General features: G+C 51.6%; 3 non-coding genes across 3 annotated transcripts; all 3 read right to left on the bottom strand.

Moving 5' to 3' along the window:
• Positions 1 to 35,815: 35,815 nt before the first annotated feature.
• On the bottom strand, positions 35,816 to 35,888 carry TRNAV-AAC. Its single transcript has one exon. It is a non-coding gene; the product is annotated as a tRNA-Val (tRNA).
• Positions 35,889 to 41,058: 5,170 nt separating this feature from the next.
• On the bottom strand, positions 41,059 to 41,140 carry TRNAS-AGA. The gene has a single exon. It is a non-coding gene; the product is annotated as a tRNA-Ser (tRNA).
• A 17,331-nt stretch (positions 41,141 to 58,471) lies between these two features.
• Positions 58,472 to 58,559, bottom strand: TRNAN-GUU. The gene has a single exon. It is a non-coding gene; the product is annotated as a tRNA-Asn (tRNA).
• Positions 58,560 to 71,296: the final 12,737 nt, after the last annotated feature.

Below are 71,296 nucleotides of genomic sequence, written 5' to 3' on the forward strand. Positions count from 1 at the left end.
ACAGAGTTAGTGAGCAGGGTGGATGGGCTGGAAGCTGCCTGACAGCTGGGAGCAGAGTTAGGATCCCAGAGTGACTGAAAGGGGGCAAAGGTGAAAACAGATCTCACTGGGAGCTGGCCCCACACCCGCCCCGCCCCTAGGAGAGGGGAACTGAAGCTCAACTTCAATCACAGAAAAATATTCCCTGAGGAGGAAGGGGACAGCTTGTTTTAAAGACCAGGTTTGTGTTTGTTCCTGCTACACACGGAGGGGCTGGGTAGTGCTGATTCCAGCCCCCAGACTCTGGGAGGATAAGGAACAAATTCAGGCTGCCAGTGACCTGCAGGAGGGAGATGATCTTTTGACAGTGACGGACACCTCGTCCTAAAGGCCTTTGTCTGCCCCCTTCCAGTGACTGTTTGGCACAGGAATGCAGCCCCCACTCCTGGGGAAATAATATTTCTGTGCAAAACACCAAAGCTTTTAACAGAAAGGAAGAAAAGGAAATGGCCACATGATGGGACTAGGACATAAGGAATGAAACACAAGATCCTTTTCCATGTGCATTGACTTTTAAGCTTGTTTGTGGTGGTGTTGTATCCATGTTGGTCCCAGGGGTCCTCTGGGGCGCCGGGCATTGGCCACTTTCAGGAGAGTGGGCTAGATGAACTGGTCCGACTCAGTGTGGCTGTTCTTATGTTCTAACTGCTGGTTATGGAAGAGATGACCTTCCAGGTTACACAGAACTGAAGAAGTGTGTGGGGTTACCTCCACAGCTTGTCTCTTTCACCAACAGAGGTTGGTCCTCTTACCCTCACCTGCCTTGTCTCTCTTGGACTCTGAAAAGTGTTTTCTCTCCACTCCCCTTGGAGAGACGTTAAGTTTCTCTTTGGGCAACTATCAGGCTAAAGAAATTGTATTGACTGTGACACTAGAATTGAAGATTTAATATTATAAATAAAAGAGTCTAAACCTGAGGTTCTGGTTTTCACATTGGTTTTTCTAACTCAGTTCCCAATTCTCTTCTAGAAAGGCCTCCAGGACGCCTGCCCAGCCCAGCAAAAGTGGCCAGGAGAAAGCCCACAATGCTGCTCTTTCAGGTACTTGAAGGCTGCTATCAAATCCCCCCTCACTCCGTCAGTCCCCAGTCTGTGGCAGTGCCTGGGATTCTTCCGTCCTAAGTGCAGGACTCTGCACTTCTCCTTGTTGAACCTCCTCAGATTTCTTTTGGGCCAATCCTGCAATTTGTCTAGGTCACTCTGGACCCAAACCCTGTCCTCCAGCGCTTGGGTTCTTTACATGCTTTCACAGAGCAAATAGCACATGTTCCATGATTTCACAGGGCAGAGTTTTGTGCCATCGGGAGCTTTCCCTGTGTGAATTTGACAGGTGGATCAACATAGAGACACATTGTGACCCTTCTCAGGGTGCTGAGGACTGTGAGTCTCCTTGTTGCCAGCTGCCACAAGGAAGAGGGAGTTTTGCATTTGGCAGGTGGATGTTAGTGACCAAACTCACCAGCCTGCTGGAACTCAAGGACCCTCCTCTGAGCTACAGCAGCCACCTTAACCCTTGAGTTCCTTCAATGTGTCCCCCTCTGGGGTCTAGCCCGGATCACCAGATACTTGGTGAAATCCCAGATCCTCTCTTCCCCAAGTATCCCAGGTTACTAGTTTTACTGTGGACCATTGCTACTGTATTTCACACAGCACCTGAGTACAGTTATCGAACAAGCAAAAAATTTATTTAACAATGGATAGAGATTTAAACAAACAAACAAACGTGAGTGATGGAAACCAACTGTTACCAACTAAACAAAGGCAGAAAATGATAGAATAGAAAGGCCAGCACAAAAAACAGAGAGAGGAACAATAAGATACTAAAAGGACAATGGTTGGAACTCTCCATTTCTCTCAGTCTTTGGATTGATGGGTACTAGAGCTGTAGCAACAGTTGAGGAACCAGGGTAAATTAAATCTAAGGTTTGAGCTGCTAGTGAAGCATTTCCCACACTCACTGCATTCATAGGGCCTCTCTCCTAGTGGATTGTTTGATGCCTAATAAGGTGCGAACTGCGATTGAAGGTTTTCCCGCACTTAGTGCATTCATAGGGCCTGTCCCCTGTGTGGATTCTCTGATGTCTAGAAAGGACTGATCTTTGAGTGAAGCTTTTCCCACACTCACGGCATTCAAAGGTCCTCTCCCCTGTGTGGATTCTCTGATGTTGAGAAAGGTCTGAGCTGCTAGTGAAGCTTTTCCCACACTCACTGCATTCAAAGTGCCTCTCCCCTGTGTGGATTCTCTGATGTTGAGAAAGGTTTGAGCTGCTAGTGAAGCGTTTCCCACACTCACGGCATTCAAAGGGTCTCTCCCCTGTGTGGATTCTCTGATGAACAGAAAGGGCCGAGCTGCTAGTGAAGCATTTCCCACACTCACGGCATTCAAAGGTCCTCTCCCCTGTGTGGATTCTCTGATGTTGCGAAAGGTCTGAGCTGCTAGTGAAGCTTTTCCCACACTCACTGCATTCAAAGTGCCTCTCCCCTGTGTGGATTCTCTGATGTTGAGAAAGGTTTGAGCTGCTAGTGAAGCGTTTCCCACACTCACGGCATTCAAAGGGTCTCTCCCCTGTGTGGATTCTCTGATGAACAGAAAGGGCCGAGCTGCTAGTGAAGCATTTCCCACACTCACGACATTCAAAGGGCCTCTCCCCTGTGTGGATTCTCTGATGTTGAGAAAGGTTTGAGCTGCTAGTGAAGCATTTCCCACACTCACGGCATTCATAGGGCCTCTCTCCTCTGTGGATTGTTTGATGCCTAATAAGGTGCGAACTGCGATTGAAGGTTTTCCCACACTCAGTGCATTCATAGGGCCTGTCCCCTGTGTGGATTCTCTGATGTACAGAAAGGGATGAGCTGTGAGAGAAGGTTTTTCCACACTCCCTGCATGTATTTTTTCTCTTTCGCCTGAGGATATCCTGCTGTGTTGTGATTTCCATGAGGACCTTCTGAGTTCCCCAACAGGAAATAAATTTATCCACTTTCTTCCCTGGCTGGTTTCCTTGATCTGTTTTTGGTCTGTGCTGAATCTCCCAGGATTTTCCCTGCTCATGACTCCTGGACACATTCCTTTTCGATCTTTGAGATAATGTTCTGTTTTTACCCACTGGCTCAACAATTTCAGGCTGAGAATTCTGCTCCCCTTTCTCACATGCCATTGCATCACCTGCTGTGACAGAGACAGAAACCTCAAACAGGGATGGAAAGGGGAAGACCAAACAAAACAAGTGCTGAAGACAGGTCAAATAAAAATCAGGAGCTGAACTCCCCCAAACTCTTCCCCCAAATAGGAGAGAGGAGGGGGATGAATTCAGCCTTCACATCCCATCCAAATACGCAGGGGGAAGGGAGGAAGCTACTGCCTGGTGTCTGCTAGGATCTATAGGAAGCCATGAACTATATTTACCCTGAGGATATGACCCCTGCAAGGGACGATAATGAACTGAGAGACCTCCCCAAGGGCTTTGTTGGGCATCCCAGATGTTTCCTTCAGGCACTTACAGATTCTGAGGTGGTTTAATGTTTCCTCACCTGTGCAGGAAGATCTCAGGATCTCGCTTTCCTCTGAACCCTGGAGGTCTGGGACCCATGGCTCTTCCCCTTGTTCCAGCTGGGAGATCACATCAAGTTGGAAAACTAGAAACCCTGCTCAGATGAAAGAAAACAAAGGAGTTCAGTTGATTTCATAAGACTTGGTCATAAAAAAACATTCTATTAATTTAACTTCAGTGCTTAGTGTGACCTGGTGGGCCAGGGGCAGTTCTCACTGAAAATGCCAAAGTTAGGACAGGCTGAAAAAGGGAGAGCAGATGCTCCCAAAACTGATGGTTAACACTGAAGTTAAACTCACCGACCAGTCACAAACTGTGCTTCTGATCCCCCACACGGGTTATCGAGAAGCTGAAAAAAGAAATCACACAGCCCCCTTTATTGCATCCCTGTTCTCTGACTCCCAATCAGCAACTAGGTCCAGTACAGTGAGAGGTTATTTAAAAACTCTGCTCACATAAACAAAGTGTTCTTCTGACTCCAAAGGGTCAACCACATCACCAGGTCAGTATAGGTTTGGATATTACCCAAAATTCCATCCTTCCAGCCAATCCTTTAACATCTAAACTAAAGGTTTAAACAAAAGTAAGACAGAAAGAAGTTAAATGGGAACGCAGTCAGATACATTCCAAAATGGATATATCAGGTTCTTAGCAGCATTGGTGAGTTGCTGGCTTGAAAGTCCGTCTGGAAGACATCCATAGCTTGGATGGGTCATTCAGTCCTTTGTTCCAGGGTTCAGTTTGTAGAGGAGTTGCTCCAGAGGTAGGAAGGGGGATTGAAGACAAATGGAGATGATGCAGCTGCCCTTTATATTCCTTTTGCCATGTGGCCTGTACTTCCTGTGTCCCAAACACAAGCTTCACAGCACGTGGCATGGAAAAGCCTTGAAGTTCTCATTACACAGGCATACCCTGGCATGTTTGGCTGACTCAATAGGTGTATCCCCTTGGTCCTTTCCATGGGCTCATTGTACAGCTGATGACCCTGAATGGGCCATCAAACAGGCTAAGCAGTGTTGATGCCAATATGTCTGCGGGTGTCACCCAGAAACACTGCACAAATCTGGAAATACAGATATACCCTGCATATCTATAACTCACAATACAAAGGTGATACAAACATAGAAACAAAATTATCATACTTGGCAAATCATAACATTTTCACTGACACTTGGCATGGCATATCTAGCACAATTCATTGCAAATTTATCAGATTATATTATTATTTTTATTATTAATACCAAAGTGTCTCACAATTCCATACAGTGTCACACTTGGTAAACCCGTGAATTCCCAGGACCAGTTCCCCAGGTCCTTGAAGATGCTGAACACTATGCTTATGAGGGACTGAAATACCCACATATCTGCTGGGAACACACACACAGACACTGTGTCAGTCTACACCCCTGTGTTCACTCATCTAGAAAATTATGATCAATTTTGTACGCAGTATGGATTGTGAGGTATCATTTGAAAACGCATAACCTACTGAATATTATCCTCCTGTTAAAATGTGTAGTAACATTGTATGTAAAGTTATGAGATTTTAGAGTATGCGATTACTGAAAAAGTTACAATTCTGGGGAACACCCACAGAGCAGTTCCTCAGAGACAGCAAGGCAAACAGCTGGTCAAACAGCCATTCTCCTGCAAGGGGAAGGTGGGAAGAAGACATTTACATTCCATCACAGGGACCTCTTGAAGCTGTTGTGGAAAACGACCACACGATTGATTTTGAACCAGCTCAGCCTGAGGCTCTTTTCTTGGTTAAAAGTGCACAGGGGGCGACAGCTATTGGAATACTGTCCCTCTGAGCTAAAAATCACACAAGCCTTTTAAAGCTTAAAACCCCAAACAATGACACATACGTTGCTCGTTAATTTCCTTATTTGGAATATATTGCAAAATATGATGCAAGTCAAAAGCAAGCTGAACAATCAGTTTTCCATATTCAGCCTTTCCTGTTATTGTTATTACACCTGGTGATATGGGAGCAAGACTCTGCATGTCTCAAGAAATGTCACTACCAACCTAGGCCATTTTCACATGCTGGGTGCAATCCAGAGCAGTGAGGAGTTGTGTCATCTGTAATCCTGGGTGAGATTCAGTGTTCTGCTGCTGGAGCTCCCCTGTCTGGATACTCCCAGCCAGCATTTAAGGACGCACCGAGTGTCTGTGTGATAAGTAACCCTGGACCGGGAGCTCTGACTCCAGTCGCTTGCTTGTTACATCCCAAGCACATTCTGGTTTGGGTAGAGAAGGCTCAGGGTTTGAGAGAAGGCCGGGGGTAGGAAGCTTCTGTTCGTTATGCTGGACCTAACCCCCAGTTTTACTTGAGCAAACAGGAGATATTTGACACTGCGATACGGCTCCTGTGCTCTGTTCCCAAAGTGTTCTGCAGCAGGGGAGGGTCTCTGGTAGTGTGTGTGTGTCACCGGCATATTGGGGTGATGCTGCCAGGGCCGGCTCTAACAGTTTTGCCGTCCCAAGCAAAAAAAAAGGAGCGCCGCCCTGCGCCCGCAAGCGCCGCCCGACCCCTCCCTGAGCGTCGCGCCGCCCAAGTCCCCGCCCCCCAGCGCTGCCTTACGTCCCCCAAGTCCCCACCCCCCCAGCGCTGCGTCACGTCCCCCAAGTCCCTGCCTCCCCAGCGGCGCATCGCACCGCCCAAGACCCCACCCCCCAGTGCTGCATCGCGCCCCCCAGTGCCGCGTCGCACCGCCCAAGTCCCCGCCCCCCCCAGCGCCGCATCGCGCCGCCCAAGTCCCCGCCACCCCAGCGCCGCGTCGCACCGCCCAAGTCCCCGCCCCCCCCCAGCGCCGCGTCACACCGCCCAAGTCCCCGCCCCCCCCCAGCGCCACCTAGCCACACCAAAAACAACAAAAACAAACCCCAATTGCCGCCCCATCCCAAGGTGCCTTCCCAAGCACGTGCTTGGTAGGCTGGTGCTTGGATCCGGCCCTGGATGCTGCAACAGGACAGAGTAGAGGTTAGAGTACAGATGGTGTTGTGGGGGTGGCATGAACCTTCACTCTTCATTTCCCCTTCCAAGAACGGAGGGGACAGGACTCCTTACCCAGCGAGGTCACAGTCTCATAGTTCTCCTGCATGACATCCCAGTACAGGGCTCTCTGAGCGGGGTCCAGCAGAGCCCATTCCTCCCTGGTGAAATGCACAGCCACCTCCTCGAAGGTCACCGGCCCCTGAAAGAGCAAGAGTCCAACACTCAGTACCTGCTGCCCCACTCACAACCCCACTATTCACGGAACAGCAGCACCAGGGAAATGGAAGCTCTGGGAGGCACATGTTAACAGAGTCCCACCCCACCTTGCCTAGAACAGCCAGGCGGCATCAGAGGGTGGAAAGAGAAAACCTTTGTGTCTCCCAGCTGACAGACGGAGGCAGGGTCTTCACATTTATCACATACCCACTAGCCAGAGCTTGATATAGGAGATGGGGCTGGCTCTGGACCCTACTGGTGTCTCCCTGGTAGGAATCCAAACACTCTCCAAATAAAATATATGGAAGAAAGGAGAAGTCAATAGTAAAGAACAGAAGTTAGGAAGTTAGAATTGTAGAAAATTGATAAAGAAAGCTATCAGAAATCAATGACCAATCAATGACAATAAGAAGGAAGTTTTTAAAAGTATATTAAGTGCACACTTTACTAGATAGAAATGGCAGAATTATCAAAAATAATGCAGAAGAGGTAAAAGTCCTCAATAAATATTTCTCTCCTGGATTTGGAGAAAAACAGATGATGTACTCATATCATAAGATGTTGACAACGACACTCTTTCCATTCCGACAAGAAGTCATGAGGACATTAAACAGCAGCTATTAAAAATCAGACATGTTTAAATCAGCGGGTCCGGATAACTTGTATCCAAGACTTTCTAAAAGACCTGAAGTCTGACATCTATACTCATCAAGAGAATGGTGCAGCCAATACTGGATTTCATTCATTAATAAAGAATCAAAGAAGGGTAATATGATTAGTGCCCATTAACAAAGGTTTAGAGAAAATAGAGCCTAGCAAACTAACGGGATATCCTTATTGGATGAGATCAAAAGTTTGGTTGCAGCTAATAGTATTGATGTAATATACCTAAACTTCTGTAAAGATATGACTTGATCAGCACAATATTTTTACTAAAAAAACTAGAATGATACAAAATAAACACGGCATACATTAAATAGATAAAAAACTGTGATAGTAAATGGGGAACCGTGGTCGAGTGGATTTCTTTCTAGCAGGTTCCCGCAGGGATTGGTTCTTGGCCCTGTGCTATTTAACATTCTTATCCATGAGCTAGAAGAGAGTATAAAATCATCACTGATAAAGTTTGCAGTTGCCACAACTATTGGGGTTGGTGGTAACTAATGAAGTGCCAGTAGATTCAGGCTCCAGCACTGGGAGTCTGGGAAGTTGTCCCAGCCCTGGTGGGAGGGTTATTTCCTGTTCCACAAAGAGGGTAAGTTCCATTCCCAACACCTGTGCCTTGAAATTAGGCCCTATCTGACACTACACCCCCATATTCATCATAGTGGTATGGTTATAATATGATTAGGACATAATTATGATGTATTTTGTACAAGATGCATCATGTGTGATTTCACTGGAAAAGTTATGATTTGCTGAATATGATTATCCTATTTGTGTGCACATATCATGTTTGTATCTGAAGTTATGGATACTGACTCTGTATCTGTATTTCAAATGTGCTTACTCTGGGTAACACCCACAACGAGCCTTTCAGGTAGAACAATGAAGAAGCCAGACAGAGCAGATGGCTCATCAACAAAGACAATGGACTGTAGAAGATCTTAGCCTTCCTGTGAATGTTTCAGCCAGCCTATGTGTCATGGCTACTATGACGCAGCAGGGCCTGTGACCAGAACACATGACACTAAACTTCATTTTAGTACCTGTATTTTTCCACAAACTGGACTGGGAACTGAGTTTGGAACAAAGGGTTCTCGCCATATGGAAAAGCTACATAAGGTGGGTTGTGACGTCATCCCTTGGTCTCATTCCCCACACAGGAGAACTCCTGGAAACACCTAAGAAACAAAAACTGAAGTGGGGGAAGTGCTGGTCCCAGGGAAAAGGGTTTTCTAGCTTGTGTATGGAAACTTGGTGGTCTGCTTGTATCATCAGTCAGGGTGAGAAACTGCTAATTCAAATTCTATCCAGATAATATGTTAGGCTTAGTTTGAGTTTCAGTATTTGCTATATAATCTGCTTTGATCTGTTTGTTATCACTTATAATCAATTAATCTACCTTTCTGCAGTTAATAAACTTGTTTTATGCTTTATCTTAACGAGCGTATTTTGAGTGAAGTGTCTGGGGAAAATCTCAGCTGGGTTAGCACAAGCTCGCTGTGCACATCTTTCCCATATCGAGGGGAAGGCGAACTATATTAATGAGCTGACATTACAGAGATCCCTGTGCACTATAAGAGGGTATAATTCTGAATTTATACTACAGCAAGTGTGCAAGGTTGGGGAGCTGGGAAATTGGCTGTTGTCTCTATCTGTCCTTGAGTGGCTCAGGTAAAGCACTCAGGTAGCTTAGTTGGGTGCATGGCGCCACCTGCTGTCATGCTGGGTGATAACAGGCCCTGGAGAGGCTGGCTGAATCTCCAGCAAAGCAGTGTGAGAAGGGCCAGCCCAGCTTGAGCGTTAGAGGGCACAGCGGTTCCCAGACTGCCCCCTGGGGGTGACAACCCATCACACCCTAAACTACACTAGTGTCAGCAGGTTTGTCACATCCTGTCCCCTCCCTTTCTCCACCTGAGATATTTCCTGCCTCCCACCACCTCTAGCAATTTCCACCCTATGCATTTACTGCTCCTCTCCCTCCAAGCAGAACCCACCACCAGCTCCCTGAGAATCCCTTACCTGAGCCAGCTCCATTGCAGCCATTTCTTTCCCCCTGGGAGGACGGGATGATCTGGAGCAAAACATGGACGTTATTTTGTAGCCTGCTGGGGTGAAAAGGGCAAGGTGTGAGAATTCAGACGGGGCTTTTGTCCATTCCACAAGCCGATTCCCCCCAGGTTTTCCCTTGCTAATGGACATTCTAGGTTCTGCCACACTGTGAATCACAGAGTGACCTTATCCCAGTACAGGCCTAGCGCCATCCCACCAGGGTGTAACCCTCTGACACATGGTGAAACCCTCCCAGTAACAGTCTCTCTGTTACACTTATCAAGTTTGTGGACAATACCAAGCTGGGAGGGGTTGTAAGTGCTTTGGAGGATTGGATTAAAATTCAAAATGATCTGGACAAACTGGAGAAATGAGCTGAAGGAAAGAGGATGAAATTCAGTGGGGACAAGTGCAAAGTACTTCACTTTGGAAGGAACAATCAGAGACCAGAGAAGAACAGAATCCAAGGAGTCACTTTGGGGGATTCTCCCTGTCATTGTCCCCAAGGCAGCTCTCTCAGGTTTACAAAGTTGTTTGATGTTCCAGCCTTTATACAGTCTCTCCTGGGAGTGCCCCTTTCATCGGCTGGGCCTAGTTTTAGATTTCGGTAGTTAACAATCTTGGTTTATTGTTTATCTAACCAGTGTGTTTGGATTAAAGTGTGTTGGAAACTCTGTTTGGGATAACAAGCTGGTGCATGTCATTTTCCACTGATGAAATGACAGACTTCATATGAGCTTGTTTTGTTCAATAGCGTGCTGGACAGTGCAAGATGCACATTTCTGGGGGAAAGTTGGGCACTTGAGAATTTGCTGGTTTTCTCCTGAGGTGTAATTCATGAGTGGCTGTCTAGCAGCACTCAATACTGTGTAGCTGGGAGTGAGTTACATGCTGGAAACTGTGTGTTAATTGGCCAAGAGGGGCTGTTCTCATGGGAAAACAGTGGAAAAGGCACCCCAGGTTGGAGAACTGAGGGGACACAGCTATTTAACAGTCCAGATTGTACTCTGGCTAATGTCACAGACCCTCGTTATGACAGAGCCTCTTACAACACAGAGAAAGTAAATCCATGTCCCAGAAATCAAAGACTCCAGACAGAGGGCAACTGTCCCTGGCACTGCTTCTTGCTGACAGAAAGGTTCAGAGACAGTGAGAGAGTCCTGGGGAAGCTGGGAACAGGAAGCATGGGCTGGTGGGGTTCAGTGGAGAAAGGGAACAGGAAGGGCAGGGATATCACTGAATGCAGGATCTCAGCAGTGCTAGATGACAGGATAGCACATAGTGCAGCCCATTGGAAAACATAATCCCAACTATACATACAGAATGATGGGGTCTAAATTAGCTATTTCCACTCAAGAGATGGATCTTGGAGTCACTGTGGATAGTTCTCTGAAAACATCCACTCAAGTTGCAGCAGCAGTGAAAAAAAGCGAACAATCTTGGAAATAATTAAGAAAGAGATAGATACGACAGAATATATCATATATCATAATTGTAAAAACAGCAAATAAATCCATGATAACCCACATCTTGAATACTGCATGCAGATGTTGTCGCCCCATCTCAAAAAAAGATATATTGGAATTGGAAAAGGTTCAGAAAAGGGCAACAAAGATGATTAGGGGTATGGAACAGTTATGCCAGACCTAACCCCCAGTTTCACTTGAGCAAACAGGAGCTATTTGACACCCTGCAATACGGCTCCTGTGCTCTGTTCCCAAAGTGTTCTGCAGCAGGGGAGGGTCTCTGGTACTGTGTGTGTCACTGGCATATTGGGGTGATGCAGAAACAGGATGGAGTAGAGGTGGCATTGTGGGCTGGCATGAACCTTAACTCTTCATTTCCCCTTCCAAGAACCGAGGGGACAGGAACCCTTACCCAGCGAGGTCACCGTCTCATAGTTCTCCTGCATGACATCCCAGTACAGGGCTCTCTGAGTGGGGTCCAGCAGAGCCCACTCTTCCCTGGTGAAATGCACAGCCACCTCCTCGAAGGTCACCGGCCCCTGAAAGAGCAAGAGTCCAACACTCAGGACCTCTTTCCCCACTCACAGCCTCACACTCATGGGGGAGAGGAGCCAATCAAATGGAAGCTCTGGGTGGCTCACAGTCAGATTCCCACCCCCACCCCGCTCAGCGTATCCAGCAAATACCAGGGTAAGGGGACGAAGAGAGAGCCCCTTGTCTCTCCCAGCAGATCCATCACACACCTACTGGCCACCGACTGATACAGGAGATGGAGCCCCTAGCAGGGTCCAGGGAGAGCTCCCTGGTAGGAAGCCCAATAACCTCCTCATTGTGAGGAGCAGGATATGAAGGGAGAGGCAGCTCCAATAAGCCTGACTCATGGGTGCCCCCTTCATATCTCACAGCAGCCGCTGGTCAGTGAGCTCAGGCTCCAGCACTGGGAGTCTGGTCAGTTTGACTAGCTCCATGTAAGTGGGCTATTTTCTTTCTTCACAAATTAGGGCATTTCCACCTCCAAACCTCCTGGGTCTGTTCCTAGAATCTAGGGCACTTATTAAATAACTCCCAGCAGGTTTGCCGCACCCTGGCCTCCTCCTTTCCCCATGCTGTGAATTTCCTGCCCCGCTCCAACCTCCAAACCAGACTGTGCAAACCTTCCCATCTCCGGTGTATTTGCTGTCCCTCTCCTCCAGCAGGAACCCACCAGCAACCCCCCGATAATCTCTACCTGAGTTGGCTCCACTGCAGCCATTTCTCTTCCCTGTCCCACGCCAGGCTGGGATGAGCTGGAGCAAAACATGGACGCCATTCTGCAGCCTGTCTGGGGGAGAAGGGCAGTTGTGGGCATTTCAGAACTGGTTTTAGTTAATTACACATCATGATTCCCCCAGGCCCTTTCCCTGCACACAGACACCCTAGATTCTGCCATGCTGGGAAATGCTCAATCTGTTTATTACAATGTAGATCTGGCCCCTCCTGCCAGGCTAAGCCCAGACACATTTTAACCTCCCTTCTCCCTCCCCTCACCCAGTAACAAAGTCTCTGAACACAAGGCTAGAAAAGAGCAGAACCAAAGGAGTCACTGTGGGGGATTCCCTCGGACACTGACCCCACGGCAGCCACACCCCAGCAGGGGGAATATGGAGTCAGGAACTGGCTTTTCCTCTCTCTGATCCTTGTTTTGTTCACTGGAAAGTGGTTCTGCCCAGGGATGCAGCAATACATGTGTCTGGGTGGAAATCTCTCCCCCCTCATTTCTCCCACTGCCCCTTTCAGTTTCTCCTTCCCCTGTCCTCTCTCCCTGCCCCTCTGGCTGGGAAAGTCCCATTCCTGGGGGCTTTGCTCTCCCAGGGCTGGATTTTCTCCTGGCAATTGCTACTGGGAGGAGAAATGAGGAGGGGCTGTTTGTGCAGAGTCACTTTCTTGCCAGACCCCAGGACTTTCAGTTACCTGGAGACTCTGGCTCAGAATTTAGTATTAACAGGGCCCAGGGCTGCCCTAGGGGGCTAGGACCAGCTGGAGAAAGTCATCCCCTGGGCCGGGCAGAGAAGCAGCTTTAATTCAGGTCACTTCCCAGCACAGAACCCCACTGGGGGAGCAGCAGCTGCTAAGCCTGGTCTCCCAGATCACAATGGAGGCTGCAGCGTCTGACCCAGGAAGCTGAACCCCAATATCCTGAGCAGAGAGGGACAGAGCGTCTGAGCAGCTTCCCTCCTTTAGCTCTCTGGGGAGAGCAGCTAATGAGAGCCCCTCCTCACAGGGAGAATTGCTGGTCTCATTAGCCCCACTGTCCATCCGGAGTCACTCCTTGTCTTTCCATACAGTGACTCTGGATTAACAATGGTCTCAATGAAATCAGAGTTCAGAAAGAATGAGTCCAGAATGCTGTGGAAGAGACCATTGTGCGGCAGTGCTGACCCCCTTCCCACCTCCCTCACCCCCAGATCTAGGACAAGGACTGGACAATGGACTGGACAATCTAGGACAATGGAACTGGAAGTTCCTGCAGTTTTCAAGAGGGGAGAAAAGCAAAAATCTGTGATTTCACCTCACAGTGTCTGATAAGTGGCTAGAAAGTTATCACGGTGACTGGGCCTGGCCGGGGAATGTCGGGCAGTGCTTGGAGCCAGGATACTGGCATAAGCTAATCAGGGAGAAGAAGAGGGGTCAGGAGCAGACCCCAGAGCCCCAGCCAGCCCCCCCCCCGCGATATTCCCTGGGACCCAGCCCCCAGAGTCCCTGGCCAGGGACCTCAGATACCCCTCAGAGCCCCACCGGCCAGAGAACCCCCACCAGACCGTCACTGCCAGGTTGGGAATCCCAAAGGGTTCCCCCCACCAAGAGACCCCAACAGCCAGAGACCCCCCAAAAGGGACCCCCACTGGGAACTCAGTCCCTCACTGCCTGCCTAGGATCCCCCCCGCCCTCCAGCAGGATCTGCCCTGCCCTTTGCCTGGCACCGCCTCCTCCCCCCTGCGGGATCCCCTGATGCTTTACAGGGGCACCCCCTGGCCTAGCGCCGGGGATTCTCCCACACACACTCTGTGCACTGGGCACGGCAGCGATCCCAGGAGTCTGCGGGGGAAGCCCAGACAGAGCCCCTGGCACAGCACCAGGCTCCCTCTAACCCCCTGTCCCGCCTCCCCAAGAGACGCCCACCCCGGCTGTTCTGCAGCCACCAGGCCCCCAGCGATACCCACCTCCAGGACCCACAGCCTCAGGGCTGGGCACATCACAGCCACCCCCTGAAACCCCAAATCTCCAGAACCCACCAACCTCACTAGGGTACCCCCTGCCCAGCCACCCAGAGGCCTCCCCCCGCCACAATCCCCCTTCAGCTGCTATCTCCCCACAGAGCCCCACCCCCACCCAGCAACACTGTTACCTCACAGTGCCTGAGAAGTGGATAGAAAGTGACCACCGCCCCCTGCTGGCCAGTCACACAGGCAGAGGGAGCCCTGGGGGATGCCTCTTGAACAGGAGAATGGAAGGCCTGGAGGGACAAAATAGGTAAGAAATGTCCATGGCCTGTCACTAGCAAATAATGGCCACCATGGATCCACCCCAGAGGTGGCTACATCTTAGCACTGTGGGAATCAACCCCTCACAGAGGCCATTTGCCATGGGGCTTGGGATACTTCTCAACTCACACTGCACTCAGAGTGACCTCCTCATCCCGTGCCAGCTGGAGAAAAGAAAAGGGTCCAGCCAACTCTCCCATTACCAGCTGGGAACCACTGATCCCCAAACAGGGGGAGGCCTCTGGCTTTGATGTGTATTAAATATCTGGCTGGTCTCTTTCATCGGCAAACATTTTAACAGAGGTAAAGGAGGGACCAAATGATTCGCAAAAGAGATGGGAAAGATGATCTCTGGGCAATTTAACCCCCTACAACATCGAGGATGGAGAAGAACTCAGGGCAACAGGTTCCCTCAAAGGAAGAAGTTCCTGGGATTTAGAAACACGGGGAACAGCCCCAAACCCGAGAGGATTTTTAACTGACATTTGATAATGACATAGAAGGAGGCAAAACCTGAGCTTTGAGAGCAACATTCAGAAATGAAAGAGTTCCCAATCTGAGAGATTTTGGATCCATTTTGCAAATTATAGAGAGGAAAGTGGAAAATCAGAGGGATTTTATATCAGTTGTCGATAGGAGGTAAAATCTGAGTGTTTCACATCAATATTTGATAAATGAATAAAGAGGAAATGGGCAACATTTGCAAACATTTTATATCCAGGTTCAAGAATCTGAGAAAAGGTGTAAATCTGAGATTTTCTTGGTATTTTATAATTAGAGAGACAGGGGAAATCTCAGGGTATATTCAATTAGAAATAGACAACTAGAGAGCAGTGGGGCAAACGTTTAGGTTATTTTATATGAATCTTTGAGATTTGCACAGAAAATGTGTCACAAACTGCGTATTTGGTAACATGAGAGAAAAACACCAAGATCTGAGGGGATTTTATATTGCTGTTAACGAACTAGTGGAAAAGGGGGACTGTTGGACTGGATTTTATATGACTGTCCAATACATAAATACAAAGTGATGGTTGCCCCACCCCCACCATTCCCATGGACAGCAGGGAGCCCTTTGAGGAGCTGATTAAAAGGGCAAGGGAGGGGAAGCTGGAAGGTCCCTGGATAAAGGAAGGGGGCAGCAGTGGGGGATGGGCGGGTGACTGGCAACTGATGGTTGGGGGCAACTGTGTTAGTAGTTAGGGGGCAACAAGTGGGATTGGGAAATGGGGGTCTGGGCAGTCCCCACGGGGGACACGTGCGCCTCCCTTCCAGTGATGAGCTGCTAAAATCTTAACAACCGGTTCCCTATAAAAAGTTCTGATTGAAGAGATGTGCCACAGTATGGATTTTTTGTACCAATAGGGTTACCATACGTCCGTATTTTCCCTGGAGGAATTTTTAAAATTTACCACCCAGACAGCGATTTAAGAACCTAAAAGCCTGACATCTCTGGGAAAATACAGATGTATGGTAACCCGACCTACAGTTCCTTTTACAAAGATGGGCCTGAACTAGAACTGAGCTCCGTTTCCCATGTGTGGGTCCCCGCCACTCCCTGGGGTGTGCTAGGGTGACCAGATGTCCCAATTTTATTGGGACAGTCTCAATTTTTGGGTCTTTTTCTTATATAGGATCCTATTACCCCTCACCCTCTGTCCTGATTTTTCACACTTGCTGTCTGGTCACCCTCGGGTGTGCACATGTGTGGGTCCCAGCTGCTCCCTGCCCCCCTCATTGAAGCAGGTGTGCAGGGTTACTGCCCTGGGAACTGCAGGGCACCAGTGGCCATGGGGCTGGCTGGAGGCAGGGGCATGGGGCAAGGCTAGCTGGAGGCAGGGAGTGTGAGACGGGCTGGCTGCAACAGGAGCTGGCTGTGGGCAGGTGGTGCAGACAGGCTGTGGTGGGGAAAGGGACTGTGGCAGAGGTCGGGGGGGTGGCAGGGGCTGCGGGCAAGGACTGTGGCAGGAGGCAAGGGGGGTGGCAGGGGCTGTGGCAGGACGGATGGCAGGGGCTGGCTCTGGCCAGGGGGTGCAGACAGGGGCTGGCTGGAGGCGGGGGTGGCAGAGGCTGCGGGTGGGGGAGGGTGGCAGGGGGCAGCTGTGGGCAGGGAGGAGCGGGGGGGTGCAGATACACACACAGGGGGTGCAGACAGGGGCTGGCTGGGGGCAGGGGGTGCAATGGGGGTGGCAGGGCAGGGGGTGCAGACAGGGGCTGGGGGCAGGGCAGGGGGTGCAATGGGGGTGGCAGGGCAGGGGGTGCAGACAGGGGGCTGGGGGCAGGGCAGGGGGTGCAATGGGGGTGGCAGGGCAGGGGGTGCAGACAGGGGCTGGGGGAGGGTGACAGGGGCTGGCTGCGGCGGGGGGGTGCAGGCAGGGGGCTCTGGGCGGGGGAGGGGCGCAAACACTCACACGGGGGGGGGGGCTGGGAGCAGCAGGAGGCAGCCGGGCACCCACCAGGCAGCAGCAGGAGCCCCAGGGCCAGAGCTCCAAAGAGCAGGAGCAGCAGCAGGGCCAGGAGGCAGCTCACATGGCTCCCGCAGCGCAGCGCCCCCCGGCGGCCGGGAGGAGGAATTGCACCTTCCCAGCCAGAGCCCATCCAAGCGACCCGGCTCCAGCTCCACCTGCCCCCTTCCCTGCCCTGGCAGAGACCCGGCATCTCCTAGAATATCAGGGCTGGAAGGGACCTCAGGAGGTGTCTAGTCCAACCCCCTGCTCAAAGCAGGACCAATCCCAACTAAATCCCCAAATGGCCCCCGCAAGGAGTCAGCTCCCAGCCCTGGGTTTAGCAGGCCAGTGCTCCAACCACTGAGCCATCCCACCCCCACTCCAGGGGCAGCCATGGGCTGGGGAATGACTCAGGGCAACAATTTCCCACCTACACAAGGACAAATCGCTGCAGATCAAACGGGTGGGAAAATGCCCCTCACTAGAGAAGATTTTAAACTGACGTTTGAGACTCATGGGGGGAACGGGGAAAATCGGGGGAGACGGGAGAGCTGATCATTGGAGGGGATGGGGGGGAATCGCCCCAGATTTTATAGCCCCGTGTGAGACACTGAGCGAGAAAAGGGGCAGAACTAGAGAGAATTTGTATCGGGGGCGAGAGGCAAGTGGCACAAACAGGGACAGGATCCAATTAACCCCCCTCCCCCCTTTGCCCGCCCGCCACTCCCCCCCCCCCTGGGAATTTCCTGGCTGCACAGAGACAGTTCAACCCCACCCCCCGCGTCCCACTGACCTTCCCCCTCCCTACAACTCCAGCTTCTCCCCTCCCTGCCTGACACCCCCCATCTCCCCCCACACCACAGGGGATCCCCCCACCAGGCCCCAGTCTCTGCCCCCCAAATCCCACTGGGGCTGAGGCAGCTCTGAGGCTTCTCCCAGGTTCCCCGGGGCAGAGTCACTTTCCTGCCCAGCCCCAGTGCCCCCCCCCGGGGTCTCTCACTCCCCGGGGGGCTCCGTGGGAGGCTGGACACCAGGGATGCAGGACGGCAGGAATGGGGGTGACAGGCCTCCTGTTCCTCAGTCTCACAGCGGGACCGAGGGGGCTCGTCACTCTCCGGCTCGGGAGCGCTGGTGTTGGTGGCATCAGGCATTTGTATTAGGCCTGAATGAATCAAAGTTATTTTATGCTTGTCTAGAGTGCTTCCATATTAAACTTTAGTTGAACCCCTAGGCCAGAAGTGAGAATGGAATGTGTAAAAGCTTCTTATCAGTACAACACTAGCGCCAGGAGATAGTAAAAAGGGGCCACTCGTCTCTGGTTTAAGAGGAGGAAGGGGGGGAAGCAAAGTAATAAATCTAGAAGTAAACCAACCTAACAGCCTTGAGAAGTTACTAACAAGATGAATTGTTTGTTGTCAAGAATGATTTAATTTGTTTGATGTAATTGCCAGCTATACAATATGCCTATTATATGGGAGGGGACTAGAGGGTAGAAGGGGGGAGTGGATAATGGGGGGGGGGGTAATAGGGATGCCTAGCTGAAGTTATGTATAAGAAGAGACACACAGCTTATGTCTGTGTGCTCGATTTGAGATGTGTGTGTGCCTCCGAGCATCCTGTTATTTGAGACCTCAAATAAACATTTAACTGCTTCTCCACCTCGGTGTGTCTATTGAGCGAGGTACACTGGGCAACGAACCACTGTTTGCTGCCTCAGGCCTTTTGGGCTGGCAACAGTCTTGGCGTCCCTGGGTGGGCTCGAGGCTAAAATCTAGCCTTGCCCGGACCCCTCCTGGAGGTCGACGGATTGCGGCGACGACCGATGCTCAGCGCGCACCGGTGATTTCATCGGGGGCCTCGGCGAAGACGCAGTGTGGTCGACCCCGGAGGGTATTACGGTGCAACGCGCTCAAATAGTGGAGAAGCAGCTGTGGGCGACGGTGGGGAACCGGTCCCGTGGATAAGGTAGGAACAGTCCAGTGCTGTTAACCTTTTGTTTGCCTGTTAAGACCTGGGGACGCCCAGTGTCTTCCCATAGGTATGGGGCAGGAACAGAGTACAGGCAGGGCACGGTGTACACCCTTAGAATGCATTCTATTAAATTGGAAAGTGTTTGAAAAAGATCCATTGACTAAAAGTAAATTGAAAAGATTCTGTACAGTAGACTGGCCTCAGTACCAGCTAGAGGGCCAGGGGAGGTGGCCACCGGAGGGATCACTTAATTATAGCACGATCCTTCAATTAGCTTTGTTTTGTCAGCAAATGAATAAATGGAATGAATTTATGTATGTACAGTTGTTTATGACATTAAGAGATAAGTCAGATCTCTTGTTAAAGTGTAATTTGACTCCGACATGTTCGGTAGTCACTAGTGTTAGTTCCCCGAACCCCTCCCTGGTTGTAATGGCAGAGTCGGTGTCCCCTTCAGCTCCTACACCCCCATCATATAAAGAACAGGTACTCTGTGCTCCGGGGATTTCCCCCTCAGTGGGACTTTATCCGTTGATTACTGAGACTGTGGTAGCCCGACATGGAGCGGAGGGGCGCCAGGCCACTACTATGCAGGTCTACACGCATGTGCCTTTTAATCCGGTGGACCTAGCAGCCTTTAAGGCACAGGCAGGGGAATTTTCAACGAACCCCAGCAAGTTTATTTCGGTTTTTGAGGGATGTTTTGCCAGTCACAAGCCTGATTGGGATGACTGTAATATCCTTATGAGGACCCTGTTGTCTGAAGTGGAGAGGAATCAGGTTATAGCCAAGGCAAGGGAGGAGGCACAGCAGAGGCATGATCGGGATCCGGCTAATGTCCCCATTCCTGCCGACATGGTCCCCACAGCAGATCCTAGGTGGAATCCTAATGATCCTAATGGTCAGACCCGCCTCACTGTGTACAAGGAGCTGCTTTTGCACGGACTCCGACGCTCAGCTGTTCGCCATAACAATTGGGCCAAACCTTATGAGCTCATACAGGAGCCTAAGGAAAGTCCGGTCGCTTTTCTGCAGCGCATTCGGGATGCCATTCGGCAACACACTAATGCAGACCCTGATGCTGAGGCAACTGAGGCAATTATAAAAGGTATCTTTACCAGCCGTGCGGCCCCTGACATTAAAAGGAAATTGCAGAAAAAGGAGGATTTAATGGGAATGTCTCTGGCTCAGATTTTGGAAACTGCAAATAGGGCTTACAGCCTTAGAGAGGGAGAGAAGGAAAAGAGGCAAGTGAAGATGATGGTTGCAGCAGTACAGGCTGGTGGCAGAAGAAAGTTTCAGGAAGGAGGTGGAAGGGGCCGGGGAATGAGAGGCCGTGGACATGGGCTCCCTGGCCCACAGAAAAGGCGTTTGGGTCGCAATCAGTGTGCCATATGCCGGAAGGAGGGACACTGGAAAAATGAGTGCCCCGAGAGGGAAGATACCCCTATGATGGCAGCAGAGAATCAAGACTAGGGGTGTCAGGGGAGACGGACTATCCTGCCCCCGGAACCCCGAGTAAAAATGCAGGTGGGAAATTCGGAAATAGACTTTTTAATAGACTCTGGAGCAGCTCGAACCGCTGTAAATCAACCCCTTCAGCTGCCTGTGGCAGATTCCCTCACTGTGGTCGGTGCTACAGGGAGAGGAACCAAGTGTCCAGTGTATGTCCCAGCAGACTGTGCCTTGGGAGACAGAACTCTCTCCCACAAGCTGGTTTACCTCCCCGACTGCCCAACGCCTCTACTAGGACAGGATCTGCTTTGTCGCTTAGGTGCCACCCTGCATTTCACCCAAGATGAAATCACTCTCACCCTACCCCCAGAGAATCCCTGGATAATGACTCTTGCAGTTGAGCCCTCAGCCATGCAAGCCCCAGAGTGGAGCCAGTGGGAGGACCAGGTTTTTCCTCTAGTATGGGCATCGGGGGTCCCAGGAAAGGCAGCCCATCATACCCCCATTAAGGTTCAGCTCCTGCCAGGAAAAGGTCCAGTGCGGATCAAGCAGTACCCGATCAAAAGGGAAGCCAGAGAAGGGCTGCAGGAAACTATAGATCGGTTTTTGAAGTATGGGGTACTGCGAGAATGTCAGTCAGCCTGGAACACCCCCATCCTGCCTGTTCGAAAGCCCAATGGCACATATCGGTTGGTCCAGGACCTGAGGGCGGTTAATGAGCGGGTTAAGACTCTGCACCCCCTTGTTCCAAACCCGTATACACTCTTGGCATCTATAGGGGGGCAGTACACCCACTTTTCGGTCCTGGACTTAAAAGATGCTTTCTTCACAATTCCGGTTGATACTCAATCTCAGGAGATTTTCTCCTTTGAGTGGAGGATGAGAAGAGAGTTAAGAAACAGCTTTGCTGGACTGTGTTAGCTCAGGGATTTAAAAACTCCCCCACCCGTTTCAGCCAGGCTCTGGCTAGAGACTTGGAAGAATGGGATAATGCGGACAAAGTCCTCCTCCTGCAGTATGTAGATGATTTATTAATTGCAGCTGTGGGTCTGACTCCTTGCCTTAAGGCTACTGTGAGCCTCTTGAATTTTGTTGGACTCCGAGGATATCGGGTAGCTCGGAGCAAGGCTCAAATTGCCCTCTTAGAAGTACAGTACTTAGGGTTTCACATACGGCAGGGAGAGAGACAGCTTTCAAATGAAAGAAAGGAAGCAATCTGTCAAATCCCTGTCCCCAGCAATCGTAAACGGCTTAGGGCTTTTCTGGGCATGGCAGGCTTCTGCAGAATATGGATCCCAGAGTTCGGATTGTGGGTTAAACCTTTGTATGAATGTGTTAAGGGAGCAGACCACGACCCCTTTCACTGGTCTTCAGAAGCTGACAAGGCATTTAAAGTGTTAAAGAGAAAACTAATGGAAGCCCCAGCCCTCGGTCTGCCTGACCTTTCTAAGCCGTTTCAACTGTATGTGCATGAAAGAAAAGGAGTAGCCCTGGGAGTACTTACTCAATTATTAGGAACCTGGAAACGTCCTGTGGCATATTTCTCTAAACAGCTGGATCAAGTTGCCAAGGGGTGGCCAGCCTGCTTGCGAGTGGTCGCGGCAACTGCCCTGGTGCTTGGTAAAGCGGAGAAACTGACTTTGGGGGGAACTGTGCAGGTGTATACCCCTCATATGGTCCAAGCCCTGCTGGACACTAAGGGTGGTCTCTGGCTCACCCATGCTCGGGTAGCTCGGTACCAGGCTAAACTCCTAGAAAATCCTGAGGTTTCCCTGCAAACCTGCCCCTCTCTTAACCCAGCCACTATGTTGCCAGAAATAGAGGAGCAGGAACATGACTGTTTAGAAATCATAGATGCCCAATACTCCAGCCGTGCAGACTTAAAAGATCAGCCACTCCCAAATGCAGAGTATGAATGGTACACTGACGGCAGCAGCTTTGTCACAGACGGACAAAGGAGGGCGGGTTATGCTGTTGTAACTCTCCACGAAACTGTGGAAGCAGAGGGTTTGCCTGTCGGAACGTCAGCCCAGCTGGCTGAATTGATAGCCTTAACCCGTGCACTCGAATTGTCAAAAGGAAAAAGAGTTAACATTTTTACTGATTCCAGATATGCCTTTGGAGTGCTGCATGCTCATGCAGGTCTCTGGAAGGAGAGGGGAATGCTGAAAGCTGAAGGTTCTCCAGTTAAACATGGGACACAGATCCTCCGGCTTCTGGAAGCGGTACAGCTCCCCTTGGAGGTAGCAGTTGTACACTGCAAGGCTCATCAACGAGAAGACCAGAACGTAGCCAAGGGCAACGCTAGGGCCGACAGGGAAGCCAAGCGAGCTGCCACCCTGGAACCATTGGGAGCTGAGGAGGCCCATATGCATGCCCTCATCCCATCAGTGGGTGAGCTCCCAGCTCCTCAGTACTCTCGCGAAGAAAGGAATCTGGCCGACTCCCTTGGGCTCCAGGAAAAGGAGGGATGGCTCCACTCCACAGAAGGAAAAATCCTCCTACCTAAAAGCCTAATACGGCCAGTACTACAGAAACTACATCAGACCACTCACGCTGGAAGGGAAGCTCTCACCCAGCTTATGAATAAGTATTTTCTAACCTCTGGATTAAGACCCCTGGCTTCCCAGGTACAGGCTGAGTGTTTAGTCTGTCAAAAAAATAACCCTCGGCCAGGAGTGTCAGTGCCGCCAGCCACTCTGGAACCTACCCCAGGGCCAGGATTGGTGTGGCAAATAGATTTCACTGAATTCCCCCGGACCCAAGGGTTCAGATATCTCCTTGTCTTAGTGGATCGATTCAGCGGATGGCCTGAAGCCTTCCCATGCCGTAACAACACTGCCAGAACAGTGGCTCTCAAGTTTGTCAAGGAAATCATTCCTCGCTTCGGACTCCCCCAGTGGATGGAGTCTGATAACAGAACACACTTCACATCGCAAGTCATTCAGGGGATTTCAGATGTTTTACAGATCCCCTGGAAGCTCCACACTCCATGGAGACCACAGGCCAGTGGAGTAGTGGAACGCACTAATCAGACACTCAAGCGGCATCTCTCAAAGGTCTGCCAAGAGGCTTCCCTTCGGTGGCCTGATGCCTTACCCCTTGTTTTACTCCGAGTTCATGCTCTCCCAAAGGGCAGGTTAGGGCTTAGTCCCTTTGAGATTATGTTCGGGAGGGCATGGCCTATGAATGGTACACCGGTTCTGCTAGGGGAGTGGGAGGTAGGCTGCGGTTTCTTATCTCAGTACATGTGCTCTCTGTCTGCTGTTCTTTGTTCTCTCCACAGGTATACCAAAGATTTGCAGCCTCTCCCGCTGGATGCCCCTGTCCACTCCCTGCAGCCCGGTGACTCCGTTCTCGTTCGTACCTGGAAGGACGAGCCTCTTCAAGAGAAGTGGAAGGGACCCCACACCGTCCTGCTGATCTCCCACACAGCAGCAAAGGTCGAGGGATACAAGAACTGGATCCACCACTCTCGTCTGAAAGCAGTGCCAGCTCCTGAACGGTGGACCGTCCAACCTACGGAGAAGACTGCCAGCGACGATCTGGGACTTAAGCTGTTATTCAGGCGACAGTAAGGCCTGCTGGGAATGCCCTGTGACCCCTTTGGACAGTTACAGCGCACTCCCCGTGAAAACTCTGAGCGTTGGCTGTGTTTATTTTCACAGGGCCAGCCTAACTTGTGGGCCTGGTTTCTTTTGTTTTTAATCTGTTTGTTATTGGTAGTTGTTATTTTGTGGGTATTTGGGGAATTGTAATTGTTAGCTTAGAGTTACTTGCCCAGTATGGATTTAGGCCTAAGGTTTGCCACAGTGTTATTCTTTGCTATGGGAACACTCCTCTTGTTAACCCCCGTTTCTCCCCAGGTACATGCGGGATGGAGGGGAATCCCTAACAAATTAGAAGCAAATATGTACGAGGGCCTGAAGATTTGTTTTGCCCAAGAGTTTAATCTCTCTAACTGCTGGATATGCTCCCAAATCCCGCACCATGCAGCTGGGTTGCCCTGGAGGGCAGTTCCCCAAAATTGGTCAGATCTTTGTTGGGGATGGTTCAGTAGGGGAAGAAACATCTCGGGTACCCTCTTGTCACAAAATTGTACTATTGAATCACAGTATGCATTGAGGGACGACCCCTGGGAACCACAGGCCAACTCGACGCGTATTCCTACCCCTATTAGGCTGCGGTCAGTGGACCCTGGGTTGGTGTGTTATCGACAGTTCCAATCTGACAATCACACCTGGTCCGCTGGAAATAGCACCTGTCAGTATTATTTTTCCCTTGACAGGAATGATTCTCTCCCAGTCTATGTTAATGGCAAATCTAATTCTACCGCCCGAGTTGGAGCTCTTAGTGGTGCCCGAGCAGAACAATGGAGAAGTGGGAATAATGGGTTGGTAGGAAATGGCCACTCCTTTTACATTTGCGGTACCTCTGCCTATAAGTGGCTGCCGCATCGGTGGTATGGAAGCTGTTACGTAGGATATCTTGCCCCTCCCCTTCGAGTGCTCCCTAAACTGCCCCCTGGCCGTCCCAGGCAGCGCAGGTCCTTGTATGCTACCCCAGAGCCTATTAAGGAGGGAGACAGACTTGGCATGATCCTCCTCCCATCTTATGGGGTGGGACGGCTGTCTCAAATTTACCGTAAGCTCTCTATGTTTCTCACCAAGTTTGCCAATGAGACCCTGGCCATAGAGAAAAGCCTTAACTCAGAGCTTTATCAGCTCCGGTTGCTGGCCTTGCAGAACAGACAAGCCCTGGATTATGTTTTAGCTTCTCAGGGCGGGGTATGTGCCCTTATTGGGAATGAATGTTGTACTTATGTCCCAGAAAACTCACAGGACATTAATAAACACATCCTGTCAGCCGAACAGGCTTTCAAGCAGTGGAAGGCCCAGGAAGGGGAACCCACAATTTTTGATTCCCTTTGGAGTTGGTTGCCCAACCTAGGAGGATTGGGAAATGGCCTTGTGCGTCTCCTCCTCACAGGTGTGGTACTGTGCCTAGTCACCCTCCTCTTGATTGCTTGTTTTAAACTGCTTCTTCATAAACTTTGTGCCCCCCGTGCCCCGAAGGTCCCTATGTACCCTCTCATTGAGAGCCCCAGCTCCAGGGCACTCACTCACATCCTGTCCACAGTATATGAGAACACTCAGCCAAAGGTTTGTTGAGTATTCTCAAAGGAGGGAATTGTTGGTGGCATCAGGCATTTGTATTAGGCCTGTCGAAGAAAACTCAGTTCTCGCTTATGTTTAGGTGCAGCAAAAACAAATACTTTATTATAATACTCTAGTGAACACAAGAGGGAGAGAGTGTCAGGAACTGGGTTGCCCCTTGTCCTGAACAGATCTCTCTCAATTAGTAAAACAATCATAACAATCTTTATACCTTCTTAACAGACAGTGGCTAGCAAACTTGCAGACAGTAAAAGTAAACATTTGCATTTGTTTATACATAAGCCTATTCATTATCTTATTTGTCTGCAATACCAGAACAGAAAACAAGACTGCAATTCACAAGGTCGTAACGACTTTTCACACAATTCACTCTGCACCAGATACAGGGTAACAGCTTAACCTCTGCTAATTAGCTAACATACATTAAGATCCCTTCAAACCTTTATTAATTAATTCTTGGCCTCCACATTCCCCCCTTTTGTACTTCTAGTACAACAAATACCTCAAATCTCAATTTGCATTAAACCATGGATTTCAGAGTCTACAGGAGACATCCCAACCTTAGGGGTTTTCATGGGATGTAATGACAATGCATGATTAGCATGAACATGAAAAGTAGTATTACTATCATTACGTCCTTTACAACAACAACAATAACATAATCCCACACCAACTAACAACACTACAAACAATAACATCCCCATAGGAATAAAATAATGGGGTTGTCGTACAGTTTTGGTAACAAAGCACAATACATCAAACTTAGTACATAAAGTAGAAACTCTATAAGCTGTATGAAAGGCATTCTGCTCAGCATGATATATATTCTGAAGCATGTGAATTTGCCCCTGCAACGCAGAGATTCTGCGAACCTCTGGCAACAATGAAAGCAAATTCTGAAACCGATCAGGTACTATCCTAGTCCAATTAAAATATACCTGAAATCTAAGAGCTACATGTAACATTCTATCTGCAGGCCAGTAAATAATATGATTGCCCGCAGCAGTGGTAAGATTAATATGTATATCTTGTAACGTGGTGGCATTAACGTACACACAGCTATCATTAGCCTGAAAAAGTGGGTGTCCTGTAAGGGTAGTCCCTTGACCTTTACCCTCCCAGCAAATATTGTCATAAACAGTGACAACTTCCCCTGGCTTCAGTTTCCGTATACACTGAAGCTGTGGTGGTTCCAACGGCCAAAATGTCCATAAATTCCCTAACCCCATCCAAATATCAGCTGTAATCCCAGGAGCACTAACTAAAAATCGATTAGGAGAATCAGGTGGCCTGACTTCCCAGATATCTCGGTGAATCACCCAATCCCACATGCATCCTCCCCATGGACCCGGCAGGATTCGGTATGTGGGAGCCCACACCCCCTTAACCGGTCCATATGCTTGGAAGGAGCACTGTGAACGTCCACATTTCCATCCAGAAAGTCTCCAAGTATGTCTCCATGGCCACAGATCAGATGGTACTCCTGACGTGTCTGTAAGGGCAGTGGGCCAAGCTTGGTGCACTAGATCATTCCGAATGGCCATCAGCTGGTCATTCAGGAAATCCTGAATTTCCGAACATGCTAGATCCCACTGCAATGCCTTCCCAGCTTCAGTTATATTCAGTACCATCTCTCTCAATAAATTCTGGGTCAGAGAACTAAGGGCGGAAATGACATGTAACTCACCCACTCCGGTTTGCACTTGTGTCAGCTGTGCCCCAGAAATCAGGCCAGTGGCCTTCTCTAATTGGCCCAATTTCTCATCATGCTCCTGGGTCTTAAAAATATTCCAAACAGCAGCTGCAGAATTGGCCCCATCCCACAAGGATCCGGCTAGATCCCTCTTCTTTCTAGAGGAAATAACCCAGGCCCTCAGTTGTGCTAATCTAATGGCAGCCCCTTGGGAACAATTTGGATATGTAGAGGTGATCTGAAAACTAGATAAAGGCAATGTAAACTTCACAGTCCCTAGTGTAGTGTTTAGTACAGTCCACCGATATCCTGGCACAGTTCCCCTCAGCGTAGGTCTATACCACATCTGTTGGTTATAGACCTGCACATATTTCTGAGAGGCATTAATATCAATAGCATAAGAGGGAGTGTATTGCAATAAAGTACAAGTCACATTATCAGTCACTGGAATGGTCTCCAGACAGGTAAAATTTCCAGTAGTAGAACAAACTCTTTGGGTAGTCGTTTGATTATTCACTAATTGGGTAACCAAATAACAATAAGGGCCTCTTTCAGGTAACATAGCACAAATTCCAGGAATAACCATCATATCTACTTCACTATGGAATCCATCAATTTCATATCTAAAGTCTAGGGGCTGATCTGCAGTAATATTATGGATCTCTATTGCCACTGAGCCATTTGTTTTCCACTCAATGGTTCTATCATATGAAGTCTGTTGAACTTTAAAAAATAGGCTTTCTGAGCAATAGTCTAATAAATCACTAAGATGGGAAGGTCTGGGCCAACGAATCTCATTAGAATATACAATTTCGTTTACATCTGGATAAATTACAGAAGTGACGGCCAGGGTTGAGGGGCTAGTGGGGGTAACCTTTGTGGTAGCAAGGTGCTTTTGGTAGTCATTATCTGAAAGCCAATTAGGGAGGGCAGTACATCCCCAGGGTACTTGTCCATAAGCACAGAGCCCTGCCCCTGGAAGAAATCCAAGTCACCATTGAACCCCACACGCCCAAGCACGCTCCCCACAGTTCCCTCCTTGCCAATAAACGATGCTTCGTTTCTTCCACCAGGGCCAGTTCATAATGTCTCTTTTAGTCAGGAATCCCTGAACTCTGGAGGAGTTTGCAGAACGAATATATCTTCTCCTCTTCCCCAAAAACAATCGTGCTCTAGCATGATAAAGGGAAGAGGGCTGTAATGTGGGAATTCCTTTAGAAAAATCCAAAGGCACAGTAGGTCCGTCAGAGGACAAGGGAGAGGTTTCTAGCACGTCACCTTGTCCTCTTCTTCCGCTGTCCAGCAGGTGCAGCAGGGCTAGAAGAAGGAGCACGTTGATCATCAGTAGGTGTGGCCTCCCGAGGTGGAGGGGTCTGTTTGCAGTGCGATGCATGGGTCCAGGCAGGTAGTCCTTGACACTTCACAGCAGTGTTGGTAGTCAACAGGACTTGGAAAGGGCCTTTCCAGCGTGGAGCCAGGGCAGTCTTTCGTTGATGGACCTTTATGTAGACCCAGTCTCCCGGTTCCAATGAGTGGCAAGGTTGCACAGGATCCTTCGGTAAGGCTTCCTTCACCTGTGTATAAAAAGACTTAACACATTTCATTAGTGCCTGACAATACTTAAGCATTATATATTTTATGCTTGTCTAGAGTGCTTCCATATTAAACTTTAGTTGAACCCCTAGGCCAGAAGTGAGAATGGAATGTGTAAAAGCTTCTTATCAGTACAACACTAGCGCCAGGAGATAGTAAAAAGGGGCCACTCGTCTCTGGTTTAAGAGGAGGAAGGGGGGGAGGCAAAGTAATAAATCTAGAAGTAAACCAACCTAACAGCCTTGAGAAGTTACTAACAAGACGAATTGTTTGTTGTCAAGAATGATTTAATTTGTTTGATGTAATTGCCAGCTATACAATATGCCTATTATATGGGAGGGGACTAGAGGGTAGAAGGGGGGAGTGGATAATGGGGGGGGTAATAGGGATGCCTAGCTGAAGTTATGTATAAGAAGAGACACACAGCTTATGTCTGTGTGCTCGATTTGAGATGTGTGTGTGCCTCCGAGCATCCTGTTATTTGAGACCTCAAATAAATATTTAACTGCTTCTCCACCTCGGTGTGTCTATTGGAGCGAGGTACACCGGGCAACGAACCACTGTTTGCTGCCTCAGGACTTTTGGGCCGGCAACACTGGGAAGACCCGACCGTGGATGGGCCGTCGCTGGGGGTGGGGGTGACCCCACGCAGGCGCTGAGCACGTCCTTATATCACTTCTGTGGCGGGAAAAGTGCTGAGGAGATGGAACGCTGAGGGCTGGTTTTGGCGGGGAAAACCGGTTTGGACTGGTTTGAGCCTGTGTCCTGATGGTAAACAAGTCCCCTCTCAGAGATGGAGTCCAGGGGTCAATAGTTCATATGCTCCAGATTGGATCTTATTTTAAAGCCAGTGATTTACTTCATAAACATCTTATTAACCAACTCATTGAACCTATTAAACAATTTATACTTCTCACACCTAACAATGAGATAAAAAAACAACACAGACAAACCTTATCGGTAACAGCTAATGTCCTAACTGGGAAACCAGCAGCGGTTTGTAGCGGGGGGAGCGCACAGTCTGAATGTGTATGACCCGACCCCAGCCCCCAGCCCCACATAGCAGTGGGGCTTGGCACTCTCTGTCCATTGGTGTGGTGGCTGAGTGGTTAACCCAGCAGTGACAATCCAAGGAGGTTCCCTGAGTCAGTCTCACTCCTGAGGAGATTCTGCACCAAAAAAATTCTGTGCACAATATTTTAAAATTCTGCAAATTTTATTTGTCAATAAATAAATGTGGAGGCTCCAGCATGGCAGGGGGGAGCACAGGCTGCTGGATGCACGGAGGTGGGAGATCACCCTGCAGCCCCCACTCTCCTCCAGTGAAACAGACTTGGTGGTGGAGCTGCACCTCTCTGCTGCCTACTTCAGGAGCCCCAAAAAGACTCCCCAGAACTGCTCATGAGGGGCACATGTGCCTTCCCTTTGCTTCTCCATCAGGAAGTCAGAAAGCCTGAGCAGCTGGCCCCGGGCGATTTGAAAGGGCCTGGGGGCTCCTGCCACCACTACCGGCAGCACAGCAGGACTAAAGTGGATTCCTGCCCACCCTCGCTCCGCACGGCGCACCACTCCCAGAAGCATCTGGCAGATCCCTGCGGCCCCAGTGGGGTGTGTCTCTCGCACGCTGCCCCCACCCCAAGTGCCAACTCTGCCATTGGAACTGCGGCAATGGGAGCTGCAGTGGTGGTGCCAGCGGGCAGTGGTGCCAGGAGACCCAGGCCCCCCGGGCCTCCTCCATGTAGGAGTTGCTGCCAGATGGGGGTGTGGGTCACTTTCGGGAGCTGCCCAAGATAAGTGCCACACCCTAACTCTCTGCCACAGCCCAGATCCCACACCCCACCCACACCCAAACTCCCTCCCAGAGCCCACCACTGCCCCCTTGCCCCCCAACTCCCTGCCCCAGCCCAGAGCCCACATCCAAACTCCCTCCCAGGGTCCACCCCCCCTGCACCCCAACCCCCTGCCCATCCCAGAGCCTGCACCTCATGTAACCAGACTCCCTCCCACAGCTTTGGGTAGGAGGCGAGGAAGGACAGGCAGGACTTGGACCAGTTCTGGGCATCACCAAAAGTTATATAAACCAGGTGACGCTGAGCTGGAGCCCTAGTCACTGCACATCTCTCTCCTTACACAGGGGGACTCCGTGGGGCAGGGCGCTGCTGGGGGTTTATTCCTTCCTTTAATGGCTGTGGAAGGGGGAACAGGGAGAGAATTTGCTCCTCTGTTCTCTGTGGAACACGTGCAGGCAGCCGGATTATCTCCAGGGCTGTAACAAAACACAAGCTAGCAGAGGGGGGAAAGGGATTTCCTGCAGGATCTATTCCCAGTGCAGCTCCCAAGCTGTGCCCTGGCGAGCTGTGCCCAGGGGATTTAGATGCTTTATGTAAGGGGACTGTTGCCCCCTTACTAACATTCAGTGGGGGTGTTTGGTTGCTAGCTCCCAGCACTAAAAAGGGAGGGGTTGATGGGAAATCAGGAGCCTGAGACTGACAGTCCCCAGGAACAATGTGGAGAGACCAGTGCTCCAGGTCAGCCTGATTGACAGGGCGGGCAGGCTATTCAAGGAGTCAGGAGGCCAGGGGGGTCCCATCCTCCCTGTGAGCTGGAATTGTCTGAGTCACATGGAGTGGGGCCGAGCTAAGGAGAGAGCAGGGGACCCAAGCTGAGCTGATGGTAGCAGTGCTGCAGCCCCAAAGCCAGAGCACAGCCCAGAGAGAGCAGCCCTGCCCTGGGAGCAGAGCTGTAACAACTGGAGCCAGAGAGGCCAGACAAGCAGCCCAGGGAGCTGAAGGCAGAGCAGCAGCAGCAGCCGTGCTGAGGCAGAGCGGAGCTGGAGCAGTCCGGAGCTGGGTGCGGTGAGCAGCTGGGGAGAGCGAGGGGGACCCTGGGCAGTGGGCCCAGCACAGGGAGACGCCTCAGCCAAGAGGCCCTGCAGGCCAGACTTGGAGGGGGATCGTAACCCTGACAGGGTGGGGGTGATGCTGGGGAGAAGGGTCCTGCCACCCAGAGCCTGAGAGTGTGTGGCCACCGCCAGAGCAAGTGTCCAACCTGCAGCGTCCCTGCAGCACAGCCAGGACCTGAGGAGGCAGCCTGGGACCTACAAGGAACAGACTGTGAAGTGCCCTGATGTCCAGAGACACTTTTTGTGCTGGTCCCTGCCACAGAGCGGGGTGATGTGTTTTCCTTTAACCTTTCCCATTTTTTCTTATTTTTTAAATTTTATTGTTAATTAAATAACTTGTATTTGCTTTAAATTGTATGATGTGATCAGTGGGTCAGGGAGATGCGCAGTGCAAAGAGAGGGATACCCTAGCCCCTGTCCTGGGTGACCACAGCAGGGTTGGGGGTTGAGCCCTCCCAGGAATCCTGGGCCCAGCCTTGTTGGGGTTACGAGGACTCTGCCAGACAGGAGAGTGGAAGGGGAGTCCTCAAGGGCAGGGAGGCCTCTGGGAAAAGGAAGTGGGAGCGAGGACTCAGATCCTTTTGCCAGCCCACTTCACCGGGGTAGTGCAGAAACCAGGAAAGTTCCCCACAATAGCAGGACCATTCCCCCACTTACATCTAGATACAGTACCAGGCACGTAGGAGGATTTCCCCTTCTGAGTCATAGAAGCAGAAATTGACTTTTCCTTTCCAAATTTAGCTAATGTTCAGAAAGAGAATCTAGCACCTGCCTTCCAGATCTGAACACCTCAAAATTCAGGAGTGCTCAAGCTCAATTTGGGCAGCTGTTACTTCATTTCTCCCAAATCAAATATACTGATCCACTGTTATTTGCTGTACAAAAAGTAGAATAAAATTGAGCAAGAAATGCTTCCCAAGGGTTATTAGGACTGGAATTGCTATTTTCAACAGCCATTGCCATTTTTTCTAGTTTTGTTTGTTTGAAAGGAAGACAGTGATATTGCACTGGCAAATTCCCCATAGAAACAAAGAATAATAAAGGCACCTCAACTTTTCCTCATTTATGGAGGACAGTCTTATAATATGCATCCAGGTATCCTCCAATCACACAAGCTGAAAATTGTTCCATTTTACTGCAGTTCTGTAACCATATGGGAACCAATCCTGTCTGTGTTCTGTGCACATCCAAAATTCCTGCTGAATGACCCATCCTGGGAGCGAGTTACCAGTGACTCAGGGCTGGGGTGGAAGGAGGGTGCAGGTCGGGGGGAGCACCCAGGCCTGGGGCGGCAGGGGGTGTGTGGGTTGGGGAGCATTGGTGGGGGGGAAGGAGAGAGCCCAGATCTGGGGCAGCACAGGATGTGGGGGGGAGCCCAGGGCTGGAATGGCAGGGGGGTGTGGCTGGGGGGGGGGAAGAGCCCAGGGGTGGGGTGGCAGGGGGATGCAGGTGTGGGGAGGCCCAGAACTGTGGCGGCAGCGGGTGGAGGTTGGGGGGAGCCTAGGGCTTGGGCAGCAGGAGGGTGTGAGGGGGAGCCCAGGACTGGGATGGGGGCAGCCAAATTTTTTTTTGCTTAGGGCGGCAAAAAACCTAGAGCCGACCCTGCCTCCACGCACTGTGAAGTAGGTAGGAGCGGATCATTATTATCCCTACTTGAAAGAGGGAGAAGCTGAGGCTGAGAAAGGAGAATTGACTTGTCTTATGTCACACAGCCAGTCAGTGGCAGAGTTGGGAATAGGACCCAAGAGCCCTGATTTTCAAACTAACCATCGGATCTTGAATTTCAGACACTGAATGACCTGAATAAAGTGCTCTCAGATGAGCTCCAGACCAACAACAGTGACAGTAAGTATTCAGCGAGTATTTGAGGAGAACTGCAATGTTAGAGAGAATCCTGAACTGCTCAAAGACAATTAATGCAGAGAAGCAGCAAAATTCATCAAACACAGAACTGGTTCTGACTTATTTCCTTGGTCTTAAAAGAGAACAAGGACCTGAGTCTCCTCCCTGTCAATAACCCGCTGCTCAGCCAATCAGGGTAGAGACTGAGGACGGGAGGCTGAGGGTTCTCACCAGAGAGCCCAAAGGATGGCCCAGGTCACTGGTGGGGATCACTGCCCGAGCACTATTTCAGCCCCACATTTTTGGGTGGACCTCCCACAGTGGGAGCTGCAGAGCACTCCCCCGCAACATACACACACACACACCGACACCCCTCTCCTGGTGTTGGGAGGGGAACAGGAGAAAGGACAAAAGAATCAAAAGACAAAGAGAAAGGAGGGAGGGATAGATGGAGGAAAAGATGAAACAAAAACGACAAGCCCCAATGTCCCCAGTGACTCTAAGGGACAGAATCCCAGGTGTGCAATAAAATTCTGCCTCCTTAAGCTCGAGTTTTCCATGCCCAGAATTCAACTGTCACCAGATGGATCAGACTGAACAGGTTTCAAACCTAGAGGAGGCTCTTACCTTCTAAACAGGGATGGCTGTTTTCTAGTAAAATCACTAACAGGGAAGGAGAAAACTCGAAAGAGGTTCTTCCTGGTGCTCACGTCCGTGAACCCGAATACTCTCTCAGTCCTCAGAGAGGCCTGGAGAAGGAGACTTGCTGGAGGAAAGCCACAGGGGTCTCTGAAGTTTCCCTGGCCCCTCGCCCCTGTCCTGCCTGGCTGATGTCAGCATCTTTCTGTGAGGTCACCACCTCCCCACCAATAGTCTTTGACCAATAGTCTGGGGTCCTGCAAAAGGCCTTTGTGATGTCACTGCCACACCCCTCCCTTGCTGATCCAATGTCCTGCCCCTGGCCAGGCACTTTGCAGGTTTGAGCTACTCCCTGTGGATCACCCCACTCTCGGAGCGTTCGTTCTAGGCAGCAAGCCGGCTAGACAGGGAAACATCAGATGCTGCTCTCAATGCTACACTCAGTTTTTCAGAAATTAGTCGACTTTATGGCCAGAAGAGACCATTAGAGCATCTAATCTGAACCCCTGCTTATCACAGGCCTCCTGTATGACACAATAGTGAGTTTATTACGCAGGGTCCACCCCTCCCTCACTGTGAGTAGTACATGAACCAGCCTTGTAATGGAGCTGAGATTTCCTAAGAACTTCAAGCAAAATACACCAGTTTCATAAAACAGATTTATTAACTACAGAAAGATGGAGTTTTAAGGATTATAAGTGGTAGGCATAAAAGATCAAAGTAAATTACCATGGAAATTAAAGATAAATTCACAATCTAAACTTTACACCTTATTACACTAGGCCGTAGTTCGGTTATGCCACAGGAAGGCTTAATGCTCGAGCTGCAGTGCATGCTGGGCAGGCTTAAGGCCGGGCTCCCCATGGCAGGAGAGAAGACGACTTGGCCCCTGGAGGGGCAGACTGGGGCTTCCTGGATCCCATTTGCTCACAGCCAGTGCCCTGCCCCTACTCCCAAGTCATTAATGGCTCCCCCAGGTCAGCCAGAATGGAGCAGCAGTTTTCACTCCACAAAGTCCACTTATGGCTTACAGGCAACTCCCAGACCCACCATCTTGGCCAGAAAGGAGCCCACTCAGCCTCGCCATTGCTGCTTTTCCTTCCCCCCAGAACCCCGCTTCTCCCGGGCTGCAAGGAGCCACCCCTGGGAAGCCAAGAGGCAGGCACAGGATTCTGCCTCCCAGCAGCCAACCGCACCTCCCCCGGCTTTGCAGAACGAATGGTGACGCTCTACTAACCCCACGTAGCCGCACTGAGGCGCTTACTTTCTGCCCTGCCTTCCTCAGCTCCACTTTCCTCTTTTGCCCCGTTCCTGCCTCACTTCCTCCTTTGGCAAGTCACGCAGAGGAGGCCAGCAGGAAGAGCCGGCCTCCACCGGCCAACCTCCCAGGGCAGAGGAGGCCAAGTCACAAGCCTCCAAATGGTAACACGCTGCACTCCTCTAGGTTCTCCAGCCTGACGCCAAGGTGCTTTCTCCACTGCTGTCAGCACCCTCTGTCATGCAGGGGTTGGAGTTATCCCACGGACAGGCCAATAGGAGAAGGAGGAGGCCTTCCTGAACAGCAAGGGGATCTGGGAAAAGGAAGCCCACATGTTTCTGCCTGGCTTTGAACCAGGGACCTTTTGCGTGTTAGGCAAACGTGATAACCACTACACTACAGAAACTCGATCTGCTTGGCTGTTGCTCACCCTGGCACAGACCGATGGACAAACCTGGAGAAAGTGGTGACAGCCCTTCAATAGGTCAGCTGGCAGAGCAGAGGACTGGAGCGGGCACTCAGGAAGTCGTCCTTACGTCGCCCTTGTGACTCCAGCTTGAGGGAGAGCTTCTTTTTCTTCCCCTTGCTGACACAGAGCAAGAGAAGAATGAAAGGTCAGGTGGGCCAACTCGGTGCAGAAGCCCATGCTGCCTTTTCCTGCTGCATAGCCTGAAATGAGGGACTCGTGGCAGTTAAAGGAACTGCTGCACTTTCAGAAAACATCCCACCCATGCACAAAGGGGGATAGAAGAGCCTGTTAGTCTAGCACGCTCCCAACTGAACTACTTCAGCAGCTGCTCGGTTTCTTTTTGGCCTATTACTTTTCTGTCTGGGATGTTGTTGTCAGCTGTGGCACAGAAAAAGGACGTCATTGCGAGTGGCCCATGAAGACAAGATTCACTTTTGCCTTCCTTGCTCGGCTTTACTTGCTTCCTCGCCCTATTTCTGCCTTAGTTCCTGTGTTACCTGAAGGTGACCGGGGGCCAGCAGTACCAGGAGGAAGTTGGGCAGCTAGACCCTGGTGGCAAAAGTCCTGCCGCCACTTGCCACCCCACTCTCTTCTCCCAGCGTCACATATTGGCCACCAGGGACTTGGTGCCCAGCAGCGCAACGGAAGGCAGTGGACAGAGCCACCCTCGCCTTGAAGCTCCAGCTCATTAAACTACATCTTCAGTCGCTGATGGCCAATGAGAGACCGACATTGCTTGCTATTTTAGCACTTTAAAATGCCATTGGCCAATCTTTGGATCTCTTTAATGCTGCGCTTCAGTTCCATGGGGGAAAGGCGAGAGAAGCGACCTTTCAACTAAAGGCCTGGGGTTAACATCCTAACGCTGTCTCCTACTGTAACACTATTTAATACTGGCCCACCCTGTGCTACTGACAGTTCCATTTCTAGATGTTAGTACTTTTCAGTTACTGTCAAAATTAAAAAGTTTCTTTATGCTTAAAGAAAATGCATTTGTTTTATTTGCTTATATATGGCATGAATAAATACAGGTTTACACAACCTAGCCTGCAAATTTATCATCTTATATGACAGAGAAAATCATGCATCGAAATTGTGCATCAAAATCATGAGCTGAGCTACAAATGCAATGAAAAATAAGATATTCAAAATTTTAACATATGGGGGGGGGCACCGAAGACACGTCTTGCCTGGGAGAGGCATAAGAACATAAGAAAGGCCGTACCGGGTCAGACCAAAGGTCCATCTAGCCCAGTATCTGTCTACCGACAATGGCCAATGCCAGGTGCCCCAGAGGGAGTGAACCTAACAGGCAATGATCAAGTGATCTCTCTCCTGCCATCCATCTCCATCCTCTGACGAACAGAGGCTAGGGACACCATTCTTACCCATTCTGGCTAATAGCCATTTATGGACTTAGCCACCATGAATTTATCCAGTCCCCTTTTAAACATTGTTATAGTCCTCGCCTTCACAACCTCCTCAGGTAAGGAGTTCCACAAGTTGACCGTGCGCTGCGTGAAGAAGAACTTCCTTTTATTTGTTTTAAACCTGCTGCCTATTAATTTCATTTGGTGACCCCTAGTTCTTGTATTATGGGAATAAGTAAATAACTTTTCCTTATCCATTTTCTCAACATCACTCATGATTTTATATACCTCTATCATGTCCCCCCTTAGTCTTCTCTTTTCCAAGCTGAAGAGTCCTAGCCTCTTTAATCTTACCTCGTATGGGACCCTCTCTAAACCCCTAATCATTTTAGTTGCCCTTTTCTGAACCTTTTCTAGTGCTAGAATATCTTTTTTGAGGTGAGGAGACCACATCTGTATACAGTATTCGAGATGTGGGCGTACCATGGATTTATATAAGGGCAATAATATATTCTTAGTCTTATTCTCTATCCCCTTTTTAATGATACATAACATCCTGTTTACTTTTTTGACCGCCTCTGCACACTGTGTGGACATCTTCAGAGAACTATCCACGATGACGCCAAGATCTTTTTCCTGACTCGTTGTAGCTAAATTAGCCCCCATCATGTTGTATGTATAGTTGGGGTTATTTTTTCCAATGTGCATTACTTTACATTTATCCACATTAAATTTCATTTGCCATTTTGTTGCCCAATCACTTAGTTTTGTGAGATCTTTTTGAAGTTCTTCACAATCTGCTTTGGTCTTAACTATCTTGAGAAGTTTAGTATCATCTGCAAACTTGGCCACCTCACTGTTTACCCTTTTCTCCAGATCATTTATGAATAAATTGAATAGGATTGGTCCTAGGACTGACCCTTGGGGAACACCACTAGTTACCCCTCTCCGTTCTGAGAATTTACCATTAATTCCTACCCTTTGTTCCCTTTCCTTTAACCAGTTCTCAATCCATGAAAGGACCTTCCCTTTTATCCCATGACAGCTTAATTTACGTAAGAGCCTTTGGTGAGGGATCTTGTCAAAGGCTTTCTGGAAATCCAAGTACACTATGTCCACCGGATCCCACTTGTCCACATGTTTGTTGACCCCTTCAAAGAACTCTAATAGATTAGGCACTTGGTCTAGGGGAGGCCCTGTCAGGGAGAACAGGAGTTAGTCTCACACGCCTATTTCCAGGCTGTAATCTGTGGGCGCCCTGCTCTGGGGGAGGGATCACAGCAGCCCAGACTCAGGGCTGGAACAGGCCCCGGATTAAGGGGGTGGCTGCAGGATTTGCAGAGCTCTGATGTCTCAGACAGTGTGTCTCTCCCAAAGCCTCAGATTTGCGTCCCCAGAAGGCTCCTGTGCTGCCTCCACTCCTCTCACAGTCTATAGCAAGGAGCAGCAGCAAGGGTCAGGGATGAGCCATAGGGCACTAGGTGGGGGGCAGAGGCTTCAGGAGCCCAGAGTGTTTGCCTGTCTGGGCATTTTGGCTGAGACCTCAGGGACACATTGTGAGGCAGAATCCCAGACATCTTATGAAAGGAGCATAAGGACGTAAGGACATACGAACGGCCAGACTGGGTCACACTGGGTCCATCTAGCCCAGTATCCTGTCTTCTCATAGCGTCCAAAGCCAGGTGCCCCAGAGGGAATGAACAGAACAGGGAATCACCAAGTGTCCCATCCCCTGTCACCTATTCCCAGCTCCTGGCAAACAGAGACTAGGGACACCATCCCTGCCCATCCTGGCTCAGAGTATGTCCTCCATGAATTGATTTAGCTCTTTTTTTGAACCCTGTTATAGTCTTGGCCTTCACAACCTCCTCTGGCAAGGAGTTCTGCAGGTTGACTGTGCCTTGTGTGAAAAAATACTTCCTTTTGCTTGTTTTAAACGGGCTGCCTATTGATTTCATTTGGTGACCCCTAGTTCTTGTGTTTTGAGAAGGAATAAGTAACACTCCTTATTTACTTTCCCCACACCAGTCATGATTTTATAGACCTCTAGCATATTTCCCCTTAGTCAGCTTTTCTCCAAGCTGAAAAGTCCCAGTCTTATTATTCTCTCCTCATATGGCAGACACTCCATACCCGTTTCTGAACCTTTTCCAATTCCAATACATCTTTTTTAAGATGGAGCGACCATATCTGCATGCAGTATTCAAGATATGGGCGTACCATGGATTTATACAGCGGCAATAAGATTTTCTCTCTTATTCTCTAGCCCTTTCTTCATGATTCCCAACATTCTGTTCGCTTTTTGCCTGCCACTGCCCATTGAGTGGATGTTTGCAGAGAACTATCCACAGTGACTCCGAGATCTCTCACTTGAGTTGGAACAGCTATTTTACATCCCATCGTTTTCTATGTAGAGTTGGGATTATGTTTGCCAACGTGCATCACTTTGCATTGATCAACATTGAATTTCATCTGCCGTTTTGTTGCCCTTTCACCCAGTTTTGTGAAATCTCTTTTTAGCTCCTCCCAGTCTGCTTTGGACTTAACTATCCTCTGTAGTTTTGGATCATCCGCAAATTTTGTCACCTCGCTGTTCAGCAGATCGTTTATGAAGATGTTGACTAGTCCCAGTACAGGCACCACTAGTTACCTGTTTGCATCCTGAAAACTGTCCATTTATTCCTATCCTTTGTCTCCTGGCTTTTAACCAGTTATTGATCCACGTGAGGACCTTCCAGAAGTGAACGGAAGCTGGTACATTCCGGTATGGGGTACTGGCAAGAGTGGGTACGCTGTGCCAGCCCGGCCCGGCTTCCCCAGGCTGGTGATTTAAAGGGCCCAGGGCTCCCTGCAGCCTCCCAAGCACCCCTGGCGGAGCCCCGGGGAGCAAATCACTTCCCTGGAACGCTGCTCTCTCCCGCGCTACCAACACAGAGCAGGGGCGGCGGGAGCTTCCTTACAGTGTGTGGGGGGGTCACTATTGTCTGAACTGTGGCATGAAAACCCTTCCCCAAGGTCCCACACTCACACCACCTCTCCCCCCGAGGCCACACCCACAGAATGCCTCTCCCCCCCAAGACTCCCCCATTCCCCCCTCCATCATTTGTCCTAACAGCCAGTTAAGAGTGGTGGGGCCACGGCCCTCTAAACCCCCTGTTCCAGCACCCCTGACACAGAGCTCAGCAGCAGCGGTGTGTGTGTGTGTGTGACAGAGGCTGCTGTGCTGAGCTGAGCCAGTGAGGGAAGCGGGGGCTGATGTTGGGGCTGCCCCCTCCCCCTGCCTCAGGCCTGGTTGCTTGCAGCAGCTGTCTGAACATAGAGACAGTGTGCGACACACTCCCTCTCCCCACACACACACTCCCTCTCCCCACACACACACAGTCTCTACCCCGCCACGCACACTGCAGTTGAAAAGCAGCTGGCAATCTAGTAAGATGCCCATGGAACGGTGGGATAGAGAAACCTGCATCATGTGATGCTGTACCGGCCCATGAGGCATTGCAAACCCTTCCCAAAGCACCCTGCAGCCAGTTGCACAGCTACCCACAGTGCACTGCTCTCTGTGGCCATCCAAGATTCTAGCGTGGATGTGCTCTGGTGACACAAGGGGCATAGTGTGGACATGCAACAGCTGTTTAATTAAAACACTTTAAAGCCGCATTACCCAATAGCGTAGACACAGCTTGAGAGTGAGACAAGACCCAGCTCCCTTAAAACTCAAGAACCACAACTTTCTCCATAGTTGGCAGGATTCAAACCTGCACAGGGAGACCCCGATGGATTTCTAGTCCACCGCCTTAACCACTCAGCCACAACTACTTGGTTGCGATGTGTCTCTCACTACACTCTAGTTCTGTTCTCACTGAGTGATCAATTCCAGTTGTTTCCTCAGACCAGCTTCCACAACACACAAACTGCTGTGCCCTTGTGTAAGTGTGTCCATGGCTGAACTGCAAGAATTCCTGCTCATTTCCCTTCTGGCTGGAGCATGGTTAGAGTGTGTTTGTGGTCAATGACGTTGCTGTAGATTGTTGTCCATTTCCTGCCTTGATCATTCAGACAGTCCCTTTCCTGCCATATCCCCAGCACATCAGTGATCGCAATAGCAGGGGGCAGGTTTTCTCTGGGGCACTGAGATTTGTCAGGGAGTTGGTGGCTCCTTTCTTTCCTCACCCTGGAGTAAACTCAGCTTTTTATTCCATCCTTGATGTTTCATGGAATAACAACAGACGACCGAGGAAAGAGGTGGACAGGGCAGGTCTCAGGGGAGGGGCAGAGAGGTGGGGGCAGGGGGCAGAGAGGTGGGGGCGGTGGGCAGTGCGGGTCTCAGGGGAGGGGCAGAGAGGTGGGGGCGGTGGGCAGGGCGGGTCTCAGGGGAGGGGCAGAGAGGTGGGGGCGGTGGGCAGGGCGGGTCTCAGGGGAGGGGCAGAGAGGTGGGGGCAGAGAGGTGGGGGTAGCAGGCAGGCCTTGGGGTAGGGGGTGGAGAGGCACAAGGAGGCCTTCAGGGAGGAGAGGAGCGAGCGGAAGGTGGACCAGCAGGCCTCAGCCACAGTGGAAGAGCAGGGCTGGGAAGTGGCCAATGGGAGTGAGGGCGGAGCACAGGTGGGGTCTCGGAGGGAGGAGAACGAGGGAAGGGGGTGGAGTGGGCAGGGCCGCCCAGAGGATTCAGGGGGCCTGGGGCAAAACAATTTCAGGGGCCCCTTCCATAAAAAAAAAGTTGCAATACTCTAGAATCCTGTGTTCTCATGGGGGCCCTGCAGGGCCTGGGGCAAATTGCCCCCCCTGCCCCCCCCCCAGGTGGCCCTGCCCTCAGACTCTCCTCGTCAGTCCCCTGCCCCCTAATCATTTTTGTTGCCCTCCCCTAGACTCTCTCCAATTTGTTTCTGTAGTGGGGGGGGGGGCGAAAGCTGGACGCAATGCTCCAGACGTGGCCTCACCAGTGCCGAATAGAAGGGAATAATCACTTCCCTCGATCTGCCGGCAATGCTCCTACTAATCCAGCCAATACGGCCAGGTACCCATATTGAATGCAGACCCTGCAATATTTGATAAATTGGTTACTGTCCATTCAGGAGGTTATTTCCCACCTATTCATAAATAATGAAGATGCTCTAAGCGGAGGGGAGAGAACTGTCCCGTCCGTGTAGTTAATCCATCTCCCCGAGAGGTGGTAGCTCTGTCACTGGGGGAAGCTATGGGGGTGGGTGTGCAAGCTGTGGTGTTTACATGGATCTATAAGTTTAATCAAACCCCATTTTTAAAAGCACTGTGGTCTGGAAACAGAACAGGAGATCGCTGAGGCAGGGCCTGTCCTTCAAAATCTTTAAGATCTCTGACTTACCTACACAGCAGCCATGGGGGTATAGCTCAGTGGTAGAGTGTTTAACTGCAGTTCAAATGGTCCTTGCTTCAAATCCAAGTGCTCCTTACAAACCTCTTCCTTCAACAAAAATAATGGCATTTCCATTATGTTCAGGAGTTCCACTGAATAGCGATCCCTGAAATGAACAGAAACACTCAATGTTTTCCTGTGCAAATGCATAAAAACCTAGCAAACATGTGCCTTCACTGAAATCAGTTCCAATCCTCTAAAGGATTAAAGAATCCTTATTGAGGTTGCAGGAAAAAAACATCCCGATGTGTAGAAAGAATAGTAAATATGGCAGGCGACCAGCTTGGCTTAACAGTGAAATCCTTGCTGATCTTAAACACAAAAAAGAAGCTTACAGGAAGTGGAAGATTGGACAAATGACCAGGGAGGAGTATAAAAATATTGCTCAGGCATGCAGGAGTGAAATCAGGAAGGCCAAATCACACTTGGAGTTGCATCTAGCAAGAGATGTTAAGAGTAACAAGAAGGGTTTCTTCAGGTATGTTAGCAACATGAAGGAAGTCAAGGAAAGTGTGGGCCCCTTACTGAATGAGGGAGGTAACTTAGTGGACAGAGGATGTGGAAAAAGCTAATGTACTCAATGCTTTTTTTTGCCTCTGTCTTCACAAACAAGGTCAGCTCCCAGACTGCTGCACTGGGCAGCACAGCATGGGGAGAAGGTGACCAGCCCTCTGTGGAGAAAGAAGTGGTTCAGGACTGTTTAGAAAAACTGGATGAGCACAAGTCCATGGGGCTGGATGCGCTGCATCCGAGGGTGCTAAAGGAGTTGGCGGATGTGATTGCAGAGCCATTGGCCATTATCTTTGAAAACTCATGGCGATTGGGGGAGGCCCTGGATGACCGGAAAAAGGCTACTGTAGTGCCCATCTTTAAAAAAGGGAAGAAGGAGGAACCGGAGAACTACAGGTCAGTCAGCCTCACCTCAGTCCCTGGAAAAATTATGGAGCAGGTCCTCAAGGAATCAATTCTGAAGCACTTAGAGGAGAGGAAAGTGATCAGGAACAGTCAGCATGGATTCACCAAGGGCAAGTTATGCCTGACTAACCTAATTGCCTTCTATGAGGAGATAACCGGCTCTGTGGATGAGGGGAAAGCAGTGGATGTGCTATTTCTGGACTTTAGCAAAGCTTTTAATACAGTCTCCCACAGTATTCTTGCCAGCAAGTTAAAGAAGTCTGGGCTGGATGAATGGACTATAAGGTGGATAGAAACCTGGCTAGATCATCGGGCTCAACAGGTAGTGATCAATGGTTCCATGTCTAGTTGGCAGCTGGTATCAAGTGGAGTGCCCCAAGGGTCGGTGCTGGGGCCGGTTTTGTTTAATATCTTCATTAATGATTAGGAGGATGGCGTGGACTGCACCCTCAGCAAGTTTGCAGATGACACTAAACTGGGAAGAGTGGTAGATACGCTGGAGGGTAGGGATAGGATACAGAGGGACCTAGACAAATTAGAGGACTGGGCCAAAAGAAACCTGATGAGGTTCAACAAGGACAAATACCCTTAGGACGGAAGAATCCCATGCACTGCCACAGACTAGGGACCGAATGGCTAGGAAGCAGTTCTGCAGAAAAGGACCAAGAGGTTACAGTAGACGAGAAGCTGGCTATGAGTCAACAGTGTGCCCTTGTTGCCAAGAAGGCTAACGGCATTTTGGGCTGTATAAATAGGGGCATTGCCAGGAGATCGAGGGACATGATCGTTCCCCTCTATTCGACATTGGTGAGGCCTCATTTGGAGTACTGTGTCCAGTTTTGGGCCCCACACTACAAGAAGGATGTGGAAAAATTGGAAAGAGTCCAGCAGAGGGCAAAAAAATGATTAGGGGGTTGAAGCACATGACTCACGAGGAGAGGCTGAGGAAACTGGGGTTGTTTAGTCTGCAGAAGAGAAGACTGAGGGGGGATTTGATAGCTGCTTTCAACTACCTGAAAGGGGATTCCAAAGAGGATGGATCTAGACTGTTCTCAGTGGTAGCAGATGACAGAACAAGGAGTAATGGTCTCAAGTTGCAGTTGGGGAGGTTTAGGTTGGATATTAGGAAAAACTTTTTCACTCAGAGAGTGGTGAAGCACTGGAATGGGTTACCTAGGGAGGTGGTGGAATCTCCTTCCTTAGAGGTTTTTAATCTCAGGCTTGACAAAGCCCTGGCTGGGATGATTTAGTTGGGGATTGGTCCTGCTTTGAGCAGTAGATTGGAGTAGATGACCTCCTGAAGTCTCTTCCAACCCTGATATTCTATGTTTATATGATTAGATGCTCTAATGGTCTCTTCTGGCCATAATTTCTGAAAATCTGAGTGTAGCATTGGGAGCAGCGTCTGATGTTTCCCTGTCTAGCCGGCTTGCTGCCTAGAACGAACGCTCCTGGAGTGGGGTGATCCACAGGGAGTAGCTCAAACCTCCAAAGTGCCTGGCCAGGGGCAGGACATTAGCCCAGCAAGGGAGGGGTGTGGCAGTGACATCACAAAGGCCTTTTGCAGGACCTCAGACTATTGGTCCAAGGTGGTGGGGAGGTGGTGACCTCACAGAGAGATGCTGACATCAGCCAGGCAGGACAGGGGCGAGGGGCCAGGGAAACCTCAGAGACCCCTGTGGCTTTGCTTCCGCAAGTCTCCTTCTCCAGGTCTCTCTTTGAGGACTGAGGGAGTATTCGGGTTCACGGACGTGAGCGCCAGGAGGAACCTCTTTCGAGTTTTCTCCTTCCCTTTTAGTGATTTTACTAGAAAACAGCCGTCCCTGTTTAGAAGGTAAGAGCCTCCTCGAGGTTTGAAACCTGTTCAGTCTGATCCATCTGGTGACAGTTGAATTCTAGGCATGGAAAACATGAGCTTAAGGAGGCAGAATTTTATTCCACATCTGGGATTTTGTCCCTTAGAATCACTGGGGATATTGGGGTTTGTCCTTTTTGTTTTACCTTTTCCTCCATCCCTCCCTCCTTTCTCTTTATCTCTTGCTTCTTTTGTCCTTTCTCCTGTTCCCCTCCCAACACCAGGAGGGGTGTGTGTGTGTGTGTGTGTGTTGCGGGGGAGTGCTCTGCAGCTCCCACTGTGGGAGGTCCACACAAAAATGTGGGGCTGAAATAGTGCTCGGGCAGTTATCCCCATCAGTGACATGGGCCATCCTTTGGGCTCTCTGGTGAGAACCCTCAGCCTCCCGTCCTCAGTCTCTACCCTGATTGGCTGAGCAGGGGGTTATTGACAGGGAGGAGACTCAGGTCCTTGTTGGTCTCTTTTAAGACCAAGGAAATAAGTCAGAACCAGTTCTATGTTTGATGGATTTTGCTGCTTCTCTGCATTAATGGTCTCTGAGCAGTTCAGGATTCTCTCTAACATTGCAGTTCTCCTCAAATACTTGCTGAATAATTCCTGTGCACTGTTGTTGGTCTGTAGCTCATGTGAGAGCACTTTATACAGGTCATTAAATGTCTGAAATTCAAGATCCGATGGTTAGTTTGAAAATCAGGGCTCTTGGGTCCTATTCCCAACTCTGCCACTGACTGGCCGTGTGACCTCAGACAAGTCAATTCTTCTTTCTCACATGTAGCTTCTCCCTCTTTCAAGTAGGGATAATAATGGTCTACTCCTACCTAGCTCAACACACTCACTCTTCCCCAACACACACACAGTCTTCACACTGCAGTTGAAAAGCAGCTGGCAATGTAGTAGGATGCCCATGGAACAACAGGAGAGAGAAACCTGCATCACTGAAAGTGCAGCCATGGAGACACCACACAACAGCCTTGCCTAGCAGGGGCAGGGGGGCGAGAAGCGACATCATCCGAGCTCCCTGCATCCAGGTCACGTTCCTCAGCCGGGCTGCGTCAGGGGAGGGCAGAGAGCAGCAGCTTCTGATGCTCCCCTCACAGCCCAGCCCAGGTGGGGAAAGTGGCCAGGACGCAGGGAGCACATAGTGTTGCTCCTCGCTCCCCCCAGCCTCTGTGGGGCCACGGAGGAGCACTGGGGCAGGGGAGAGCAGTGAGCACCTTTGCACGGCCACACGGTGCCCTTTGACCCCCTGGAGCCCTGGGCGGCTGCCGGGGGCCCCACCCCTAAGGCCGGCTGGGCTCCCCAGCACGAACAGCAGAGACACAGGGAGACTGGCCACCCACTGAGCAGAGGTAGCCTGGGCGGCTCGTAATGGAGGCTCGGGGGGGCTCAGCCTCCCCAAACCTTGCGTCGCCAAGGGGACAGTGGGGCCCATGACTAGGGGCCCTGGCCAAATTGGGCCCCCCTGGGAAAGTCTCCCCCATGGTGGCCCCAGGGCTGGAGGAGCTCCCACTCCCTGCTACGGCCCGGGGGCTGCAGCAGGGGCACAGAGCGTCTCTGGTCTCGGGGCCGCAGCGGGGCCGGGGTAAAGGAGTGACAGGGTGGGGCCAGTGGGGGAAGGGGTGGAACAGAGGTGACAGTGGATGGAGCCGTGGGTGGAAGGTGTGGAAGGGGGCGGAGCCACACACAGAAGTGGGGGGGGTCATGGTTCTGGTGCTAGGGCCCCCACACTTGTTCTCCCTTTCCCTGGGCTTTGGCATCACTAGCCCCTGCTGAGCGAGTAGGGGTCAGTGGTCCCCAAAATGTGGGGCGTGACTCCTAGGGGGACACAGAGGAAGATTGATGGGGGCACCTCAGGGCCTGAGCCAACCCCCATGGAGGGCAGGGAGGGAGTCCCACTCAGCCCCACTCTGTCCCAGCTCTTCCCCAACCCCACCCTCAGCCTGGGCCCCTGGCTCCCAGCCCGGCCTCGACCCCCTTGCCCCTGTCCGCACCCCTCTCCCCAGCAAGCAACGGCCCCACTCCCAGCCCCGGTTCTCGACCGCGGCTTCCGAGGGGCCACAGCCATGGGTACGAGGGCACAGTGTGAAATGTTTGGGGACCACTGGGTTAGGGTGACGTCCTCAATCACTTCTCTGCAGTCCAATGAAAGCGATTCCTCACCCACCCCACCCCCCTCCGTCAGGACGGCCTAGGTACGTTCCGCTGCCCTTCACTCGTACAGGAAGGAGAATAACATTTCATTGCACTCAATGCTAAAGTGATTTGCAACCCACCACCATCCCAAACTGGTCATTTTGGGGAAGCGGCCCCATCATGCTGCATAGCTAGGCAGAGTAGGGGTGTCTGTGCAAACACGGCCTGTTCCTGAAGTCTTCCCCCAGCTCCTCACTAGATGTGAGGGGGGAGCTCATTCAGCCCCTGCTTACGCTTAGTATTTAAAAACTCCTTAGTGTCCCTATCTCTGCCAGCCTTAGATTTCTCCTCCTGTACATTGGCTAACAACTCAGATGAGGTGGTTGAGTGGTTAAGGTGATGGACTGCTATTCCATTGTGCTCTGCATGTATGGGTTCCATCCTCAGTGGCTGCATTTAGCCTTAACCCTCCTTTAAAGACAACCATCTCCCTCTTTGGTACAATGACAGATCCAGCAATGTTGCTTCTGTTACCCAAAATTGGGCCAGCTAGTCAGCGTAGGGAGGACTACTGACCCCCCAGAGTTTGGCAGAAAGCAGCATGTTTATTATACTGACAGCTAAGCTCAAAAGAAGGGATGGGGGAGGGTGTCATACTCACGCTCCCAGGACAGGCCTGGCACTGGAGATGTCAGGATCCTTTAAGGTAAGTGTCCTCCAGCACCGTGATGGACGGTGCGATGAAGGTACGTCTTCCCGAGGCGCGATGGAATGTAACACAGCGAACCACTGGCCAGGCGGTCGGGGCGAAGGACATTCACTGGAGGTACAAGCTTGTGAGTGACTCCCGAGCACAGGGCCCCTTCCCCTTTTAAGGACCTGCTCCTCATGGCCTGCGACTAGAGATGACTTGGCTGCATCTGGTGGGTCACACTCCACCTCAGCCAGTGTCCATGCAGTGTCCCTGCTCTGGGTGTGTGAGTGCTGCCTAATGAGAGTCCCAGACACCTTGTCTATCTAGGAGCTCTTCTGCTCTTCCAGCTGTTCAACCAGCCCATTCATCCCACAAGCATTGCAGGAGGGGGGGAGGGGGAAAGCCACTTCACAGACATTCAGAGAGGGAGAGGAGACAAGCAGGGGGAGGGGGGGCGTAACAGACCTTTTGGGCATACAGGTGATACGCAGCACACAGATCACTGCTGCTCCTACAACAGGGTAAGCTCTCAAGCAGCATGTTTCTTACTTTGCCCATCTGTCAGTTTTGATGATTATCGATGGAAAGATTTTGCCATTGGGTCGTGTGTTTACACAGAAATTGACATTTACCAACAAATACGTAATTCTTCCAGTCCTGCCTAGTCTGCATGTAACTTTAGCGCCCTCGTGGCCAAGATGGAGTCTGCTCTGCAGGCAGCTCTGGCCAAGAGACAGCGCGCGCAGGAATGCAGCAGGAGAAATCCCTTCCACCCCAGGGGCACCTGTTCCAACCCCCCCCAGAGTGAACACACCCACCCACAGGAACAGTACAATGGATATAACAAAGGGAGATATTTATTTACAGAGGGCTGGGAGGAGAAAAACAACAAGGGGAAATATAGGGGGAGCAGTAGAACAGGGCTGCATTCAAAACCAAGGCCCCACGGACCCACTTGTAGCACAGTCTGACAGGACAGACACTGAGCAATGTGTCTGCATACAGAGTTCAGGAGGCCTGAGCAAAGTTCCAGTCCGGTGGTGAGTCTTGGGTGCTCCTGGTCGTCTTCGGCGCCAGTGAACTTTCCCCAGCAAACCCCTCCGGTGCCCTCTTCTGCCGCTCTCTGCAAAGCCACACAGAGCGACCACCTCCCCACTTAACTATCTAGCAGCCTCCCTCCTTATTCCCAGTGCAGAGTCACCAGCCCCAGTACTCACAGCCCCAGGCAGCTCCGGGCAGCCGTGATACTGGGTCCAGCTCCGGCCTGTCCTTCTCGGGCGATTCCTCCCTGGCCCAGGGCTCCTCCTGGCTCCTGTCCTGGGCTGTCCCCGATCGGGCCTGTCCTCCTCAGGCCTCAGGCAGGTTCTCTCTGCTTCCTTCTCCAGGGCCAGCCATGCTGCTTCTCCTCTCTCTTCCTCCAGCTCCAGCCCTGCCCCCTGGAGTTTCCCTCCTTTTTCTTACTCTCCCCCTCACCCTTGGGAAAAAGATTTAAAGGGGCCATGCTCTCTAGACCCCAAAGGGGTTACACGCAGTTGGTGGGTTTAGAGGGACACATTCACTCTTCGAGGTCCCCAGGCCAGGCCTGTGCTCTCAACTTCCCATACTGCTGGGATCCTTCCCTCATCTCTGCCCAGACCCCTGCCCCACCCCCACTTCTGGGATCCCCTCCCCACACTGTCCAAATCCCCTACTGGCAGGATCCCTCCCTGTTCCTTTCATTTCTCGTCTCCACTCTGGGCGAAAGCTCTGCACGGTTCCCACAGCAGAAGTTGAACCCAGGTCACCTGGGTGAACACCAGGAATCCTGACCACTAGCCCATATGGGACTATTGGTGCATCTGACAAAGTGGAGATTCACCCATGAAAGCTCCTGCTCCAATACGTCTGTTAGTCTATAAGGTGCCACAGGACTCTTTGCTGCTGTTATTAGCACAACTCTCTAAGCAGGGACTAGCGTGACCGGATGTCCCGATTTTGGGGCCTTTTTCTTATATAGGCTCCTATTACCCCCACTCCCTGTCCCGATTGTTCACATTTGCTGTCTGGTCACCCTAGCAGGGGCTGCACACAGGGCTGCATTAACCTTTCAGGTGCTGAGGTTTCCCTCTCTCCATTCCCAGTGCCTGTGATCAGGAAACAGACGTCAGGGCTCCCAGGTGCTGCACAGACTATGACTGAGATCGGGACCCCATATTGCGCTAGGTGCTGTACGATCCCTGGCCAACACTGGACACCCAGGGGGTTCCCCTCAATTTCCCTGAGCCTCTGCTGCCCAACTGCTTCTGACTCCATCTGGATCACCCAGGAGCAGGGACAGGGTTTCTGGCGCCCTAGGCAAAATTTGGGGGGCGGCATTTTGTGCGCTACCCATGGAGCGCACAGGAGCTTCCAGTTCCACGCCCATTGCGCCGCCGAAGAAGGACTCTCCGCCGAAATGCCGCAGGTGACAGCGGCAGTCATTGAGCTGCTCAATTCCCTGCTGCTGTTTTCCGCGGCATGTTGGCGGAGGGTCCATCTTTGGTGGTGCAACGGGAGCGGAACCGGAAGCTCCCGGGCGCCCCGTGGGGAGCACACAAAATGCCCCCCCCCCGAATCCTGGCACCCTAGGCGACCGCCTAGTGTCGCCTAATGGAAGCGTCGGCCCTGGGATCTCCCCCCCGCCCGCAAAAACCCACCTTTCCAAACAGTCCTTCTCTCCCCACCCCCTAATTCTGCTTTCACACCCTGGGCCCATCTCCTCTCTTCGTCCCTCCTCTCCCCCCAGGTGAGCAGAGATGGAGGCAACTTCAGCCACTGGAGCCAGCCCCAGTGAGCGCTGCAGCCCGCCTGGGTGGGGAGGTGTTTGCAGACACAGGAAGGGAGCAGCTGGGGGTGGGGGGTGCTGGGAAGAAGGAGGCAGGAGAACAAATCCCAGAAACCCAACATGGGGCAGCTCCTGGGGGTGGGGCTCTGGCACAGGCAGGGGGTGGGGCAGCTCCTGGGGGCGGGGCTCTGGCACAGCCCGGGGGCGGGGCAGCTCCTGGGGGCGGGGCTCTGGCACATTGTGACGCAGGAGCCTGGGCCCAGCAGCTGCTCCCTGGTGGCCACGTGCTGCCAGCAGCGCTGGAGCCGCCCGCGCCGGAGCGTAGCCGCTGTTCTCAGCTGCAGCAGGAGCTGCCCCCGGCCCCGCTGGGCTCCAGGTGGGGACAGAGCCTGGGGCCCGGGGCTCCCCTGGGTGCGGCTGGCGGGCCGGAGCTGCAGGCGGGGGGTTGATCGGTCTCTGGGCACCAGGGGAGCCCCGGGGCAGAGTGTGTGTGTGAGTGTCCCGGGCCCAGGCGTGCGCAAGGGGGGGAGCCCCGGCACCCCAATGCCCTGAGCCCCAGCTGGGGAGTCTGCTCCCCCCCTCCCGTGGGGGCGGGAGAGGAGCCGAGCTGGAGTGGGGGGAGGAGAAGCCCCGGGCCCCTGCAGGAGCTGCAGGGGGGGGCGGGGAGAAGCGCCAGGCTGGGGCAGGGGAGGAGAAGCCCCGCTGGGTTGGGAGGCGGGGGGCGGAGCCCAGACCCCAGCAGGAGCTGCACGGGGGAGGAGCCCCCCTGGGGCAGGCAGGAGAACCCCGGACCCTGGCAGAAGATGTGGGGCTGAAGTCCCCGGCTCGGGAGCCCCAGCCACCTTAGTGGCAGAAGTTGCAGGGCTGAAGCCCTGACCCCCCTCTGTGTGGAGCTGGCCTGAGCCCCTCTCGCTCCCATCCCCCCTGTGGAGCTGGCTCCCACTCTCCGGCTGTGGAGAAATTCAGCCCAACTCTCCCCATGTTGGTATCTCCATTCCCCTCCCATCACCCAGCCATGGATGGATTTAGCCCAGGAGGCAGGGTCAGTGTTGGCCCCATTGGGCAGGTGGGATCTAGGGCACAACGAGGTGAAGTGACTTTCCCAAGGCTAAGCAGGGAGTCTGTGGCAGAGCAGAGACTCAAACCCAGAACACCTGAGCCTGAGTCCTGTGCCTTAACCACTAGGCAACCTTCCCCCCGAAGGAGAGGGAACCTTCTCTGCCACTTTGAGTGTGTGGGTGGGAGCAGCCACTAGACAGAGCTGCCAGGAGGTGGGGAGGGGGGTTGGATAGTTGGGGGGTGATTAGCGGTTGGGGGGGGCCTGTGGAGGGGGCGGTCAGGGGACAAGGAGCAGGAGGGTTGGATGGGTTGAGGGTTCGGGGGGTGCCTGTCGGGCGGTGGAGCGGGATTGGAACAGGCAGGGAGCAGAGGGGGTTGGATGGATCGGGATTTCTGGGGGCCTGTCGGGGCGGGGAGTGGTTGGATGGGGTGTGGGAGTCCTGGGGGTCTGTCTGGGGGCAGGGGTGTGGATAAGGGTCAGGGGGACAGGTAGGGGGTAGGGTCCTAGGGAGGCAGTTACAGTGGGGGGAGGTCTCAGGAGGGGGCAGTCAGGGGACAAGGAGCAGGGGGGGTTGGCGGTTCTGAGGGGGGCAGCCAGGGGCAGGAAGTGGGAGGCAGTGGATGGGGTGGGGCTAGGGCGGGGCTCCCTGGGTGCGCACCCTAATGAAATGTGCTGCGCACGCCTACGGTCACGGGGGTGAGCTACTCGCATCCTTTTCCTGTTTGTGCCATTTCTTTCCGTCTCAAAACCTGAGAACAATTCTCTCTAGTTCTTCCCCTTCTCTCTCCCCTCCCCACATGTGGCTACAAAATCCAAGGAGATTCCCTCGTTTTCCCTAAAATTATTGAGACTCTAGTCTCTTATTTTCCCTATTTTCTCTGTAATTCTTAAATTCTCCTCAGCTTTGGGATGTGAACCCAGCCCGTTTATCTGCAGCAATTTGTCTTTGGGTAGGTGGAATTTGCTGTCCTGTGTCACTCCCCCAGCGTGGGTGGTGGTTAGTAGGTGCTGGTTGGGGGAGCCCGCAGACACGGCTGCCTCTGGGGGGGGGGATGGGGGGGCTGATCTCTGCCAGCAACAGGACATGGCCGCACAGGAGGGGAAGGGAGGAGCCAGTGTCCCTATGGAGCCTGCCCAGCCCCTTTGGTTCTGCTCCTTTCCAGCATTTTGTTCAGAGACTTTATTACTGGGGAGGCTGAAAAATCTCCCTGCGGGCTTAGCCTGGCAGGAGGGGCCAGGTCTCCCCTGCAGTAAAGAGCTGGAGCATGTTCCCAGCATGGCAGAACCTAGGCTGTGTCTCTGCAGGGAAAGATCCTGGGGGAGTCGTGATGTGACATGAACTAAAGCCTGTTCTGAAACCTCCACAACTGCCCTTCTCGCCCTGCCAGGCTGCAGGATGTCGTCCATGTTTCGCTCCAGCTCGTCCCATCCTCCCATGGGACAGGGAAGGGAAATGGCTGCAGTGGAGCCAGCTCAGGTAGGGATTATTGGGGGTGGGGGGTTCTGGTGGGTTCCTGCTGAAGGGACAGCAAATACACAGGAGGTGGGAGGCTTGGGCAGTCTGGCTTGGAGGTTGGAGTAGCCAAAACATTCACGGGTGGAGAATGGGAGGAGGCCAGGGTGTAGCAAACCTGTTGGGACTTGTTTAATATGCGGCTTCCATTCTAGGAACAGACCCAAGTAGCTCTTGTGTCATACAGGAGGCCTGTGATATGCAGGGGGTCAGATTAGATGCTCTAATGGTCTCTTCTGGCCACAAAGTCGACTCATTTCTGGCAAACTGAGTGTAGCTTTGGGAGCAGCGTCTGATGTTTCCCTGTCTAGCCGGCTTGCTGCCTAGAACGAACGCTCCTTGAGTGGGGTGATCCACAGGGAGTAGCTCAAACCTGCAAAGTGCCTGGCCAGGGGCAGGACATTGGCACAGCAAGGGAGGGGTGTGGCAGCGACATCACAAAGGCCTTTGGCAGGACCTCAGACTATTGGTCCAAGGTGGTGGGGAGGTGGTGACCTCACAGAGAAATGCTGACATCAGCCAGGCAGGACAAGGGCGAGGGGCCAGGGGAACCTCAGAGACCCCTGTGGCTTTGCTTCAGCAAGTCTCCTTCTCCAGGTCTCTCTCTGAGGACTGAGAGAGTATTCGGGTTCACGGACGTGAGCGCCAGGAGGAACCTCTTTCGAGTTTCCTCCTTCCCTTTTAGTGATTTTACTAGAAAACAGCCGTCCCTGTTTAGAAGGTAAGAGCCTCCTGGAGGTTTGGAACCTGTTCAGTCTGATCCATCTGGTGAGAGTTGAATTCTAGGCATGGAAAACACGAGCTTAAGGAGGCAGAATTTTATTCCGCACCTGGGATTTTGTCCCTTAGAATCACTGGGGAGATTAGGGTTTGTCCTTTTTGTTTCACCTTTTCCTCCATCCCACCCTCCCTCCTTTCTCTTTGTCTCTTGCTTCTTTTGTCCTTTTTCCTGTTCTCCTCCCAACACCAGGAGGTAGGGGTGTGTGTGGGTGTGTGGGTGGGTGGGGCGGGGGAGTGCTCTGCAGCTCCCACTGTGGGAGGTCCACACAAAAATGTGGGGCTGAAATAGTGCTCGGGCAGCGATCCCCACCAGTGACCTGGGCCATCCTTTGGGTTCTCTGGTGAGAACCCTCAGCCTCCCGTCCTCAGTCTCTACCCTGATTGGCTGAGCAGGGGGTTATTGACAGGGAGGAGACTCAGGTCCTTGTTGTTCTCTTTTAAGACCAAGGAAATAAGTCAGAACCAGTTCTATGTTTGATGAATTTTGCTGCTTCTCTACATTAATGGTCTCTGAGCAGTTCATGATTCTCTCAAATGTTGCAGTTCTCCTCAAATACTTGCTGAATAATTCGTGTCCACTGTTGTTGGTCTGGAGCTCATCTGTGAGCACTTTATTCAGGTCATTCAGTGTATGAAATTCAAGATCCGATGGTTACATTGAAAATCAGGGCTTTTGGGTCCTATTCCCAACTCTGCCCCTGACTGGCTGTGTGACCTAAGAGAAGTCAATTCTCCTTTCTCAGCCTGAGCTTCTCTCTCTTTCGAGAAGGGATAATAATGATCCGCTCCTACCTAGCTCAACACACTCACTCTTCCCCAGCACACACACTGTCTCTCCCCACACACACACAGTCTCTACCCCGCCACGCACACTGCAGTTGAAAAGCAGCTGGCAATCTAGTAAGATGCCCGTGGAACGGTGGGATAGAGAAACCTGCATCATGTGATGCTGTACCAGCCCGTGAGGCATTGCAAACCCTTCCCAAAACACCCTGCAGCCAGTTGCACAGTGGGATAGTTGCCCACAGTGCACTGCTCTCTGTTGCCATGCATGAACTGCTAGCATGGATGTGCTCTGGTGACACAAGGGGCATAGGGAGGACATTCAATAGCAGTTTAGTTAAAACACTTTAACTAAAGCAGCAACGCCGGGGGGTTGGTGGCTCCTTTCTTTCCTCACCCTGGAGTAAACTCAGCTTTTTATTTCCATTCTTGATGTTTCATGGAATAACAACAGACGACCGAAGAAAGACGTGGACAGGGTGGGTCTCAGCGGAGGGGCAGAGAGGTTCGAGCGGTGGGCAGAGCAGGTCTTGGAGGTGGGGGCAATGGGCAGGGCAGGTCTCAAGGGAGAGGCAGAGAGGTGTGGGTGGTGGGCAGGGTGGGTTGCAGGGACGGGTCAGAGAGGTGGTGGCTGGTGGGCAGACCTTGTGGTAGGGGGTGGAGAGGCACGAGCAGGAGGCAGGAAGGCCTTGGGGGAGGAGAGGAGCGAGCGAGAGGTGGATCAGCCGTCCTCAGCCAAAGAGGAAGAGCGGGGGTGGGAAGTGGCCAAACAGGAGCAAGGGGGGAGCACAGGTGGGGCCTCAGAGAGAGGAGAAGGGTAGGGGGGGCAGTGCCATGGTCTGGGCACCAATGGGCCCCCCACTTCTGGGGAGCTTCCAGCGCTCACACCCAGCCTCCCCAAATGCAAGAGCCATGGGCCACCTATTCTCTTCATCTTCACTAACCAAGCCCCTCCCCAAGCTATGTTGTTGGGAGAAGCCCTCCTGTTGACACAGCGCTATCTGCACCGGGGTTAGGCTGATATAACTGCATTGCTTAGGGAGGTAAATTTTTTACACCCCTGAGTAATGTAGTTACACCGATCTAATTTTGTAGTGTAGACCTGTCCAAAGAACCTTGGGAGTAAAACTTCACCTGCTCCTCTGCTTTACTGAATCCAAACACCAGCAAAGCTTGTCAGGCCCAGATGGAGGTTGGCAGAGGGTCAGGTGTGTGCAGACATGATCCCTTCAGCAGCTGTAGGCACCATGGCTTAGCTGGCTAAAACCACTGTTTTGTATACAGGAGATCCTGGCTTCAAGTTCCAGTGGTACTTTACTGAGTTTCTTTTGGGGCACCTGGTATTGGCTACTGTCAGAAGACAAGATTCAGAGCTAGATGGACCTTCGGTCTAGCCTAGTGTGGTTTTTCTTCTGGTTTAAATTACACTCACAGGCACTGATGATAGAGTTACTGAAAGTTTGGGAGTTAGGAGCTGATAGGTCTGTGGTCCAGTCCCCTCACAGACGACCCTGTCCCTCTGGGACAGGGGCAGGTCTGAGCTCTCACACCAAATGCTCATTGTGGCTGCCAGAATCTGTGGGCAGCTCGGTTAGTTTATGCCGAGGGTTGAGTCCTGTTTTGTGCACTGTGTCTGAAAATGAAAATCCTAAACCGCCCTTTGAAATAACAAAAGCAGCAGGACGTGTTTCTGTCCCTGCCCCAGAGCAGACAGACCAATGGAGAAATGCCATGAGTCCAGGATAATACTCCCCTGCGGTTTTACCATTTCCACTTGCTAAACTCCCCCCCAAACTTCTGGGCTCCTGGAGCAGGGGACTGAGCCTGAGCCGAGACACGGACACTGCAACTTTACAGCCCAAGCCGCATGACCCTGATTAATGTGACACGGGCCAGTCGTGGGTGTTTCATTGCACTGGAGACGTAGCCTAATGTTATGTCTGCACTGCGATTAACACACCCAGGGCACCTGTCACAAAGCCTGGGTCAGCTGACTCAGGGTTATGCGGCTTGGGCTGCAAGACTATAAAATTACAGGGCAGACAGATGGGCTTGAGCCCAACCTCTGAGACCCTACGAGGGGAGAGGGTTTCCAAACCCAGGCTTCAGTGTGAACACAAATATCTGCACCACAGTTTTTAGCCTCTCAGCTTTAGCTCCATGAGCCTACGTCGGATGGTCCAGGCCAGCCCTGCTGCCATCTTTATCCCAGGAGAGATGGACTCTAAGGGTACGTCTCCACTGCAATGTCAGCCCAGGTGTGGCACGCTGTGCTCAAAGCAGCACCCTGGAAGCCCCATATTCACCACTCTCATACAATGATGATACAGTTTGTTCAAAGTCTGCCTGGTGAGGTATCATTTCAAAAGTCTTGGTCTGTTGAACATTACTATTGTGTTGGATTGTGTGTGTAGCATTGGCTGGGAAGTTTTGCTCTGTGAGTGTGACTGAGATGGGGTTGGGAAATGCCCACCACCAGCCTTTCAGGTGTGACAATGGAGGAGACAGACCCGCTGCTGGCCCATTAAAGGGATCCACACTGCCAAGGACTATCCCAGGAACCGTGTACAATGCAGACATCTCCGAGATAGCACAGCAACAATGGGCACTGCTTGACTCACATCCTAGCAAAGATACTTCCTAGCCAGTTGGAAGAAACTATGAAAGGTGGGGTTGAGACATTATGAGTTGGCCTCTCTCCTCCACAACTCAACAGCTGGAAATACACCTGGATGACAAAACTGATTCAGAAATCAGAAGAGAATAATAATAGTACATTCAAACCAAAGTCCCCAAACAGACTAGTAGTGGTTTTTCAGCAGAAAATTTTCAGTTTGGGGAATTTTGTTTTCTGTCAGACTTTGCCAAGGGAAGCAGGGAGAAAATGGTTGAGTTGTCTCCTTCAAAACAGCTTGGCCTAGCCACTGGCTCTGGTTCACTGTTGTGGCCTTGCTCAGGTTGGGGGTATTTTAATTATTTGGGGAGGTCCCAGGGTGTTTGGGGGAGATTATGAGGCTGTTCCCTTTTGAGATAAAAACTAAGAAATGCAGGACTAGAGAATTTTCTTAGAAATCTGGGATTTAGACATTTTATTTGAAGCAAGTTGGGGGGAGGGGCAGTTGAGATTCTGAGAAGGTTTTTGTTTGCAGGAAGCAACCTTGTTTGGTCTGTCATTGTACCAAGGGAGGAGATGGTTGTCTGTAAAGGAGAATGAAGACTAAATGCAGCCCATGAGGATGGGATTTGAACCCATGCGTGCAGAGCACAATAGATTAACAGTCTATCACCTTCACCACTCAGCCACCTCATCTGAGCTTCTAAGATAGTGACAGGAGGAGAAATCTAAGGCCGGCAGAGATAGGGCCACTAAGGAGTTTTTAAATACTAAGCGTAAGGAGGGGCTGAATGAGCTCCCCCGTCACATCTAGTGAGGAGCTGGGGGAAGACTTCAGGAACAGGCCGTGTTTGCACAGACACCCCTACTCTGCCTAGCTATGCAGCATGATGGGGCCACTTCCCCAAAATGACCAGTTTGGGATGGTGGTGGGTAACAAATCACTTTAGGATTGAGTGGAATGAAATATTATTCTCCTTCCTGAACGAGTGAAGGGCAGCGGAACGTACCTCGGCCGTCCTGACGGAGGGGTGGGTGGGGGAGGAATCGCTTTCATTGGACTGCAGAGAAGTGATTGAGGACGTCACCCTAACCCAGTGGTCCCCAAACATTTCACACTGCGCCCTCGTACCCATGGCTGTGGCCCCTCGGAAGCCGCAGTCGAGAACCGGGGCTGGGAGTGGGGCCGGTGCTTGCTGGGGAGAGGGGTGCGGACAGGGGTAAGGGGGTCGAGGCCGGGCTGGGAGCCAGGGGCCCAGGCTAAGGGTGGGGTTGGGGAAGAGCTGGGACAGAGTGGGGCTGAGTGGGGCTCCCTCCCTGCCCTCCATGGGGGCTGGCTCAGGCCCTGAGGTGCCCCCATCAATCTTCCTCTGTGTCCCCCTAGGAGTCACGCCCCACATTGTGGGGACCACTGACCCCTACTCGCTAAGCAGGGGCTCGTGATGCCAAAGCCCAGGGAAAGGGAGAACAAGTGCGGGGGCCCCAGCACCGGAACCCTGCCCCCCCCCACTTCTGTGTGTGGCTCCGCCCCCTTCCACCCCTTCCCCCACTGGCCCCACCCTGTCACTCCTTTACCCCGGCCCCGCTGCGGCCCCGAGACCAGAGAATCTCTGTGCCCCTGCTGCAGCCCCCGGGCCGTAGCAGGGAGTGGGAGCTCCTCCAGCCCTGGGGCTGACATGGGGGAGACTTTTCCAGGGGGACCCAATTTGGCCAGGGCCCCTAGTCATGAGCCCCACTGCCCCCTTGGCAACGCAAGGTTTGGGGAGGCTGAGCCCCCCCGAGCCTCCATTACGAGCCGCCCAGGCTACCTCTGCTCAGTGGGTGGCCAGTCTCCCTGTGTCTCTGCTGTTCGTGCTGGGGAGCCCGGCCGGCCTTAGGGGTGGGGCCCCCGGCAGCCGCCCAGGGCTCCAGGGGGTCAAAGGGCACCGTGTGGCCGTGCAAAGGTGCTCACTGCTCTCCCCTGCCCCAATGCTCCTCCGTGGCCCCATAGAGGGTGGGGGGAGTGAGGAGCAACACTATGTGCTCCCTGCGTCCTGGTCACTTTCCCCACCTGGGCCGGGCTGTGAGGGGAGCATCAGAAGCTGCTGCTCTCTGCCCTCCCCTCATGCAGCCCGGCTGAGGAAAGTGACCTGGATGCAGGGAGCTCGGATGATGTCCCTTCTCGCCCCACTGCCCTGCTAGGCAAGGCTGGTGTGTGGAGTCTCCATGGCTGCACTTTCAGTGATGCAGGTTTCTCTCTCCCCTTGTTCCATGGGCATCCTACTAGATTGCCAGCTGCTTTTCAACTTCAGTCTGGAGACTGTGTGTGTGTGTGTGGGGAGAGACAGTGTGTGTGTCTTGGGGAAGAGTGAGTGTGTTGAGCTAGGTAGGAGCGGATCATTATTATCCCTACTCGAAAGAGGGAGAAGCTAAGGCTGAGAAAGGAGAATTGACTTGTCTGAGGTCACACAGCCAGTCAGTGGCTGAGTTGGGAATAGGACCCAAGAGCCCTGATTTTCAAACTAACCATCGGATCTTGAATTTCAGACATTGAATGACCTGAATAAAGAGCTCTGTGATGAGCTCCAGACCAACAACAGTGCACAGGAATTATTCAGCAAGTATTTGAGGAGAACTGCAATGTTAGAGAGAATCATGAACTGCTCAGAGACCATTAATGCAGAGAAGCAGCAAAATCCATCAAACATAGAACTGGTTCTGACTTACTTCCTTGGTCTTAAAAGAGAACAACAAGGATCTGAGTCTCCTCCCTGTCAATAACCCCCTGCTCAGCCAATCAGGGTAGAGACTGAGGACGGGAGGCTGAGGGTTCTCACCAGAGAGCCCAAAGGATGGCCCAGGTCATTGGTGGGGATCACTGCCCGAGCTCTATTTCAGCCCCACATTTTTGGGTGGACCTCCCACAGTGAGAGCTGCAGAGCACTCCCCCACAACACACACACACACCCCTCTGCTGCTGTTGGGAGGGGAACAGGAGAAAGGACAAAAGAAGCAAAAGACAAAGAGAAAGGAGGGAGGGATGGAGGAAAAGATGAAACAAAAACGATAAACCCCAATGTCCCCAGTGATTCTAAGGGACAGAATCCCAGGTGCGCAATAAAATTCTGCCTCCTTAAGCTCGAGTTTTCCATGCTCAGAATTCAACTGTCACCAGATGGATCAGACTGAACAGGTTTCAAACCTCCAGGAGGGTCTTACCTTCTAAACAGGGACGGCTGTTTTCTAGTAAAATCACTAAAAGGGAAGGAGAAAACTCGAAAGAGGTTCCTCCTGGCGCTCACGTCCATGAACCCGAATACTCCCTCAGACCTCAAAGAGAGACCTGGAGAAGGAGACTTGCTGAAGCAAAGCCACAGGGGTCTCTGAGGTTTCCCTGGCCCCTCACCCCTGTCCTGCCTGGCTGATGTCAGCATCTCTCTGTGAGGTCACCACCTTCCCACCAATAGTCTTTGACCAATAGTCTGAGGTCCTGCCAAAGGCCTTTGTGATGTCACTGCCACACCCCTCCCTTGCTGGGCTAATGTCCTGCCCCTGGCCAGGCACTTTGGAGGTTTGAGCTACTCCCTGTGGATCACCCCACTCAAGGAGCGTTCGTTCTAGGCAGCAAGCCGGCTAGACAGGGAAACATCAGATGCTGCTCCCAATGCTACACTCAGTTTTTCAGAAATTAGTCGACTTTATGGCCAGAAGAGACCATTAGAGCATCTAATCTGACCCCCTGCGTATCACAGGCCTCCTGTATGACACAATAGTGAGTTTATTACGCAGGGTCCACCCCTCCCTCACTGTGAATAGTACATGAACCAGCCTTGTAATGGAGCTGCGATTTCCCAAAAACTTCAAGCAAAATACACCAGTTTCATAAAACAGATTTATTAACTACAGAAAGATGGAGTTTTAAGGATTATAAGTGGTAGGCATAAAAGATCAAAATAAGTTACCAGTGCCCTGCCCCCACTCCCATGTCATTAATGGCTCCCCCAGGTCAGCCAGAATGGAGCAGCGGTTTTCACTCCACCAACTCCACTTATGGCTTACAGGCAACTCCCAAACCCACCACAGCCCACCATGTCGGCCAGAAAGGAGCCCACTCAGCCTCGCCATTGCTGCTTTTCCTTCCCCCCAGAACCCCGCTTCTCCTGGGCTGCAAGGAGCCACCCCTGGGAAGCCAAGAGGCAGGCACAGGATTCTGCCTCCCAGCAGCCAACCGCACCTCCCCCGGCTTTGCAGAACGAATGGTGACGCTCTACTAACCCCACTTAGCCGCACTGAGGTGCTTAGCTTCTGCCCTGCCTTTCTCAGCTCGACTTTCCTCTTTCGCCCCATTCCTGCCTCACTTCCTCCTTTGGCAAGTCACGCAGAGGAGGCCAGCAGGAAGAGCCGGCCTCCACCGGCCAACCTCCAACAGCAGAGGAGGCCAAGCCACAAGCCTCCAAAAGGTGATACGCCGCACTCCTCTAGGTTCTCCAGCCTGATGCCAAGGTGCTTTCTCCACTGCTGTCAGCACCCTCTGTCATGCAGGGGTTGGAGTTATCCCACGGACAGGCCAATAGGAGGAGGAGGAGGCCTTCCTGAACAGCAAGGGGATCTGGGAAAAGGAAGCCAGCATGTTTCTGCACCAGGGACCTTTTGTGTGTGAAGCAAACGTGATAACCACTACACTACAGAAACTCCATCTGCTTGGCTGTTGCTCACCCTGGCACAGACCGATGGACAAACCTGGAGAAAGTGGTGACAACCCTTCAATAGGTCAGCTGGCAGAGCAGAGGACTGGAGCGGGCACTCAGGAAGTCGTCCTTACGTCGCCCTTGTGACTCCAGCTTGAGGGAGAGCTTCTTTTTCTTCCCCTTGCTGACAAAGAGCAAGAGAAGAATGAAAGGTCAGGTGGGCCAACTCGGTGCAGAAGCCCATGCTGCCTTTTCCTGCTGCATAGCCTGAAATGAGGGACTCGTGGCAGTTAAAGGAACTGCTGCACTTTCAGAAAACATCCCACCCGTGCACACAGGGGGACAGAAGAGCCTGTTAGTCTAGCACGCTCCCAACTGAACTACTTCAGCAGCCGCTCGGTTTCTTTTTGGCCTCCTGCTTTTCTGTCTGGGATGTTGTTGTCAGCAGTGGCACAGAAAAAGGACGTCATTGCGAGCGGCCCATGAAGACAAGATTCACTTTTGCCTTCCTTGCTCGGCTTTACTCGCTTCCTCGCCCTATTCCTGCCTTAGTTCCTGGGTTACCTGAAGGCGACGGGGGGCCAGCAGTACTAGGAGGAAGTTGGGCAGCTAGACCCTGGTGGCAAAAGTCCTACCGCCACTTGCCACCCCACTCTCTTCTCCCAGCGTCACATATTGGCCTCCAGGGACTTGGGGCCCAGCAGCGCAACGGAAGGCAGTGGACAGAGCCACCCTCGCCTTGAAGCTCCGGCTCATTAAACCACATCTTCAGTCGCTGATAGCCAATGAGAGACTGACATCGCTTGCTATTTTAGCACTTTAAAATGCCATTGGCCAATCTTTGGATCTCTGTAATGCTGCGCTTCAGTTCATGGGGGAAAGGTGAGAGAAGCGACCTTTCAACTAAAGGCCTGGGGTTAACATCCTAACGCTGTCTCCTACTGTAACACTATTTAATACCGGCCCACCCTGGGCTGGTGACAGTTCCATTGCTAGATGTTAGTACATTTCAGTTACTGTCAAAATTAAAAAGTTTCTATATGCTTAAAGAAAATGCATTTGTTTTATTTGCTAATATATGGCATGAATAAATACAGGTTTACAGAACCTAGCCTGCAAATTTATCATCTTATATGACAGAGAAAATCATGCGTCGAAATTGTGCGTCAAAATCATGAGCTGAGCTACAAATGCAATGAAAAATAAGATATTCAAAATTTTAACATATGGGGGGGGCACCGAAGACACTTCTTGCCTGGGAGAGGCACTTGGTCTAGGGGAGGCCCTGTCAGGGAGAACAGGAGTTAGTCTCACACGCCTATTTCCAGGCTGTAATCTGTGGGAGCCCTGCTCTGGGGGAGGGATCGTGGTAGCCCAGACTCAGGGCTGGAACAGGCCCCGGATTGAGGAGGTGGCTGCAGGGTTTGCAGCGCTCTGATGTCTCAGACAATGTGTCTCCCCAAAGCCTCAGATCTGCGTCCCCAGAAGGCTCCTGCGCTGCCTCCGCTCCTTTCACAGTCTATAGCAAGGAGCAGCAGCAAGGGTCAGGGATGAGCCATAGGGCACTAGGTGGGTGGCCGAGGCTTCAGGAGCCCAGAGTGTGTGTCTGTCTGGGGCATTTTGGCTGAGACCTCAGGGACACATTGTGAGGCAGAATCCCAGGCATCTTATGAAAGGAGCATAAGGACGTAAGGACATACGAACGGCCAGACTGGGTCAGACTGGGTCCATCTCGCCCAGTATCCTGTCTTCCCATAGCGGCCAAAGCCAGGTGCCCCAGAGGGAATGAACAGAACAGGGAATCACCAAGTGATCCATCCCCTGTCGCCTATTCCCAGCTCCTGGCAAACAGAGACTAGGGACACCATCCCTGCCCATCCTGGCTCAGAGCATGTCCTCCATGAATTGATTTAGCTCTTTTTTTGAACCCTGTTATAGTCTTGGCCTTCACAACCTCCTCTGGCAAGGAGTTCCGCAGGTTGACTGTGCGTTGTGTGAAAAAATACTTCCTTTTGTTTGTTTTAAACGGGCTGCCTATTCATTTCATTTGGTGACCCCTAGTTCTTGTGTTATGAGAAGGAATAAGTAACACTCCTTATTTATGTAACCCTTCTGCCCCTCTGAGTTGGCAGCAACAAGGGCCGGGTTCAGTACCCAGGGGTTCCGTTTCAATAACACAATGCAAAACCGGCTCGAGCCCCCACCCAGTGACCTGGGACAATTACCTACCACCCCCCCGGGCGCCTCTAGGAGGCAATACTTCCCCACTCGCAAGCACGAAGTCTGAGTGTAGCAAAATCCTTTTAATAAAGGAGGGAAACAATGTGGCATCACGTTGGAGAGACACCACAAACAGGACTATACACAAACCATAAGCAAAAACCCACCTCCAAGTACATTTGGCACTGTCCTTAGGGTCTTAAGTCCAATCACCCCAAAGTCCAACAACCCAAAAGTCTCAGTCTCCGGTCAGTGCCACCCCAGAATTCAAAAGTTTATCTGCAGAGTTTTACACCCCCCCCCCAGCCTGGGTGGAAATGGGGGGGGGTCGCACACACAGGATGCTAGGGACACCTTACGTGGGCCAGGGCCGACTGCCCCGCTTCTCCGTGGAGTTCTGCTGCAGCCTTCACCATGACTGGCTCCACTCCACCAGCTGTGCCGCTCCTCCAGCAGACCCGTGAACCACGTCAGCCGTCCCCCACAAACCGCTCCACACTGCTCACTGTTCCATGGGCTGCTCCAACGTGCTGCAGACTGCTCCGCTCTGCCAGCTGCTTGGTGATAGATCTTCAGGCTCTCCCACTACTTAACACAGCATTCAGTGATCTCAGCTTAGTAAGCTTAGCTCTTTTAGTGATTTCAGCTCTTAGTGATTTCAACTTGTAGTAGGAGAGCCCCACTGCCACATGGCCCAACGTGAATTCAGGTCAGCAACCTCTAGATGGACTCCTAAAGGATTCAAAATTAGCTCTGCTCTTTAACAGTGGAGAGAGGAGGAAGTGCAATTGGTGTTCCAGGCCCTCAAAAGGGGCCCATACCATCAGGTACACACACCAGTCCCCAGCCTCTCTCCCTTCACTGGGTTTTGGAACCCATGTCCCTTGTCTAGCAAGTGCTACTTAATGTAGGTTGAGTCATTTCTGTCATAAAGCAGTCTCATAGTTCCTCATTCACATAATTAAGGTAACAGCCCCATTTTTTTCTTCCTGCCCCAATAACAAAGAAATTGGGGATTCCACAGTGTGAAAATAACCATCCCATGCTGCTGTGTGTTATGCTAAGTGGAGTGGGTTTACCAATGCAAATGCACATTCCTAAAATTCCTTTGCCCACTCCTCATAATGTACCACCAGATGTCAGGGTAGATCTCATCCTGACTCTGCTTACATCCTCCCCCCAGCCGAGAATTTGTCGTCCCGACAAATCACATTCCCTACTATACCAACTTACTGGTCCCCTCCAAAGGGCCTCAGATAGCCCACTTTAGCTTTCACAAACCTGTGTGCTAAGTGTATTGGCTCCTCACTAATCACCCCAGGTGCATCGTAAGTTAGCCGTTTCACTGGTCTTATTACTCTGTCTCGCCTATGGAGAATCTCTGTTGCTGTGGTAGGGGGGACATCCTCTTGAGTGACGGATGGGGAGGTTTCCTGTGAGTTCCCCTCGGATACTGGCATAGGCCCCTGCATTTCTAGTTCTAACCGTGGAGGATCGAAGGTGCTTGGGACATCTTCCATCTGTATGTCGCCACTGTCCAATAATCTGTGTAAGTCATTACACGGGGGTTCCACCAGTGGCTCAGGAGTGTCAGGAATGGGCCTAAATACTTCTGCCATAGGGTTTAGGGCGGAACAGGAGGTAGTCTCTTTTGATTCAGCTGATCGAGACTGCAATCTTGTCTTCATCCTAGGATACACCATGGTTGTGTCTTCCTCCTCAGACTCACTCTCAGATGTGCTGAGTAGGGGTAGGTTAGCTGCAGGGGGCCGGCTGTCCACGTTGGGAGGTGGCTTTGGTACAGCACCTTCGTTCTGCCCAATTGCCCTGTTGTGGCCCATCTCATAAGGGCTGCCCACCAATTCCCCCACCGGGAGCAAAAGGTTTCTATGCACGGTCTTTGTCTGTCCTGGACCCTCTTCAGGTTTGATCTTGTAGACCGGCAGGTCTCCTAGCTTTTCCATCACCAAGTAAGGTATTGCCTTCCATCTGTCAGCTATCTTGTGTTTGCCAGCAATACCCAAATTTCGCAGCAGGACTCTGTCCCCTGGCTGGAGCTCTTGCAGACGTACTCTAGCATCATACCGATGTTTGTTACGAACTGCATTCTTCTGAGCTGCAGATGTAGCTAAGTGGTAAGCATCCCGCAGCTTGTCTCGTAGTCGGGATACATATTGCTGATGGGTTTCATAGCTATCGCCATCCTCTGATACACCAAAGCACAGGTCTATGGGTAATCTTGGTTCTCGCCCAAACATCAAGAGATATGGGGTGACTCCCGTAGCATCGTTCTTGGTGGCGTTGTAGGCGTGCACCAGAAATGCAACATGTTGGCTCCAGGTTGCCTTCTGCTCTGGCCGCAAAGTCCCTAACATATCTAACAGGGTTCGGTTGAACCTCTCTGGCTGAGGGTCACCCTGCGGGTGATAAGGCGTTGTCCTCGACTTTTTAATTCCTGCTATCCTCAGCACCTCCTTCAGAAGGTGACTCTCAAAGTCTCGTCCCTGATCCGAGTGTATCCGGGCTGGGAATCCATAAACTGAGAAATATTTTTCCCAAAGTACCCGAGCGACAGTGGTGGCCCTCTGATCACGTGTGGGATATGCCTGCGCATATCGCGTATAATGGTCGGTCAAGACCAGAATGTTCCCAATATTCCTCTTGTCCACTTCTAAAGACAAGAAATCAATGCATACCAGCTCCAGAGGTTTGTTGCTGGTGATGTTCTTCAGATATGCAGCCCTCGTGGGCAGAGTTTTCCTTTGAACACATCGAGCGCAGGTCTCACATTTCCTGCGAACATCTTCAGCCATCCGGGGCCAATAGAACCTACTTCGGATAAGTTCCAGGGTCCTCTCCATCCCTAAATGTCCAAAGTCATCATGCAGGGCCCTCATGGCCAGGGCTCTGTACTCTTTTGGCAGCACTAGTTGGTTCCGTTGCTTTTGTAGAGGGTCTGTGGTCACGCGGTGTAGCACTCCCTGAATCAGTTTTAGCTTGGTCCATTCTCTCAATAGTAGTTTGCCCTCTGGGGTAGGTGGGACAACCGCAGCTGGGCCTCGCCCCTCCCTTTTGGCAAGTAGCGTATCACGAATGTCAATATCTTGCAGCTGGGCTTCCTGCCAGTCAGCCGCATTGAGCACGGGCAAGGGAGATTGGTCCAAAGCAATATAGTTCACTGAAGCAGAAGGCACGCATTCAGGGGGCAGGCCCAAAGCTTCAGCAACGCATCCATGAAGGCTCTCATGGGCCTCTGGCTCTCGGCGACTCACACTGCAAATAGCTCTCACTCCATCCGTGGGTATCACAGCAACTCCTGGTGCTTGTGGACGCCTGGACAATGCATCTGCATCTACATTGCTTCTCCCTGATCGGTATTGAATGCTGAAGTCATAGCTAGCCAAAGCGGCCACCCATCTTTGCCCTGTAGCATCCAGTTTAGCACTTGTTAACACATAAGTCAGTGGGTTGTTGTCTGTCCACACCTGGAACTGAGCACCATACAAGTAGTCTTGAAATTTCTCAGTGATGGCCCATTTCAAGGCCAAGAACTCCAGCTTGTGGGTGGGATAGCGTGTTTCACTATCAGACAGTCCTCGGCTGGCAAAGGCTACAGGTTTACGCGTGCCTTCCACCTCCTGGTACAGTACTGCTCCCAGACCCTCCAAACTGGCATCTGTATGCAGGATAAATGGCTTGCTTGGGTCAGCAAAGACTAGGACAGGGGCATGAGTTAGGCAAGTAATGATTTCTCGAAAAGCCTTTTCACATCTCTCATTCCACCATGGCCCAAAGGGTTCGAAGGGGCCATAGTGTCTCTGCACGGAAGGCCTTTTATTCCTGGTCTTAGATTTGTTCTTGCTGGACTGATATCCCCTGGTAAGATCATTGAGGGGTTTTACAATTGTAGCATAGTTTTTTACAAATCTGCGGTAGTAGCCACTAAACCCAAGGAAAGTCTTGAGTTCTCTGTAGTTGCTTGGACGTGGCCATGTAGTGAGTGCTTCTATTTTATCAGGATCAGTACTCACACCCTCTTGGGACACGATGTGGCCCACATACTTCACCGAGGTCCTGCAGAACTGGCATTTGTCAATTGAAAGCTTCAAACCATAATCCTCCAACCTATCAAGCACTTTAAGAAGTCTTTCTTCATGCTCTTCCAAAGTTCTTCCAAACACAATCAAGTCATCCAAATAAACTAACACTTGCAGTAAATTCATGTCTCCCACAACTTTCTCCATAAGACGCTGAAATGTGGCAGGTGCTCCAGAAATCCCTTGGGGCATGCGTTCGAACTGATAAAACCCTAATGGGCAGATGAAGGCTGTCTTTTCCTTATCTTCTTCACCCAGAGGGATCTGGTAGTATCCACTCCGAAGATCCAACACAGAGAACCACTGGCTTCCCAGCAAACAGTCTAAGGCATCTTGGACTCGAGGCATTGTGTACTGGTCAACCACAGTACGGCGGTTTAGGGTGCGGTAGTCAATACACATCCGGATTTTCCCATTCTTTTTACGGACCACCACAATGGGTGAGGCGTATGAGCTGCGGGACTCTGTAATGATGCCATTTGCAGCCAGCTCTTGAAGATGTTGTCGCACATCTTCCATCTCGGAGAGAGCAAGCCTCCTAGATCTCTCTCTGAAAGGTCGGGAGTCATGTAGTCTGATGTTGTGCTCTACTCCTTTTGCACATCCCACATCCCACTCATGCAGTGAGAACACCTTGGGCCTTTCACAAAGTTTCCTCCTCAGGCGATCTTTCCACTCCTCCGACAATGGTGAATCTCCAAAGTCAAACTTTGCTGGGTCTATTGTCGGAACTTGAGTCTCGCACTGGGGTTTCATAATTGATTCAGGCTCGAAGAGGTCTGCTATCTTTTGTCCTTGCTTCACAACTACATCTCGACTTGTTTCATTAGCAATCAGTATAGTCACCTTTTCCTGGGCTTCAGCAGGTAGGGTTATGACTCCACTGGGGACCAGCACTCCTTCCGGGAGCTCTCCTTCAACTGGCTGCTCTATCATTGCTAATGCCCCTTTACTGCCTTTCAGCCTGGTACTCATGACAAGCACCTCTTGCTCTGTCCTTGCAGGTACTACTAAGGGGGTTGTGCCCATGTACTTCAGTGCCCCAATCGGTAGCTCAGATGTCTCCTTTTTAGCACTCTCAATCTTCCTATAGGCTTCAGCACAAAGCGTATGGATCATCAGGGTACTCAGGTACTGGTCCCCAGCACGTCGTCTGCAGTAATCCGCAAGCACCTTGAAGAGACTGGAGTTGGTCCCTATCAGCACAGACACATCAGAGGTCCCTTTAGGGTCAGGGCATATTAAGGCAGCTGTGTCTACCTCTTCCCTTACCCCAGCAACCTCCTCTGGGAATTCAAGGTGCACTATGACATACCCTTGATAGGGGTATTCATCCATGCTGAGGCCACACAGACCAATGCCAGTCAGTGGCTGTATAGGCAGGTGCCTAAGCATCTGTTGGTAGAATGACTGAAATATAATAGTCACTTGAGATCCAGTGTCAAGCACAGCTTTACACTCCGCCCCTTCAATCCTCACCATGACCTCTGCTCGAGGCCCTATCAGTCCTGCAGGGATCCCAGCTGGACGGTCTCTTCTGGGGGAATCTTCAAATCCTGTAGGCCTAGGTGGTCTCCGTTCCCAGACCTTCTGACAGCTACTGGGTCTCTCCCAACTGATCCTCAGCTTTTCATATACTAAGGAGGGGTTTTCTTCCTTATGGCAGTTAGCAGCACTGTGCCCATCCTGACCACACCGGTAGCAAAAGAATTGTCCTTTCCCCCTTCGCCAGGGTGCGATAGTGGCTCTAGATACTGACTTCTCCATTGTCACAGTCTGAGGCTCCTTATTCCTGGAAATCTTAGCTCGGTCAATGGTGCGTTGCAGCTCAGCTATCCGTTCCGTCAGGACCTGTATTTGTTGGGCAAGTTCCTCTGTGGTGCTCACCATCAGTACACTGGCCATTTGCAGTGGCGTTGTGCTGGCTGGTTCCAATGTTTCGGCTTCCCAACACTCGCTGGCAGCCTGCCTTTCTTCCTCTTCCCTGACCTCCTTTATCAGCTGGGAGTAACTTGGGGGATGATCCTGCCGTTCTCTTAGTCGGAGATGAAGTAGGATCGGGTTCTGATACTGAGTCCCTCTTACAACCTGAGCCAGTCTGGTCTGGTCCATCTGCTCAGCAGTCACTGCTCCCCTCATAACAGCTCTCTGAAGCAGTCTCTCCAGCCTCTGTATATAGGCTGAAATTTTCTCACCCCTTTCCTGTCGGGAATCAAGGAATTTACAGTAACTGTCTTCAGGGCTCTCTACGCTCCCAAAGGTGTTATCAAGGGCCTCTAGGCAGTCCTTCACACTGACCTCAGGGTCAATGAGCTTCAGGGTGCGAAGTACATCTAATGCTGGGCCACTAAGGCTCTCTATTAGACATCTTCGCTTTTCTACATCAGGTACAGCCCACTCCCGCAGCATTTCAGTGGTATGCTCCAACCAGGGTTCAAACTCCTCTTCC

The sequence above is a fragment of the Mauremys mutica genome, unplaced genomic scaffold, assembly GCF_020497125.1.
Source record: "Mauremys mutica isolate MM-2020 ecotype Southern unplaced genomic scaffold, ASM2049712v1 Super-Scaffold_100046, whole genome shotgun sequence".
NCBI classification, from domain to species: Eukaryota; Metazoa; Chordata; order Testudines; family Geoemydidae; genus Mauremys; species Mauremys mutica.